Source organism: Punica granatum, chromosome 2 (assembly GCF_007655135.1).
Source record: "Punica granatum isolate Tunisia-2019 chromosome 2, ASM765513v2, whole genome shotgun sequence".
Lineage (NCBI taxonomy): Eukaryota > Viridiplantae > Streptophyta > Magnoliopsida > Myrtales > Lythraceae > Punica > Punica granatum.
In genome coordinates, this window is record NC_045128.1 from 28658635 (window position 1) to 28730491 (window position 71857).

At 37.4% G+C, this 71857-nt stretch overlaps 5 protein-coding genes and 1 long non-coding RNA gene across 20 annotated transcripts in view; 3 read left to right on the forward strand and 3 right to left on the reverse strand.

The window, feature by feature from the left end:
- Window positions 1-1452, forward strand: part of LOC116195228 — a 2011-nt gene extending 559 nt beyond the window's left edge. Inside the window, exon 2 of the long non-coding RNA XR_004154600.1 lies at window positions 1187-1452. This is a non-coding gene — a long non-coding RNA (uncharacterized LOC116195228). The remainder of the gene's footprint in view (window positions 1-1186) is intronic.
- Window positions 1453-15478: 14026 nt separating this feature from the next.
- On the reverse strand, window positions 15479-17536 carry LOC116197190 (probable pectinesterase/pectinesterase inhibitor 46). The gene is made up of 2 exons (XM_031527243.1): window positions 16458-17536; window positions 15479-16333 (listed from the first exon to the last, which is right to left on the reverse strand). The coding sequence occupies exons 1-2, from the start codon at window positions 17527-17529 to the stop codon at window positions 15654-15656; spliced, it is 1752 nt and encodes a 583-aa protein (XP_031383103.1). The 5' UTR covers window positions 17530-17536; the 3' UTR covers window positions 15479-15653.
- A 13810-nt stretch (window positions 17537-31346) lies between these two features.
- Window positions 31347-35192, forward strand: LOC116195043 (ETHYLENE INSENSITIVE 3-like 1 protein). 3 transcript variants are annotated; one of them, XM_031524002.1, is made up of 3 exons: window positions 31347-31510; window positions 32836-34295; window positions 34398-35192. In XM_031524002.1, the coding sequence occupies exons 2-3, from the start codon at window positions 32956-32958 to the stop codon at window positions 34807-34809; spliced, it is 1752 nt and encodes a 583-aa protein (XP_031379862.1). In that variant the 5' UTR covers window positions 31347-31510; window positions 32836-32955; the 3' UTR covers window positions 34810-35192. The 3 variants fall into 3 exon arrangements, with proteins under 3 accessions (XP_031379862.1, XP_031379861.1, XP_031379860.1); XM_031524001.1 differs by having other exon boundaries at window positions 31348-31510; window positions 32836-34833; window positions 34952-35192; XM_031524000.1 differs by having other exon boundaries at window positions 31348-31510; window positions 32836-35192.
- A 239-nt stretch (window positions 35193-35431) lies between these two features.
- Window positions 35432-37587, reverse strand: LOC116195044. Of its 7 annotated transcripts, none has more exons than XM_031524008.1 (4): window positions 37446-37570; window positions 37179-37325; window positions 36324-36892; window positions 35432-36064 (listed from the first exon to the last, which is right to left on the reverse strand). In XM_031524008.1, the coding sequence occupies exons 3-4, from the start codon at window positions 36810-36812 to the stop codon at window positions 35636-35638; spliced, it is 918 nt and encodes a 305-aa protein (XP_031379868.1). In that variant the 5' UTR covers window positions 36813-36892; window positions 37179-37325; window positions 37446-37570; the 3' UTR covers window positions 35432-35635. The 7 variants fall into 7 exon arrangements, with proteins under 7 accessions (XP_031379868.1, XP_031379871.1, XP_031379867.1 ...); XM_031524011.1 differs by having other exon boundaries at window positions 37230-37333; XM_031524007.1 differs by having other exon boundaries at window positions 37179-37333.
- Window positions 37588-39626: 2039 nt separating this feature from the next.
- Window positions 39627-42792, forward strand: LOC116195938 (calcium and calcium/calmodulin-dependent serine/threonine-protein kinase-like). The gene is made up of 7 exons (XM_031525375.1): window positions 39627-40348; window positions 40689-40743; window positions 40845-40955; window positions 41076-41308; window positions 41751-41958; window positions 42070-42129; window positions 42388-42792. Exons 1-7 carry the CDS (start codon window positions 39627-39629, stop codon window positions 42562-42564), a joined length of 1566 nt encoding a protein of 521 aa, XP_031381235.1. The 3' UTR covers window positions 42565-42792.
- On the reverse strand, window positions 42243-48311 carry LOC116195937 (protein FAR1-RELATED SEQUENCE 3-like). 7 transcript variants are annotated; one of them, XR_004154742.1, is made up of 7 exons: window positions 48120-48310; window positions 44527-46876; window positions 44291-44380; window positions 44037-44186; window positions 43504-43619; window positions 43177-43303; window positions 42243-42813 (listed from the first exon to the last, which is right to left on the reverse strand). XR_004154742.1 is itself a non-coding variant. In XM_031525374.1 (7 exons), the coding sequence occupies exons 3-6, from the start codon at window positions 46753-46755 to the stop codon at window positions 43509-43511; spliced, it is 2580 nt and encodes an 859-aa protein (XP_031381234.1). In that variant the 5' UTR covers window positions 46756-46876; window positions 47674-47878; window positions 48120-48311; the 3' UTR covers window positions 42854-43312; window positions 43504-43508. The 7 variants fall into 7 exon arrangements, 4 of the variants coding, with proteins under 4 accessions (XP_031381234.1, XP_031381232.1, XP_031381231.1 ...); XR_004154740.1 differs by having other exon boundaries at window positions 43177-43312; XR_004154741.1 differs by having other exon boundaries at window positions 42243-42832; window positions 43177-43312.
- Between the last annotated feature and the right edge of the window lie 23546 nt (window positions 48312-71857).

The following is a 71857-nucleotide window of genomic DNA, read 5'->3' on the forward strand; positions in this document are numbered from 1 at the left end:
ATTGTGAGATGGAATTAACGGAAGCTGACTTTTCTAGTGTTTAAGTTTTAGATTTATTGTTACTGTTTGAGTAGCCTATATTCGATTTATTTTTTATCGAACCACTTCAATTATCTTTTGGGTGAATTGTAAGATATAAACTTGCTTAAGGCATGAGATGGGTTCGTAAAGCCATTAGGCAAGCTTATCAGATGCTCACAGTTATTGATGTTGGTTTTATTTCCTATTAGATCATGTAAAATAACTGATTTGAGATTTCGTTTATAATGAGAGTGGGGTTACTCCATACTTGTGTTGTTTTGTTTGGAATTGGTTATGGCGGAAAATTTGCAAAGAATTGCTCCGTCACCTGAAATCTTGTTGTAACTAGTATTTGTGAATTTGATGTGAATGATCTTCATTAAGTTAAAATTCATCATGAGAAATCCATGGATAGATTAATTTGGAAATATATAAGCATATAGACATAGTTATACTTGATTTTATAACTATGTTTATAATTTATAGGAGCCGAGGAGACCGAGACTATACACCCGGAAGGCTCCACTCGTTGAGTTATCATTTTGAAAGTCTTTGTGGATATTTTTATTCCACTATAGACTGAAACTAAATCTTAAATTAATTATATCAATGCTTATTTGAATGAAGATAGTATGAGGATTTTGAGGAATTATTGTAAATGAATTTGTTTAATTGCGATGTGGTGGTATTACTATTATAGCCATGGGACCGCTGATTCGGCGGTATATAAATAGGATGCCTAGATCGCGGATCCGGCAGTATACAAAAGGGAACGCCTAGATCACTGATCCGACGGAATATAAAATTGATGTGTAGACTCCTATAGTCGGAGGATAATGGGCAGCCCCCATTTATGTAAAATAAAATGAGGAATTTGTGGATATGAGTGCGGGGTCACGGTACCGTCGAAACTCTGTCGCGAGGATTACGACCCTATGGCTATTATTTGTTACTTAAGAATGATTTGTGTTATGTAATATTGAATTGGTTGGTAAGAGAAAGGTTCAAGGCTGGAAAGTAGGTATACATATATCACTAGTAATTTTGAAGTAAGTGGTATGACTGTAATTGTTAATGTGAATGCATAAACAAGTTTAATTTCTCATTTTATTGTGGAATTTAACACTCACTGAAATGTAGTTCACCCCTTGAATATATTTTTCAGATGAGCTAGGAGCTAGACTAGCAGCACAGGAGAATCTTTTTGGACATCGGGGATCACCATGAAGGATTTTGTAGTTAGACACACTCGTAGTATAAGTAGTAAGTTCATGTAGAATACTATAAATATGTTAGGACTTGAAACTTTTGTTTAGTTGGTTTACAAATGTTAGAGATAAGAGTACTCTCTTGAGATGTATATAGATATTAGAACTTGTTGGATTGGTTACATATATTTGGAAGTTTATGGAAAGCATGCTTATATATGAATAGTTTATGTGGTAATGGATATCGAAAAAATATAGGGGAAACTCTATTGAAATTTCGGGTCGTGACACGCATATGACTTAGCAGCATGGAATTGCCTGTCCTGTTTTAGCCATAGAAAGTTTGGCATGATTGTAGAAGTACCCCCTGCTGTGTCCGCGTGAAACATTTGCAACATAAAGCAAGTTTTTGCAGAATGAAAAAGATTTATGGAAGATGTATATGTTTCTCGAGGAGGGTCTGTCTTCGGATTTAATTTCCCGACAATAGGCTACTGTCATTGAGGTACATAAATTTGCTGATCTGACCTGTAACAATCACAGTCGATCGTTGAAACACTTCAAAGAGAGGCCCCGGGAGTGTAGACGTAGCTTCTCGGGATTTTAGCCATTGAGCATAGAATCGAGTCATTAATAACTGCATCAACTTGCTCAACATTGCCGGAAATCAAAAATTTCCAACAGCTAGAGAGCATTGCAGTACTGTAACAACCATCAGGCTGTAAATTTCTGTATGCAAGAGGTTCTTCTTTCTTGATATGGAGGATTTACAAGGAGGCTGCGGGTGAGAATAAACAAGAGCATCGAATAGGCACCAAAGATTTGCAAGCCAGGGGGAGCAACTGGAAACATATGCCTCCCTTTTCACTTGACTTGAGGGACCATTTAGGATATCGTTTCATCTTCCAACAGTTCGTTGATGTACTGCAGGGGAAAAATTTGCATCCTACTTGCATCGTGGATGTACGTCGGTCCAAAGTACTGCAAAACAAAAGACAGAACATACGACAAGCACAACAAACAAATTATTACTTAAACAATATCATATAACGTGTCACATCAAACAAGTAATATCATATTACTTTCTTGATGGGTTATGAACAACTCAGTTCCATTGCAAACGATGTAGAGACACATTAAATATGAAGCAAAATCTATGTCACGATCATTTAGCCCCAAGCAGTCATGGAATGAAGCAAACTTGATAAGCGAAGAACTGGAAAAGCAGTTGAGAAAGGCGACTTACAAGGCAAGAGAATAGAGAAGAATGCCACGGTTATAAGAATCAATGGGCCAAATCCTTGAAAGAATGTGCTCCCTATTGTCAGCAGTGGTAAAGTCCGAAGGGTGCACTAAATTGGATCGATGATAATCTTGCTACCGTTATTCATGATTGGACGAGAAGTGATATCATGGCTGACCAAAGAAGCAAGTTACACAAGCGGGTCAACTTGATGGGGCCCCACCACCCACTTGCTTGCATGAGACAAATTAGCCTATAAAAGGAGAGAGGGCTCGCGGCAACAGAGGGGAGGAAGAGAATGAGACTCCCCGTAATCTACAAATGAAAGTTTGTTATCCTTATCGTGTTTATGAGCAATATAGATAATAAAAATTAGACATCATATTTTATGCGTCGACATGGATTACAGAGCAATATGTTTCCATGGTTTCAGTATCTGGCTCCGAGGACATAGATCTTGGTTTCAGTATAAGACAAGATCATCTACCTCCGAGACAGCTAAGTACCATTAGAATCTGGCTTTGTCGTGTTCAGCTCGGTGACTCGGACACAGGAGGATGGTTTCCACCATCCACCTCCCCGATCAGAGGCCCTCTGCACGTTTTTCCATCTCATTGACGTCCACTCTGGCTGAGCTCGTTGCTGATGGGTGGAATGAGGTTGAGAGTGTGAATCTGAAGATTTCAGAGTATCGGCCATTACCTGTGTAAAATCCGAAAAATTATTCGATGAAAATCAAATAATATATAAGAATTTCCATACACATAAAGAATATTTAAAAAAATTACAAATTCGACCGAGCGAGTAAAAATTCCATAAAATGCCACGAATCCACCGCCATTTTGACATGTAAAACAACTGAGAGAATATATTTGGGGGTGATCTTGACGCCCAGTAAATAATTACAACCTAAACTAGCCGGATCATGATATAGGTTCAGTAATATCGTAAAAATATCATCGAGACCTCAAGAACTCATATCATTCATGTGTTTCTTCCCAGCTCCAGATTGCAATAGCGGCTCCATATTGGCAACCTCTCTGCTCCAGGTAGTCCTTTCCTACTACTCGATTTACGACTGGCTCAGGGCGTTACAGGACTCACCAACTTCCATCAATCTCTGTCCGCATCTCAAAAACCTCACTAACTCATTTACAAATATCGTAATTGGTAATAGAAAAATACATACATGATCTGAAACATTGACATGGCGCATGACAATACAATTATAATAAACTAATTATAATCACGATAAAAATGCTAAGTTTAGAATAGCTTACTCACCTTGATAAGCACTCAAATCCTGAAACATTCAACAACAATTGATTTCTTTCTTTCTTTCTTTCTTTTCTTAAATCAAATCACTCCCAGTTCCTCTCCATTCTTGACTTCTCTCTCTATTTTGAAATCTGAATGGCAGGATGAATGGATAAGACAATACATAAAGAAAGCATAAAAGAAGGTGGTGAAAGTCAGGGAAAATTAGTGCCCGCGTGGAAGAGAGACGCATCAGAATTATGTGAGTAAGCCTCAGGAAGAAAGGACACATGGAAAGTTGATTTCTTAATATAATATTTATAATCAAATAATCAAATAAAAATTATAATGATCATTCAGTAAACAAATGCAGTGAAGATCGGAAAAATGGGAAAGCACATGCGAATAAGCACGTGAAAAATTTGGGACGTTACAACCTGAGTGTCTATGGGTCTCTAGCTAAGGGGAAGTCGGGGCTGTATAGGATCTGTCTGGATGAGTCCAGGTTTTCTACAACTATAGGCTTAATGCGGACGAATTGTGATAAGAATGATACAGCAAAAAACATGACAAATCGATATCTCGAGAAAAACAGGTTCTGACGATCTTGTCTCGAGGAAAACGGCCTTCGAAACCAAACGGGAAATTTTAGAGACTCAAACAGGTAATTTTATATTATTTGAGCGTTTTTTGCATATTTTAGGAAAAAAATTATTTCTTCCATTGCAATTTCCTAAAATGGTTTATTTTCTTTGTCCTAAAATAGTTTATTTTCTTTGTTGCAATTTCGTTTCTTCCTATATAAGCATGTAAGCCCTAAGACTAAAGTAATTTTAGTTTTGATGAATAAAATTTCAAGAGAGTATTTTTTCTATTATTTCAGATTCGGCATTGATTGAATCAACGAATTTTATGTATATTCCCTGGTATTCGTAAAATCAACAGGTTATAGAAGATTATTTTCTGGTATTCGTACGTGAATCAACATATTATAATTATCACTTAGTTACGCTGCGTCAAAGAAGGATGGAGCCAATTATGGGGATAGTAGCAGAAGTTCGTATCCTAACAGTGAAGTTTTCGAATTTTGGAAGGATGGGTTGGCATTGCCTCTCTTAGTAGACCTCTGCGAGAGGGCTACTTTTTCGATCCCATCTTGTCTGATGCGACTTCAGACTGAGCTGGAGCTTTCTCTAGCCGTTTGACGTAAGTGACCTTAGTAGCTCTCATGAACAAAGAGTTCGGGTACTTGTTATCACATGATGATTTCTAGAAGCAGAAGTTTCTCAGCGATTTTGGAGATGTGAAGGACATGCAAGGTGTGTCGAACTGGAAACTGAGAGTACTTGAAGAGGAAGGGAGACAGAGATCAGTTAGGCCATCCCAATGGATCAGGCCTGTTCCATTTCCAAGGATGTGAAGGGACCCGGTCCCTCCAGGTGTTCCTCGCATAATCGGGGGAGATCACGACTGGCTGGGGCCGCTTTATCTCAATCGGCACTGTGGCTTTCCTCGCTTTTCGATCCGCCGAAACGCTGGGCCCAGGGAAAGTCGGGGCTGTATAGGATCTATCTGGATGAGTCCAGGTTTGCTCCGACTATAGGCTTAATGCGGATGATTGGATCGGTAGTTCTCGGTTCAGGATTCTTCACAGGAGACATGTCAGAAGGACATGTTAGTCGTGTTTTTTTGCATATAAAAGGATTGATTTTTGGACCTTTCCGTCTACTTTTCACTTGTATATTTTTCTAATTATTATTATAATTAATTTTTGAATAATAAATTCATCATCTACTTATTTATCAACACTTACAATCATCATATAAAATCAAGTTAAATTGAATCATGATCCAACTCAAAAACTAAATGCAAGCTTATGTCATGCAAATTTTGCAGGTTAAGTTTGCCTTTGAAGCGTTCAAGAAATTACGTCCTGGAATACCCTTCAAGTGTCTTCATGGAAGGATGACGCAAGATAAGAGGAGAGGAATCTATTCACAATGTTGTCAGCGGCAGTCACTTCTTTTCTCAACTGACGTGGCTGCTAGAGACCTTGACTTCAATAAATTTCTGGATTGGGTAGTTCAGGTCATTTATTTTTATTTTCATCCTAGGTGCAAGTCTTTTTGGAAGCTCCATACTAGATGTAAGTCTTTATCCACAATAAGACTTTTTAATAATATGTAAATACATTTTCTCTAATATATAATATCATAACGTTCTCTGATACTATATTGGTACTGATTTATTTATAATTAATTAATCAGAAAAGATATGATAGAAAAAAAAAACGCAAGGCCCATCATGTGCCTACTATACTAATTTGAAAAATATTTTCAATGATCTCACATTATATGCTCTCCATCATTAGTAAGCTTGTATAAGCTACCAAAAAAAATCATAAGCCATTATTTAATTATATTTCTAAAATATATTTCATAAATATTAATTAAAAATATTAAAATAAAGATCCGCGCAACGTGCAGCTAAGAAAACTAGTTATGTCTTGTTTTCGGAAAATAATATTCGTAGCTTCAAGATATCAAACTATTTGGCTGAAACTTCGAATATGGAACTTGATATGGAAACCCAACTAGAAAATCAAGAGTGTAAACTGCTTCAACAAGCCTTTAGCGGCTTATTGGTCTTCTACGGATTCTTATTCACTTCTATGTTGAAGCCTTTCATGCCTTGTACTTCCGAGACAATCCCGATTTATGGAAATCCAATGGCTATTTTTTAGTGTCTTTCGCTCGTGATTGTTGATATTAACATATTATTTAAACTGAACATACATCAATGTATCTTCATCATGCTGAAAGATCCTTTATATGAGTGTTAACTGTTAAGTGGTTCTACATGGCAAAGATTGCCAGAAACCGTATTATCATTTTAAAAAATCATTTTTTACTCTTTGGATTGGGCCAATTAATGTTGAGTTGGTTGATCAAATTAAAGTTGAAGTAAATTCTTGGGCTACGTACTTGGGCATGGGCCTGTTTGCACTTGATATACTTTTGAAGTGCTTTACGCGAACTTTCCCATGCATCCTTCCTGTTCTTGCCTGATCTCTGACTGTTAAATCGACCCGTCACGAGCCTTGGCTCGGCCGCCGATCGCAGAAACAAGGTAACTCACAGTTAATAATCTATACTAAACACGGACAATCAAAAGGGAAGAAATACAGCGTCAGTCCTAAAACTTTGTACTTTTCTAATATTAAGTCCTATAAGTTTCACTTTAAATTTTTTTTTAAAGTCCTATAATGTTGGTTCCGTTAGACGCTTTAGTCCTAATCGTCATTGTCTATTAACTCTTTGTCCATGTGGACATGACGTTGTTTATTTTTGTTCACGTGGCTTTAAATTGTATGCGTGGCACATTTTTAAATGACTTGGCAATTTTAAGATAAAATTTTTTTAAAAACTTCTTGATAAAATTAAAAAAGAAATTGATTTTTTTTATAAAAAAAAGAGTAATACAATTCATCTTCTTCCCTTGTCGCCGGAGCTAGGTAGCTTTAGTGAGCCCTTAGCTAGATAGCTTCGGTAGGTCCACAAGTATTCATGGCTCGTGGAACTCATGGCTGGGTTCACCTTGGACTTGCGAATCGAGCCATCATGTCCTGGATCCCCAATTGGGTGAACCGCTATCTACTCAATTGCCTATGTCATCACCATTGATGAGTGTCACGCCCATCTTCTTCTTCGCTGAATCAATGCGCAATCCAATCTGAAAATTTATATTCAAAATGTCGCCCTCGTCTTCCCTTTCACTGAAACAATCTCCACCTCCATCCATCCATCTCTCTCTCTCTCTCTCTCTCTCTCTCTCTCTCTCTCTCTCTCTCTCTCTCTCTCTCTCTCTCTCTCTCTCTCTCTCTCTCTCTCTCTCTCTCTCTCTCTCTCTCAGGTTCTTTTTAGTTTTTTCAATTTCTAGGTTTACTCAATCATGTTTGTCTGATCATGGAGGCAGGATCTGAAGAAGCCTCCAAGAACTGATGAATCTACTGAAGGACTGAGCGAGCCCAAGCACTAGATTAACATGCCGTTTCAGCCCGAAACCCTAGTGAAAGCATGTGCTAATGCTCACTCTATTGTTGATTTTTCATGCTTTGATTGATGAAAACTTCGATTTTGTTTCAATTTATGGTATTGGAATTAAGATTGTTGCTTCATTTTTTGTTTTATAATTTTTGTCAGGTGTAATGGTTGTTGCAGTGAGACATACTCATCTGAAGAGATGTGAGCGTGAGCTGTCGGAGAAATTTTGACTCTCCGACTGATAATCACAGACATGGTTTGGTCCGAAGAAGTGGAATGACGAAATTTCAGTCGGCGAGGCCAGATCTAGGCTCCTTGAGGTCGAATTTGGTTTAGTTGGTTCGAGAACAATCAGCAGAGGGTCATGATAACCATGGATGTGGATGTTTGGCATACATCGGCAGCGATGACTGTGGAGGTCAACAAGGAACTGACGATGGAGTAATGGCTGATTTTAAAAATTAGATTATTAATTAGGGGTAAATTGGTAAAACTACTCACTTTGTTTCTTTATTTTTTGAAGAAAAAACTATCAAAATGGTCATTGAAAGATTTCAAAACTAACAAATTACTATTTGAAAGATATTCTGAAACAAAATGATCATCGAACCCGACGGACGCGGCCAGTTAAACCCAAACCAATTGAACTCGACGCAGCCCCCCATCATAAGAGTCATCGTCAAGGTTGAGTTCAAGCAGTTGTCGTCGTCGGCCAGTTGAACGCAGACCAGTTGGACACACGGACTCGTCGAGTCTGCTTTTTGTTCGACGACCGCATGGGCACCGTAGCAGCAACTCTGAGTATGACAGCAGACTGAAACAAAGAAGGGAGAAGTTTGAGGAAGGGAGAGTAGAGAGACGACTGAGAAAAGACGACTGAGGAAGGGAGAGTTTCATAAAGAAGTTACGTTGTTATACACTGAGAAAAGAGCAAAGGGAGAGTAGAGAAACGACGGTCTAGTTTGTCTGCTTCGAGGGTAGTCGATTTTCACTTGATTTGGTGATGAATGTTAGGTTTGGCCGGTTGGTGTTGCTCGAAATTGTGGTCCCTTATTGCGGGGTTTTCTCTTGCTTTGACTATCTGTTTGCTCAAAGTTGTGGTCCCCTAATGTGGTCCCTCTGCTCGAAGTTGTCTGTTGCTTTTACTGTCGGATGCTTTGTCTGTACGTTCGATTGAAAATTGCTTTTTTATGTTTTAATTCAGCTTGTGAGCTCATGGATGATCTGTACACCATAGTCTTACACTATGGGGGCAAGTTTGTGTCAGAACCCCACTTAAAGTATGTTGGGGAGAGATCGATGCATGGGAGATGGTGGACATTGACAAATTGTCCATTACAGAGCTACAATACTACTTTCAACAACATGGTTATAATATTGAATCCTATGAGAAGGTTTATTGGTTGGAGTATGGGTTCAATTTAGAAGTTGGGTTGAGAGTTCTTGAAACAGATGAAGACATTCGTAGGCTATATGCTTCTGCGAAAGTTGCAAATAAGAATGGACTTGAGTTTTATTTTGATCACCACTTACTGGATGATACAAATGGTGAGGCTAGAACCGGTGGATGGTGGAAGAGATGATAAAAGAGTTTGTGGTATTGATATTGATATCACTGAGGTAGAAAAAGCAATTGAAGACCTTACACTAGATGTTTCTGAAGAGGATGATGACAGTGAAGGGCTTGGTGATGATGACGATGACAGTGAAGGGCGTGGTCATGATGATAATGAACTTGTTGATGATGATGACGTTGAAGGGTTATATGGGAGTTATTCAGATGGTTCTTGGAAACCAGGAATAGAAGATGCTGAGGATGAACATGATGTAAGAAGAAAAAGACCACTGGATGAGCAGGTACATCGTGTTGAAAGGGATGAGGTTGCTACAGAGGAAGAAGCTGATGAAGATTTCTTTGAACATGATGAATACCATTCAGAGGAAGAGGGAATTGTCAATGAAAATGATGATGAGAATGCTGAATATGTTGAAAGGCTTATTCAATTCAATAAAGACGCAACTTTTGGTCAGGTACATTTAGAATTGGAGATGGTTTTTCCAACTCTTAATTTGTTCAAGATGGCTGTGAGAGATTACAATATTGCACTTGGGAGGCCTATTAAAATGAAGCTAAATGACAGCAGTAGGTGCAAGTTTGCATGTGTAGAGGGTTGCCCTTGGTATATTTTTTGTAGTTGGTTTAAAGGCTGTGGAGGTTTTCTAGTAAAGAGATTTAACCCCACCACACATGTTCGAGAAAGTTGAAGAACAAACTAGCAAATAGGGAGTGGGTTGCTCAGAAGTTAGTGGAAAGACTCAAAATGTTTCCTAAGATGACTATTAATGATGTCTGCACTTATATGTCTCATAAGTATAAGGTTAAAGGATGTCAGATGAAGATTTACAGAGCCTTACACATTGCTAGAGAAATTATGAAAGGGTCAGAGAAGGAGCAATATGCCAAACTTCATGGCTATTGTGTTGAGCTTAGAAGAAGCAACCTTGGGTCTACATGTAGGCTTGGGGTTCATAGAGTGAACTTGTCAGAACCTCCACACTTTGAAAAATTGTATATGTGCTTGGATGCAACTAAGAAAGGATTCCTTACTGGCTACAGACCTCTCATAGGTTTGGATGGTTGCCACTTGAAGGGTTATTATGGAAGCTAATTATTGACAGCAGTCGCGCAAGATGGAAACCATTTATTCTATGTTATAGCCTATGCTGTCGTAGAGCAAGAGACAAAGGAGACTTGGAGTTGGTTCTTAACAAGGCTATTTCTAGACATAGGTGATCCTATTATCCACGGGTGGGAATTTATGTCAGATATGTAGAAGGTACTAAAATCTTGATTTTGTAGATTTTGTCTAAATTGAATTCACATTTGAATGCTAACTTGTTCTTTGTACTTTACTTGTAGGGGCTTTTACCTGTACTTAAAGAGTTAGCTCTAGGATGCACTCACATATACTGTGTGAGACATTTGGAGACAAACCTGTGGAAGAATTGGAAAAGCAAACAACTCAATGAGAAAATGTGGGATTGTGCCAGATCAAGGACTATGCCTGATTTTGAAATGAACATGGAATTGCTGAAGGCAATAAGTGAGGAAGCATGGAAGTATCTGGGAAATTTGCCTGCAGAATCATGGACAAAGGCAGCATTCAGATCCTTCAATAAGAATGAAAGCTTGACGAACAACATGTCCGAGCAATTGAATAGTGCAATTGTGAAGATGAGAGGGAAGTATATCATTACTATGTTAGAGGAGATCAAGATGTCTATCACGAGGAAGATGAATGCTGCTAAAACTCACATGGCAAAGTACAACGATCCACTTACATCTACAGCTCAGAGCATGCTTGAAAAGGCTAAGATAGGTAGCTAGAGTTAGCATGCCACTTGGGTAGGAGATGCTCAAGAACTGCGTTTTCAGGTGCAGCACATTCATATGAGCTGTGGCAAACATGAGGTTGATTTGAAGCACTGCACTTGTTCTTGCAGGAAATGGGATATAAGTGGAATCCCATGCAAACATGCAGTGGCATGCATGATGATGAACGATTCTGATCTAGAGAAGTTTGTGCATTTTTACTACTCAAAGGAAACATGGCAAAGGATTTATGAGCCAGATATTCGACCTATAATAGGGGAAGATCATTGGGAGAAGCAAACCTTGGACCTTATTCTACCTCCTAAATACTCTAGGGCAGGTGGTCGTCCTAAAATGAAAAGGACCAAGGGTAATGATATTCCACAGGATCCATACAAGGCAAAAAGGAAGTATAGGAAAATAATATGTGGAAAGTGTGGTCAGCCAGGGCATAATAGGAGAATATGCAAGGGCACAACTGTGAAGGACAAGGGGAACAAGAAAGTTCCTGATGCTAGTACTAGCTCAGTCGCAAATGATCCAATGGTACTAACTTTGTTTTTTTGGTTATGTCGATTTTTTCTAACTTGTTTGGTTATGTCCTCCGCCAACTTTGGTTTTTTTTTTTTACTCAGATGAAAAAGAGAAGAAGGGAATGTGCTAGTATAGTTGGAGCCTCTATCTCAAATGTTCCAAAGGTAGCCTTTAATCGGTATAGTTGCATCATATTTGTTGCATGGTTATGTCCTCTGCTGAATTTGCTGCATCATTTGAATGAAAGCTCAAATGACTCTGTACTTGTTGAATTTGCTTCTTCTACTGCTTCTACTGAATTGTTCGAATTTGTGTTGAATTTGCTTCATCTACTGCCTCTGCTGTCTTGTTCGAGTTTGCTGCATCTTTACTTGTTGAATTTGCTGCCTTTACTGCCTCTGCTGAATTGTTCGAATTTGTGTTGAATTTGCTTCCTCTACTGCCTCTGCTGTCTTGTTTGAGTTTGCTACCTCTTTACTTGTTGAATTTGCTGTTGAGTTTGCTGCATTTACTGCCTCTGCTGAATTGTTCGAATTTTTGTTGAATTTGCTTCCTCTACTGCCTCTGCTGTCTTGTTCAAGTTTGTTGCCTCTTTACTTGTTGAATTTGCTGCCTTTACTGTCTCTGCTGAATTGTTGAATTTGCTGCCTCTACTGCCTCTCTTGAATTGTGTTGAATTTGTTGTTCACACCGTATACAGACCTTGTTCAGTAACTCTGTACTTGTTGAATTTGTTGCCTCTGCTGAATTGTGTCTATTTATTATTATATGCAGTGGAGGAAGGGAGCAGAAAAAGCTGCTGAAACTGATGCTCCATTAGGTTCAAATGCTCAAATGCATAAGAGGAAGAGAGCAATGACAACTAGTGGGAGTACTGCCATTGAAATTCAACAATCTGGGCCTCAGTCATCTCTATCACAGAAGAAGTGTAGGAAGAAGTGCACATAAGGCTTTTTGTTGCCTGCAAATATTTTTGCTTCGTTTTGATGGTTTTTGTATAGAGAATGTAGCAGTAGTTCAAGTGCCATTGTATAGATGGGATGTTGTTGGGATTTGTATAGGATACCCCAATGAAATTATAAGGATGATTAATTTTTTGGGAATGACTATGAGAAGTTGGTATTTTCACTATTTGGTTGAGTGAAGTGCTTGGTATTTTGGCCATTTGGGAATGTAGAGGTGAAGTTTCTAATTGATGCATGAATGGTTGAGTGAAGTGCTTGGTGATCTCTAGATTGGCTTCAAATTCTCTAAGCTAAGTGTTGTTGATGGGTCTTTAATTCACCCAAAAAGGTGAGCTAATCAAAGTGTATGCAAGTTGATCACATACTTAAAAGAAAAAAAAACAGAAAAAAGAAATGACAATAAAGTGGAACAGGCATGCATCTCCGACATATAGAAGGATGATGATTGAAATATTGTCATATTTTGTCAATAAGGCATGAGCCAATGTATGCATATTTGCTTTGTCATATGAACTTCTTGCGTTGAGAAATTACGCTGAATTAAATTGACTTCTCCCTAATTTTCCAGAAAAGAAGCAAGGAGTGTGAACAACTAATGAATTAAAGTACATTGATAATTAAAGTGAACTTATGTATCTGAACATGGAACATTCCCATGTTTAACAACGGCCATACAATTACAACTACAATCCAATCCACAGATCCAACCAATTCATCATTTGCATTGCAACCACAGATCATTCCTTAACCAGAGGAATTACATCAGTCACCAGACACAGAGCAGCTCCCTAACAGTCTAGTCCAGTCCAGTCCACCACAATTACATAGACAAATTACATAGACAATCATACTTCATTTCATCATAATCAAGCATCCTAATACAATCATTGTCATAGCTAAAACCAAAGACAAATGCCTTCATCTCTTTAGCTGCATTTCTCTCCTTTGTAAATTCTTCCTTACCTTACTTATTATCTTCTGTTCTTGGGACAGGCTTCTACTGATATACAACTCATCTTCCCACTGAAAATACTTGCATTTCCTTGTATCATCATTCTATAAAGGGCACATGTAAAATGAACGCCATGGATTTGCTATTGTGTTTGATATCATTCTCAATGCTGGAATTCTGCAATAACATAGGATGTTTTCATCTTTATCCATGGTCGAATCACCTATGTCCAGAGAAAAACAATTGTACTTGGAGGTTGCTGAGGCTTGATTAGGTTTCGTGGGGAAATTATCATACTCACCGTGGCATTTGCAGCAATGGGAGTGCGAGCGATGGGAATACGAACTCATCTTGAAGGTGATAGCTTGTTCGACTTTCTTCTGCACCCTCAACTCCTCTGCTCATTCCCTCTTCTCATCATCACCTCCCTCTCCCATCGAAATATTACTGCAATCAAAATTATCAAAATTACGGCAAGCTATCAACTTTGAGCAGACAGATAGTACAAGCAACAGATAACAATGCAATAGGAGACCACAACTTTGAGCAACACCAACCAGTTCAACATACCAGTCATCACCAAATCAAGTGAAAATCGACTAACCTTGAGAGCGTTGATTCGGCTGAAGAGACTGCAGATGAACTCGTCTGGATTGCAATGGAGGCAACAGATGATCTTCAACTAGGGCTGTAGGAAACCACAAATTGGACTTAGGGCTGGCAAATCGGATTCCAATCGGACTTCAATTGGACAATCTATAGTTGAGAGACATTTCCCACACTTACCAATTAACTCTATTAGCTCCGGCGATTAAATCCACCTTGTTGAGACCGTCGAAGATGGAGACTCGATATAGAGTTGCTGGCGGAGTTGAACTCAAGCTCGATGAGTCCGTGTGTCCACGACCTTCGGGGCGACGACACCAGTGGGGTGAGGAGATAGGAAGGACGTCGGGTTCGATGGAGGTTCGTCGGCTTGCCCTAATTTTGATTACAGATGGGGGGAGGGGAGGGAATAGGTAGCAACGATGCCGTTCGGTTGGGGGAGGGAGATGCAACAAGATGGCGTCGTTACGCCTAGGTTTTTTTTTTTTAACTTCAGGCCATAAACGACGTCGTACGTGCTGATGTACACTATCTATCGGCACCGTTTGGCTACTAGATGCCACATAAGCATCCATGTCATTTTCCCGTAACGGCACTAACGGAATTTTGACGGAAGTACCAAAATGTTATGGATTCTGGTCTTTTAATAATCATTTTGTTTCAAAATATCTTTGAAGTAGTAATTTGTTAGTTTTAAAATCTTTCAATGACTATTTTGATAGTTTTTTCTTTTTTGAAAGATAGACCACGTCATTAAACAAAATTGGCCATGAAAACATTGTTTATGACACTTGTAAATTATTTAAGGTCGTTACATCCACATCAACACTCGGGGGACGATAAAGGTTAGGCCTAAAAGCGTCTGACGAAGTAAACGTTATAGGACTGATAAGGCCAAAGTGAAATTTATAAGACTTAATGTCAAAAAAGTTTAAACTTTTAGGACTATTGTTGTATTTCTCCCCAATCAAAAATATATAAGGTTGCTGTAATCCGTACATATTGCATGTATTTCACATGAATTCTAAACTATAATTGACTCTGTTCACTGCATCAATTATTATCTCCCGAATCCACACATCCGCTAACTCTTCTTGCCTATCCACCACATGGTTAGTTGAATATTTCCATGAATGGGCAAAATCTTTTTCTAACAGCACATATCGAACATAACATTTGTAGCCTCGAGATTTCGAACTTCTTGGCTGAAACTTTAAATATTTAACTACTTGTTACTTCCATATATATGATCATGAATAGGGTAGACTCAAATGCATTATATAAGAAAAATATTATATACTTGGTCAATTCAAAATCTCCATTTTCAATCAGTGTTTCACAATCAAATAGTACTAGTTATAAGCATACAAAAAAAGATTATCAAAGAGCAAAGTCATGATTAATTAAGGAACAAGTCTTGTAAATCCCATAGCTGTGTATATGTATGAATTTCAAAGACCAGGTTTGTAGCTGACATCCGCCTTCTTAATCCAATGCTCCCCTCCAAGGAATGACTTCACAGTGAACTTCTCAGCCTCTTTGATGCTCAGATTTGTCCTCAGCCCCTTCCACTTGACCCGGCCCTTGGTCGATGCCCCTGGCCCGAAGTTCCCGTACTCAGAATAGTAAATAGTGCTGGGCGCGGAATCGCCTGTCCAGGGCAGCCACCCCTTCGGGTCGATGAAGCTGTTCATCATGGTCTTCACGTATGCTGTGGTCGAGTAGTTCTTCCAGGGCCGCCCCAGGAAGGTGCGCACGGAACTCAGGTTCCCCGAAGGCCAGAGGGTGCAGTTGTGGATCGAGATACCGGTGTTCTGGTTTGGGTCTGCCCTCCCTTGGGCAGTGATTGTGTTCTGCTGACCCTTCATGGGGACCCTCGGGAGGATGTTGCAGTTCTGGAGGACAACCGCGGAGTTTCCAAAGATGAAGTCGACCGTCCCGTAGACATCGCACTCACGGTAGAACTGGCGGTTCGAGTGTGCATATAGAGTGTCCTGGAAAGCTTCGAACTTGCACCGGTAGAAAGCTGAGTGGTCTGCCGTCGACATCAGCGCCACTGCCTGGTGCTTGCTCGGGCCTGCTGTGTTGCGGAATCCCATATCTCGGGCTACGAAGCCCTTGCCAAAAACAGCTGCACCGAGAACAAACGATTATGAGCCTATTGGAGAGGTACATTGCTAATGATTCAATTTGAACTAATATGTTCCACATGTGTCAGTATTTTGTAAGAGGTGCAGTAGTAGATGATGTATTACCAAAAGTTGCAGATTGAAATGTCGGGGTGCCATCGACAACGTTGAGTTTCCCAGTCACGATGGTCACATCCTTACCGTCCCCAACCATCACAACGTTCCACTTTGGCTTCTCAACACGAACATTCTCCTCGTAGATGCCCTTCTTCGCGTAGATCACGTACCTCCTGTCACTCTTGTCGGGGACGTCCTTTAGCGCGTCCTTAATGGTCTTGTACTTCCCTGAGCCATCCTTAGCCACCACGGCATCCGCAATCTTCCTCAGGTCCGCCGAACTCTGGATGAGTTTCCGGTCCTTTGGTTTCAACCAATTGGGGAGCTTCCTGTCGTTTTGGTGCGGCCATTTGGGCACGTTGTTAGTCTTGTCATGATACTCGACTCCCATGAGACGCCTTAGCTTGATCGAACCCATGATTTTCGAGATCCACGTGATAATAGCAAGGCTGTTGCTCGTGAGCTCTTGCGATATCTTGAGGTTGCTCTTGACAGTGTCCTTCAACGGCCCAAGGGCCAACTCGTCGAACCCATCTAAGCATGTCTCCTGGCACGTTCCAGCCGTGCTTAGCCAGGTCCGGAGATCATCTGAGGAGTCGAGGTTGCCTGATGCGTAGGACCCGTTCAGGTGGTCAATTGCAAGGGCCAGAAGGTCATGGCAGCTGTCCAGAGCAGCAACTGCAGCTGAGTTGTTATTATATGGTTTCAGATGACTCGATAATCGGTCCGATGCTTTGCCCAGCTCGTCCATCGCGACTTGGATGGCGAGCTTAAACAGCTTCTGGGGCTGCACGACCTGGTTCGGATTAACTTTGTGGGACATACTGTTGTAGCATGACTCCTTGTACAATGTCAGGTCGCACACGGCCTTCACCGAGGTCGACGGTGACTTGGGGTCCTCACCTGCACCGTCCTTGTTGGAGCCATTGCCGACCTGGGTCCCAACCACAGCAGCTACTATGACGCAGACGAGGACGACTGAGGATAGTGCGATCGTGATGAACCTCTTTCTTGATTTCCGGCCAGCGTCGAGCCTTGCCTGCTCGGCCTCATTGATCTTCCCATATGACGAAGCCATCATCACTTACTTGCTAGATGTATATTCCTTTTCTGTATGTTTATTCATCCGATCGGCTTTGATACTTGAGCATCGACGTGCAAATCCATTTATATATTTTGTGCATGGGCAGGGATGTGTAGACGAAGTTCGTTAGGTAGGGCAACAAAAACATACGTGCGAGGCACAACCGTTTCTCCTCAATGGCCAAAAGAAGTCATCCATTTGGAAACTTAAGTGCATGTCGAGTGGGACTCATGTTATTGTTTATTTTTTGGGGAATTTTCAACGTTCCCAATAGACAATTGTTATCTCTAACTTTTTATTTTTCTTTTTGGGCCGTATATTTTGCAGTAGGTTTCTAAAATAATTTATTTTATAATGGGTGGGTATAAGAAAATTTCAACTAATTCTTATGTTGACATATGTATATGGGGGAGTTAAGATCAGCCAACGTTTTTTCATGATTAATTGATTTCTAAAGTTCTTCGGTAAGTAATTGATTCCTAAAGTTCTAATATGTTAAAGTCCATGGTACTGCGACAACAAAAAGAACATATCATGCAACCGTTGTATCACGAGAGGACTAGAGCATGGTGTAACAACTAACGATGCAATCGCATTTGGTCTTGGGATAGCTCCGGAATTAAATCAGGCTAAAAGGAGACCAATTTGGGCCTCGATCAGTTGTGGAACTTTATAAGTTTTGGGCCTCTATCTAGTGAAATGGAAACAGATTGAGGTTGGTCCAAGGCATAGTGAGATTCTTTTTTGCTAAATTGCATAGTGAGATTCTTGGAAAATATACAAAAAAAAAAAATCCCTGGCAATGAATTGCATATATTATGATAAAATCATGAATTTACTATCGGTGTACGTCTAAGCTAAGGATCCTTATCCACTTGTTACATAGCTTATTCGTAGCTAGAATTAAATCTTGCCCTGTGTAAAAAAACCTAGAACGTGGCCCGGTTGTTTTTTATGTTTTCCTCAAGTTTCTGTCGATAGCAACTCTACTTTATGTCAATGAAAATTATGCGATTCGTCTACAGTCAATTCATGTTATCGATATACTATTAGCTTATGATGGAATGAACGTTTTCTACTTTTGACTCACTACCCTTCATGTCAATAGGACAATATAGCATTATCTGCTAAAAGTTTCTTCAACTTATTCTTCATTGATACGACTGGGAAAAAGAAAAAAAAATAGAAGAAAAAAGATACGACTGGAATGCTTAAAATTTCGCTGCAAAAACGCATCGATTCAAGTCAAGGTCTGGTCAACCGCAATATTCATTTGTAGTTTCCTTCGTTCGGGTCTCAATCAATTTGTCAAAATCAAGATCCGGTACCGAATTTAAGGGTGGCTTATAGATACTCGATTTCACAATTGCTGCTGGATCTATTGGAGCGCATAAATATGACCACGATAAGAGGTCAGGTCAGGTCCCAGGCATAAAAAACAAAAACAAAATGGCTAGCTGGAAAATGAATATGGATAGATGCTTTATGAGGATTGAGGACAGCTTAAGACCTTAGCTATGTTCAGTTTACTTGGTTGTATTGTCCCATCCCATCCCATCCCATCCTATTTAGGGAACAATACTAAGAAAATAGTCGTCACAGCCTTAACAATCAGCTGATATCAATTCTGGTCCCAGTCCCTGTCTGGATCTCCAGCCTTTTAAAATAGGGACAATGACACTGTTGGTCCTAATTATTTGGCATTTTTTGACTTTGAGTTCTAAAAGTTTTAAAACGAGTGACCAAGTCCTATAAGTTTGAGAAAAGTGTCAACATTGGTCCTAAATCTAACCGACCGTTACCGTCAGCCTACGTGAATCTAACGCCGTTAAAGTAACCCTTACTGTGATGACGTGGCACGTTCCTATTGGTCTGACTTAACTAATAAACTTTTTAAAATTGAATATTAATCCCTCATTTTTTTCATTTTCAAAAAATGCCCTAGGTCGGCACTGTTCATCTTCTTCTTCGGGAACTAGGTGGAGCACTGTTCATCGTCTTCTTCGGGAACCAGGTGGAGCGTCGATTCCCTCTGGATGTTGTAGTCGGCGAGGGTCCGGCCGTCCTTAAGCTGTTTCCCGGCCTCGGCCCTAAGTCCACAGGGAGAAGCGCTCCTCTTATGGAAGCGAAGCTTGAATGGATCACTTGAGGCCCTGTATGATTGGGACCCCACGAACGTGTCTCCTTGCGGTTGGTTTGGGATCAGTTGCAGTCCTGATGGCCAGGTTGAGGGATTGGTCCTTCAGGAAATCGACTTGCTAGGGGCTGTCCCGACCAATCTGAGCTCACTGTCCTCCTCATTGAATAGGCTCGTCCTCACTGGAACGAACCTCACGGGGTCGATCCCAAGGGAGATTGGAGTGCTTGCGGAGCTGAACTACTTGGACCTGAGCGACAATGCTCTGAGCGGGCTCATCCCAGCGGAGCTCTGTGCGCTGCCCAAACTCGAGCAGCTGTACCTCAACTCAAACCACCTGGAGATCGATCCCAGCCCAAATCGGGAACCTAACAAGACGATGACTACAGCTTGAGGACGGCCGGACCCTCGCCGACTACAACATCCAGAGGGAATCGACGCTCCACCTGGTTCCCGAAGAAGACGATGAACAGTGCTCCACTTGGTTCCTGAAGAAGAAGATGAACAGTGCCGACCTGGGGCATTTTTCGAAAATGAAAAAAATGAGGGATTAATATTGAATTTTAAAAAGTTTATTAGTTAAGTTGGACCAATAGGAACGTGCCACGTCATCACAGTAAGGGCTACTTTAACGGCGTTAGATCCACGTAGACTGATGGTAACGGTCGGTCAGATTTAGGACCAATGTTGACACTTTTCTCAAACTTATAGGACTTAGTCACCCGTTTTAAAACTTTTAGAACTCAAAATCAAAAAATGCCAAACAATTAGGACCAACAGTGTCATTGTCCCTTTTAAAATATCCACGCTGCCATTCTCATTGATCGGATACATAAGAGATATGGATCAGTGAGAGAGGAAGTTGAAGAAGGGTCCCAGTCCCTGGGACTATAGCTGCATGGAGGCACTCTAATTCCAGGGAAGAAATAAATGTCGTGTTTGTTAGCCGACATCGGGACTCCAATTTACGTTTGATCCAGTCGAATGATAAGGTTCAAAGAATTGCTAGCAACTAACATGGATTGGTCCGTTGGTTCTTCTCAAATAAGGTCTTCAATTCGATTATTGTGGATAAAAAAAATTCACGCTATAAGAACTTACTTCTTAGTGGACCGATCTAATTCAACCGAATTAATTGGAATCCGTTGAACTTCCGGATATTAGAGTACATATCAAAAAACAAAAAAAAAAGAGTATGGGTTGCAGATATAGTATGGTCAAGGACTGAATACCATACTCATCAATCAATTAAATGACAATCGGGTTGGCCATCTTCAGCAAATATATATATACCTCATTCTTCGTTAGTGTACCTCATTCTTCAGCAAATAACCGGTTGACAATCCGGTTAGTGTACCTCATTCTTCGTGAATAAATAATAATCAATTAGAATATCTGTACATAGTAATTTGTGAGACCACTGCTGAGTCAATTTTTCACTTATAAATATTTTGGTTTGGTGTTCGTACTAATCCGCCTAATCAACAGTACTTCATTTTATAAATGTGTAATACTCAGCCAACTAACTAATCAACAGTCCTTAGTCCCGATTGAGCCCTAGATTGACCCATAGTGCTAGTTGTCAAGGCTAATCACTGTACGAGCATATGCCTCGTCCCAATTCAACTCGTATACAGCAATATGAACAACATGTCGGAATCAAAAGTGGGACCTATATTCGATCAAGTGGGATTTAATTAGTATTTTAAATTCATAATTAAGACCCACGTTTATAAGTCATATGCTTCTAGATTTTACTAACCTCTCAATTTATAATTACCTATTTATCCTCTCCATTACCACTTCTTCTTCTTCTTTTTTCCGGGTGGGTTCTCCATTCCCTCTTTTGATTGGAGAATAGTTACATGGTTATACTAATATAATAAAAGGAGAAGGAATTTCTTTGTCTAACTTCTAATTTCTCAGTTTACCCCTATAATTGATATTACATTATTTAGTGATCATTAGATTAAGAATATAATTGTAAACTTACATAAAAAATTACTCCCTCTTCCACCTTTCTCTCTCCCTCTCTCTCTCCCCCACCAACTAATCAATGGTGGACTTTTTAAATTTATTATTTTTTAATGAAAAAAATCACATGAGATAATTGAGAATAAGAGAACAGAAATCTATAATACCTATCTATATATATAATAAAATTGACTCCACTTTGCATTAAATAGGGTCACAGTTAATAGGGTTAAAATTGCCAATTTATAATTATATAACAATAAAATATTTAATTAGATATTATTATATAAATTATTTCAAAAAACAATTAATTGATCATATATATAATTAAACCATAAACTATTGACATATGAAAGAAATTAAATTATATGAAACTGAGTATAGAAATGTATAAATCAGATTCGTAAGAGAAATTTCAAAAAAAGATATTGAATAAGTTAATTAGTCCAACTTTATCGAAGGTTTATTATTCAAGGATTATTGTGTGAAATTTTATAATATTTTATAATATTTTTGTGACTCTTAAGAAGCAAATTATATAATTATTATATAAACGAAATAAACATATGAAAAGACAAAACTGCACATATACAAAGATAAAACACTAAAAAATAATTAGTTTTTCATATAAAAATTTCCAAAAAATAATAATAAATCACTAATTCTACAAACTTATTAATAAATGATAACTCATTAGTGAATTTCATTTATTTAATTGGATGTTAACCTAATTTCTATGATAAGATTAAAATTGTTATTATTATTTATGAACTTACGATAATATAAAAAATTAAACAAGGATGTCAACAAATTTGCATATTTAAAAAATGGGTAATGAAGTAAATATATATGAATTTATCATAAGGATGTCATCTACAACAAATCTCTCTAATATACTTACTATAGAATAAATATATCATATAATACTTATTAATTGGCACGTTTTGATGCAAACTATATATTGAACCATGCAAATCAGTCTAATTTTATTATTTAGCTATCGTATGAAACTTGAAATTAATTATTAAAAGTATTTTTTTAAGAAGCCAATATATTTTTTAACATTCAGAATAATTGATATATAAATTATATATAAATATTTTAAACTCATAAATAAAATATAATTTTCACAAAAAATTATGGTCTTATAAATGAAAAATATTATGATATAGCGCTATGAGCTTAAATAAAAATCTCATAAATATTGTTTAAAAAATGAGCGAAATGAAGTTTTATTCTTATCACTAAACTTAATATATCAATCTATATTAATAATTAACAAAAAAATGATGATGTAAATGAAATAAATAGTATCAAAATATTATTATAATAATTAACTTTCTATGTGGTAAAAAATAATTTACTTATTCTAATTTTTAACAAAAAATGTTAAGATAAATATTTGAAATTATAATTAATAATTGAAAATTTTATTATTTTTCATCAAAAAATTTGTGTTTCAAAATGTAAATAACCATAAGAAGAAATGGTTTAGGAATATATCAAAATGAACCCGTGCAACACACGAGATTAGAAACTAGTTTAAAGTAGAATTGGCCAATTTATTATGCATTAAATGTATTAGTATAAACAGTTAATTTTATTTTCCATAAAAATCAATTTTAATTTTATTTTATGGGAAATGATTCATAACAAAATATAATTTTTTTTGTTATATAAGATGATGCTATAAAATAATTAAAAGAGAGAGTTGTACATAGGGTTTTGCTCTTACTTGCATTGCAAAAACTTTAAGTATATGTAATGTATAATTTTTACATCAATCGTGTCAAATGAAGAAATTTGTATATAACATGATTTATTTAATATTGTCTTTATAGTTCATTATAAAAATTTCTAAAATATTAATAATTTTAACGAAGCAAATTTACATGTGCTTATTTAAATATTGACTGTGATTTTGATATAATTTTTTTTGTAGATATCTCCAAATTATATATTTTACATATGTATAAGTATCATTGTAATTTAAACATACCATAAAAGAGTTTAATGTTAGAAAAAATGTATTAGGCATATCTATTTATCTGTTTAATTATTATTTATTTTAAAATTAAATTAAATAAATACTTTATATGTTAACTGGTTAAGTTATCAACATGTCTGATTTCTAATTGAAATACTATGGTCCCGTTTGAAATTTGAGTTTGGTTTTAAAATCGTGATTTTGATTTTAACTATACCCATAACAAAATAAATTACACTCATCAAAGTCAAAATAATGGGCCCCACCCATAAATATTTATACCACTCCATTTTAATACAACTCCATAATTACAATATTCTCAAATGAATGTGGGCCCGCAAGTTTGACCAAATACTCCGTAAAATCACAATCAAAGTCAAGTTAAAATCAAACCTAAATTTCAAACGTTACCTATATGTTCGTAGAAAAATCACTTGTTAAAAGAATTTAAAATAATCTTTCCACATGTTAGTCTTATGACTTTAAATTATGTATAAAATTTTTAATTTTTTTATTAATCTTATTGAACTACGAATTTATCAAATAGCAATTGTTGCCATTATGATATTTGTCTTCTAAAGTATGTTAGACAACTATTAATAAAACATGGGTAAAATACACTCTCCTTCCCTGAGGTATTGTGCAAAGACACTCCACCCCATTCTTAATCAAAATAGACACTTCGCCCCATTAACCTTATTGACTTAATAAGATAAACTTCTTTTGACCCTCAACCTTTATTTTCTTTTCATTTATATATGTCTTTGTTCTTTTTCAATTATTTGATTTTCAACATCACGCGATTTATTCACTTTGGTTATACTATTTGAATTTTTTATAAACTTATAATTGTGTAATATTTTTAAAAATAAAAAATATTGAAATAAAAAGGAGAAAAGAACAATTCGTCAACAATCATTAGAGCTTTCAATGATCTAAAGAAAGGGGTGTCCATTCATCAGAAAAACACAGCAAGGGTGTCCGATGACGAAACATCCACTCATCAATATTGATATCCAGAATTACTATATTTGACACCGAGAGATCATGCCTATACCGAATACTTGTGTTTCACAGTAAATGCCACAAATATTCTCACAAAGTTACGGGCGACTATTTTCACTGTTTGTAACATCAGTTCGATGTTGAGATCTTAGAGGTCCTACTTTAAGATATCAATGTTATAAGTAGAGCCTCGCCAATGGCAAATACTCCACTATAGGTAATCGAAGACCTTAATGATCATCGATGGTCTAGAACATAGTAGTTACAAGCATTATTATTATTATTATTATTATTATTATGTATTTTCAAATTTTTTCATCCACAAAAAATTTGCATATCAACAGATTTATTGATGACTTAAATGATATGACCCAAATGTGGACTAGATACGTCACCTTGAAACTATATTGAAAAATAATATGAACTAGGACAAAATTAAGAATTAAGCTAAAGAAGTACCAAAAGAATTTTTTTCAATTAGGTCAACATGGACAACGGGGTGAATTATTAATTTTACTATTAAGAACATGGTGGAATGTCTATTTTGATCACGATTGAGTTGGAGTATCATTAGGTAAAATTCCAAGGGAGGTGAGTATGTTTTACCCATAAAATAAATATATTAAAAATCCGTGCATTGCATGGTTAGTTGGCTGGTATAAATGAGATTGTAATGACGAAATTAATGCCGAAAAGTAACAAATGAATGAGTTTCTTATAAATTTATTTTCATATTAGATGCACGGTAGGCGCGAGTCACCATCTAGTAAATATCTATCATGGGTCTCCAGGCTCAACTAAGGTTACACGCACCATGTATGCGCTTGAGGGCTCAGAAGAACTATGTTATTAAATATAGTGCTTCTTCGTTCGGCTTGAGGATCTTCTCTCGTTGTCTCCAAATTCGGACCGGTGCTCGGAGGTGACGTGTTTGCAACTACTAATAGCTAAAGGTATCTCTAATTTAATCTCTTGTTAACTCCAGGTGGCACGTAATGGACCCACACGTTATCTTGTGCTTTAAAACATCAATCCTTAACAAACTGATCATGAGTTGAACATCCTCTTTTGTCACATATCAACGTGTGATTTTACTTTACCTACACGTGTCAGGTGAACTTATACATCTCGCTTCACGTTAAGCAAGCGCTTTGTATTTCAGTGGGAATTTCATTTTCTCTCACACAACAAAAGGCTACAATCATAAAAATGAATTTGTAATAAAAAGATATTTCGTAGTTTTTTTAGTTATTATTAGGGGTGTAAATGAGACGATACTATTCACGAACGGTTTAGACTCGGCTCGACAAAACTTGAGTTTGGCTAGCTTTTATTAAGCTCAAGCTCAGCTCGGGCTCAAGCTCAGCAGTTAAACGAGCCGAGTCGAGTTTAGTAGTATTCGGCTCGCGAGCCCAAACGAACTTTTATTTTTATTATTATTATTATCATCAAAAGTAGTATTTTAATTGAATTTCATGTGATTTGAATTTGAGTACTATCAAGTGATAATTGTATTTTGAATTATATTTTGCATGATATTATTGTTTTATAATTTAATTTATAGTTTTTTTTTTCGAGTTTAAACAAGTCCGAACTCTAGCCTAAACTCGGGTTGAGCTCGACCCAAGCCCAACTTTCCTATTGAATTTGGCCCATTGGGTGGGCTTCACACGAGCCAAATCTAAGCTTTCGATTTGTCTGACGAGCTGAGCTCAAGGTCAGGCTTTCAGACTTGATCAGCTAGAGCCAAGTTTGAGCCTAGAAAAAATTTAACGAGCTTAAGCTTGAACCTTATATATTCGATTTTGGCTTGACTCGTGTACGCTCCCAGTCGTTATTCACGATACACTCGCCATTACAGGCGGCAAATGAGTTTTCATTTTTATTTATACATGCTGGTTCCTTAGTAGGAAGTATTTGGGGTGGTTGTACGTGCAGCGATTGTACAGGATGACGCATACTTCCACTGCACCGGCCCCAACATTGTCAGGGGCCTGCTGGGGGGACGCGTGGCGGCTGATCAGAGGGCTTTGGAGGGGCCGCACATGCAACTCCATTCCGGCGGCTACGGACCCCAACGCCTTAATTTTATTTATTTATTTCTTAAACAAATTTGAGTTTACTTTTCTTTGTTTGGCTTTGGGTTTGGGTATCCTCAAACTCCCGCATTTGTCGGGGAGCGGCCTCTCAAATGACATATCTACCCTCGCGTGATTTTATTCATTTAAACAAGCGTGTGCTGCTTTTGTTCTATGACGGTGTGTTTGCGCGCACTACTACGTACCAGCCTTAGGCTCGTTGAGAACTATGGCTTACCAATCGGATTTGAGTTGCTATGTTTCTCGAAATTCGAGCTAGAATCACGCTATGTGTAGCTGAGCTCGACTCGAATCGGCACCCATTTTTGAGTCCCATATCGAAACCAAATCACGTGCATATCGGCCGTGCCTCTTATGTTTTTGCCGTATTTTAATTGCACTAGAAGAAGGAAGCATGTGGTTTTGTGGATCAACTATGATGATGTCTTCGTAAAGTACGTGCATAAAAGAAGGCTCATCGCTATGATCACCAACAGCATTTGCCACAAGAAGTCGACCTTGCCCCCCCGCAAGGGATGAGAAAGGCCCCCCCAATTTAACTTGATCCTGGCTAGTGGCCCTTTTATGTTGGATCATGCAACTTTTAGGAGACATAATGTTACTGGTGCTTCTTTGGTTAAACTCGTGATGTTGGGGCTATCTTATTCCGTCTCTATGTTTCATTTTGCCTCTTTTTCCTTTTTTTTTCCTATACTCGATATTGATCATATTTGTTTACCTTAAATAAAGAATATTATCGTATCTGCATGAAAGGTTAATTTTCACTCCAATTTAAACAAAGAAAAAAAAAGGCAGAGGAAGGGGCTTAATATGACAATACTTGTCATTGAGCTTGAATTAAGAAGACCTCCCTTCAATTCACATCAACAGTGGAATTTTCATGACCTTTTATATAGTTATTATTTTCCTTCTGATTTCATCCACTATTAGGTTGACGGACTTCATTTGTAACTTAGAAAATAAAACCGTTGCTATTTAAGGTCTAAAAGCAAAAGATATAGGGATCCAGCTTACCATGTGAATCTATACCAAAATAGCTCCCTGAAATACTCGAATCGAATTATATGCCATCTCTTTACATCACCAAAGTAATTTCATAGATATTTGGTGGAGTCTGTGCCTTTCCAACCGAAGCTTCTGCCAAATATTTAGACAGCGGTGTGCTGAGACGACCCGCCTAACAAGCTCAACAGGTCGTAGATTCATATCCGCTCGTTATATATATAATTTAAAGGAATTGACATATATAACTTGCCCTCTATACACTTATGATACTTCGACATGCTTGCCCGTCAGAAACTCGAAAATGTCAATATATATAATAACTGAAACAATTAATCGGAATGCTTTGCTACAAAACGGCCATTTTAGCTGTATAACCTCTGGCATGCTGGTTCGATCTTCCACATTTTTGGATGCATGCATAATTATATGTCCGGCAGTTGCCTCCCATGTCTAATACAAACATTAATTATTCAGGGTTTAGACATTAAAAAAGCCTGATAAACACTGGCCCCACGCGAATAATGGGACTATTGAATTGATTAATGTTGCATTAAATAAATGTTCTGATTCTCTAGATTAGTGACCTTTTTATCGACTGATACGATGAATTGAATTTGCCTCATATATGGCATGTATAGTACACATGCATAATACTGAATGCTTTTAATTAGTATAATTATTCATTAATTAATTAATTATCCGCATTTAATATCATTCAGCGGATGTTATGTAGAAAAATCATTTGTTGGTCAATGCTGATACACCATCCCATATCCTTCGTATGTTACCGATAATAAAAGATATTCGAGATCCATGCATTATTTTGTAAAAATTATTATCGATTCAGAGTGTTATTTCTGTATGTTTTAAATATCAATTAATCTCTTGATTTAGTGGGAGGAAAAATAGATTTTTTACGATTAACCTATGTAATTAATAAGGGACGTACAAGTTCACTACTATCACCTTTTCTTTTTTTCCAAATCTCGAAGCTGAAAGTTGATGTCAACTTTATTTTTATTTTTCTTCTGCACTTATAAACATAAATCTGTATTAAATTAAAGAGTTTAAGAGGATGAGTGATAGTATCCATGCTCAAAATTTATGTTTAGTCCAACCATATACATTTTGTTTTCCTGCATTATACACAGATCTCTTCATGTCCAAACCAAAAATTCAATTAAGGAGCGTGGCTAATAGATGGTGAAACGAATAATCTTTTGGTACGTGGATAAATAATATCTCAACATTCGCCATCATATGATAAGAATATTGATCTTTCACATCTTCCTCAACCGAATAGATAAAAAGAAAAAGATTTAGCTTCACAAGATTATATTAGAATATATTCAGGGATCAGCTAATCATCTTATAGCACAAGATAATAATTAGTTTTCCTGTTCTTCGACGATATAGCCGGAGAGGTCCTTATCGTCTGTTAACTAAATATTGATGGGAGAACTTTCCCGTGAAATTCGAAAGAGGATGAGGATAAATTTTTTCGCCCAACTGTTATCGTCCCTCTTTTTGGCCATTAAATTTCCTCCCAACTGCGAAAAAGCCCCAAAATCACATGAAATGGAAAAAAGGGCAAAAAAAAAAGAAAAAGGGACAATATGCGCACGTGAATATGGACCATGGCATGACCCCAAAATTGCCCAACAAAGAAAAAGAAATCGGGAAAAAAAATTGTTGGATCAACTTTAACGGCAGCCAAAAAAAGAAGGGAAAAAAAGAAAAGAAAAGGAAAATTGAATGAAAAAAAGAGAGTAAATTGTACTTGTAATTAAAAATTTTTAACAATGCTATGATATAATTTTTTTTTTACTACTTGATGGTATAAAATATTTTAAAGTTATTTCAGTATAATACAAATTGTCATCTCGCTATTGACGTCGTCAAACCGTTCTTTACAAGATCTATAAATTTTGTATTATCATGTAATTTACGTAAAATATTTTGTACTATTAAGTTATACCTTCAAAACATTTTACATCATTATATAACGTCCCACAAAAATAGATTTTGCACCATCAGTGTCGACTTGACGGCGACAATGACGAGACGACGATATGTATTATACTGAAACAACTTTGAAACATTTTGTACCATCAAGTAACAAAATTTTTTTATACCATATTGAAATATTCGTAAAATTTTTTGGACAACCAGGGCAATTTACTCATAAAAAAAGAGCCCAACAGTATCCCAAGGGCAAAAGGGTAAACTGCGCTCGGGATTCTGTGCCCCTTCCCCGAAGGTAGGCTTCGCTTCAGGGGGACCTTTGCACGTTCGAGCGCCGTCCCCGACTCCCCCCCTTCCCCCACTTTTTTCTGGGGGCCCACAAAACTTTACCGTGGTTAATATACCGTATGGTCGATCGCACCGTTGTTACGGTGCGCCTCAGCTACAAAACAACAAGAGGACATCCCACATGCGTGGAAAGTAGTTTGTCGTTTTCTCTGACAGTGATGTGAGCGTAACTCCGGACACCCAAAATTATCCATGGGAGTTATGGTTTTGGTTATTCTTTTGATAGCCCAAGCTAGAAGAGAAAATACTGGTTGGAAATAAAGATGAATATAATAAGTACACAATTCGTAAATAAACACAATTGCATTTCATACTTTGGGTAGAAAACTTCTAGTGATACGGACAAGCTCTTCTTTTTCTTTATAATTTATATCTGATAAAATATTTTATCTGCTTTACTTTTGAGTAATAAACACATAAATTATTATTAGTAATATCATATGATTTATCGGCTAGATAGGAAAAAAGGGTAAGCAGGTTGCTAGAGGAAATGCTTCCAACCTACATGAACAAATCAATTTTCCAAATTATAAAACAAAGAAACTTCATAATTTTTGGTGAAGGAACTACATAAAATATCACGTTAAGCCATATCCTTGGAAAGTAATTATCCCTTAACCGATATTTTGAGCTGTCTTTCCATGAAAGCAAGAATGCTACTACATCATTCAAAGCAATAACATGATAACATTATAAAATACATGTATAACTAAAATAGAAAAATATTCAAATTATTGACATCTGTAAATTGTATTTTTCTTTATTAGTATCTAGTGAATGCAGCACTTAAAAAGCACTGATAAATCGAGATTTCAATACGAATCTGGTGTGATCCTCTCTCTCAGTTGATTGCATATATAATATCTTGCTTTTCGTTCGTTTGGCATCGTAATTTTATCTAATCAGGGTAAACTAATGTCCCAATCCTCCTTTTGCTTTTGATCATGATATTGTAGCTCAAACCACGTATTGTCATTTAGGTCGAACATCAAATTATAGAGGATTAAAAGAGATCTACGGCTGGCAATGATTGGGCATCTGCGAGATGTGATCCTGAAGCGTGTCTCGACACCCCGAAGTTGCACTGTACGCGTGATTGCGCCACACACAACAAAACCCCCACCGGAGCGATTAAAGAGAGATCTTTCCATTTATATCCAAAGGAAACCCCAACCCACGGTTTAACCACAGTTAAAATGTTAACCTGACCATGGTTAATCCCCTCGTATGACTGACCCTCTTCTTTTTCGCTCCTTTTTATATTTATTTATTTACTCGGAAAAATATTTACAGACAGAAGAAAGAAAGGAGAAGAAGTAGAAGGAAGCCATAACTCTCTCTCTCTGTGTCTGCTCTGCTCTGCGCTCTGCGATCCCTGTAGGGAAGAAGAGGAAGAAGAGGAAGAAGAAGAAGAAGAAGAAGAAGAAGAGCGGAGCTCAACAAGGCATTGATTCTCAGGTACCCTTTGTGTTTCTGATGCCAAGTGTGCTGCTTTGCTGCTCTCTTATTGGCTGAGTGATAAGTTATCCATTTGCTCTGCTCTCGCTCATGGTAGCCTTGGACTGGCAGTGTGTGCAATTTCAGTGGTTAAATTCGATGTTCTCGAGATTTTCCTGTTGCTGGGTGGTCGCCCGTTTGGTGTGGCCTGGAAAATGATTCGTTTTCCGAAGTCTCTTGCTCCTCCTGTCCTGATGCGGGCTGATTTCGTCTTCGCTGTTCGGGTTTGAATTGTTTTCGTGGGAGCGCCGTCCATGGTGAAATATCTGGAGTCTTAATTGGCATTAGGATATTTATCGATGAGTTGTCAGAAATGGATCGTTCCTATTAATTTCGAATTGCCTTATTCTTAACATATCTTCACGTTAAATGTTGCCAATACTTGACATCCAATACTAGCTTGATTCGGCATTTGGTCCCGATATTTTATGTTATTTGCATCCCTCGGTTGTCAGCTTATCAGAACCAGGATTTTCTCTTGGTCAAGATTTGAAGTTTTAACGAGTATTCATTCGGGCAAAGCCTGAGATTCTTTGTTGGGTTTTAGGTTATATCCGTGTCGGATAATTGTGGGATTATTATGGTTCACATGTTTCTCTTCCTTGTTTTGGCTAAAAATGCGTTTGCCTTTTCCCTAAGGCTCTCTGATTGGACAGAAGCTGTGTTCTTTTGCTGATAAAGATCATACTTATCTTGTTTGCTGATAATAATGATTAAAATAAATCTTTGATTCCATTGGAAGGATATTTCTTCATTTGTTTTAGTTTTCTTGTAAAGATTGCTTTACTATTTGTGATTCTTTTTCCCCAGAAATCTTTGCTCTCTGTAAATTGGCTTAAACCATTCTCTGTTCTTGTGATGAACATGAGAGAAGTGATTTCATCTTTTATGTTTCCAGTCAATTGATTTTGACTTGTCATGAATCGTTGTTTGTTACTTTTAGCTTGTAAATTGGAACCATGTTAAGTCGTACATAATAGATGGTCCTTGCTTGGTAATATAACTATTGTCGGTGTTGGTTGTGTAAGTTTTAATGCTCATTTTGCTTTAATGGGTGTTTACTTGTTTAAGTCATCCTACCCTCCTCTATTTCTTCCCATATCTGTCGAATTAAATTGCTTTTGTCTTGTCTGTCACTCTATTTGTTACATTGAATTGGACTGAATTGGACTGCGATTGAATTCATGTACCGGGTTTCTCGGCTTGCAGTTACTGTCTGATCTTTATCTTATCAAGTCGAGTTATCCACGTGTTGGTCTAAGTTCCTCCAGTTGTTAATCATGCAGGCTGATGGTTGAGATCTGAGGCCTTCTAATGTCAGAAGTTTTTTGCAATCTGAAAAAATTATCATAGATTGAGAGTCATCCTGACCTGAAGTGAGTGATTCACTTCTGTAGCTTTATTCCATGGGGATCTTTGAAGAAATGGGCCTTTGCGGCAACATCGAGTTTCTCTCTTGCCCGCCTGGGGGAGGAGAGGCGGCTTTAGAACCTGAACCAGAGGCTGCTGTGGACGAAGATTATAGTGATGAAGAAATGGATGTTGATGAGCTTGAGAGAAGAATGTGGAGGGACCGAATGCTCCACAGACGGCTTAAGGAACAGAACAAGTCCAAGGAAGGTGGAGCAGGACCAGACAGCTCGAAGCAGCGGCAGTCCCAGGAGCAGGCTCGGAGGAAGAAGATGTCGCGGGCCCAGGACGGGATTTTGAAGTATATGTTGAAGATGATGGAAGTCTGCAAGGCGCAGGGCTTTGTTTATGGGATCATCCCTGAGAAGGGAAAGCCTGTGAGCGGGGCCTCGGATAACCTCCGAGCCTGGTGGAAGGAGAAGGTCAGGTTCGACCGAAATGCTCCAGCTGCGATAGCAAAGTACCAGGCTGAGAATGCCATCCCTGGGATGCCTGAGGATTGCTGCTCAGTGGAATTGAACCACACCTTGCAGGAATTACAGGACACAACCCTCGGGTCTCTACTGTCAGCCCTGATGCAGCACTGTGACCCACCACAGAGGCGGTTCCCTCTCGAGAAGGGAGTAGCCCCACCCTGGTGGCCCACGGGGAAGGAAGAGTGGTGGTCCCAGCTTGGCCTGCCCAAGGACCAAGGCCCACCTCCTTATAAGAAGCCCCATGACCTCAAGAAGGCGTGGAAAGTGAGCGTACTCACCGCAGTCATAAAGCACATGTCCCCTGATATTGCAAAGATTCGAAAGCTTGTGAGGCAGAGCAAGTGTCTCCAGGACAAGATGACTGCCAAAGAGAGCGCCACGTGGCTCGCTATCATAGCCCAGGAGGAGGCCTTGTCTAGAAAATTATATCCAGATCGATGCCCTCCTGTGTCAGACACTGGAGGTGGGTCATTCACCATTGGAGATACCAGCGACTATGATGTAGAAGGAGCGGAAGATGAACCAAAATTTTCTTCCGAAGAGAGTAGTAAGCCACATGACATGAACATGAATCTTTTCCATGGTAGAGATAATGGGTTGATGATGATTCCTCCTCCTCATCCTCCATTGATTCCTCAGATCAAAGGAGAGATGATCGAGAGGAACCCTGGTTCTGATCTAATCCCGAAGAGGAAGCAGCCCTGTGATGGACCCATGGTGAAGATCAATCAAGAGATATATACCTGTGAGAACCCTCAGTGCCCTTACAGTGATTATTGGCTTCGTTTCATGGACAGAAGCTCGAGAAACAATCACCAGCTGAACTGCCCGTTCCGAAAAAACCATTCTGCTTCACAGAGGTTTGGTGGCATTCCAGAATATCAAGTCGCTAATGAAATCAAACCAGTTGTCTCTCAACCCTTTACTCAACCGAACCCTACTACTGGCTTTGGTGCCTCCAGGTTAAGTCTTCCTGAAGACGGGCAACACGTTATATCTGATCTCATGTCCTATTACAGCACGAATCAACCGAGGAACAAGGGCCCTTCAAATACTAAAGTTGCGGTTGAATCCCAGATCTCTCGTCCATCACTGAAAGTTCAGCATACTATGGATGAGAACTTTGGTCGGGGAGTCATCAACATACCTGAAGAAGCCAATGGTTTGCCTCCGAATCACTCTGTTTTTCAGCCGGCGGAGATTCAGTTTGATCATTGCAAGGCGTTTGATTCTCCATTTGATCCTGCTGGTCTCAGTGACTCAATTGGAGACTTCAGGTTCAGCTCTCCGTTCAATTTGGCCACATCATCGGTAGCAGCAGACTATACTGTCAGCCTGTTGCCGAAGCAAGATGGCTCGATGTGGTACCTGTGATATAGGCAGGTCCAATTTGTAGAGGTAATTTAAGACTATGATATAATATCGATCAGCAGAGGGTTGATCTTTCATGTAGTTTTTGTCTTCCAATGGTGAAGATCCTCCTGAAGTTTGGTTTCTTTTATTTTCTGTTTTATAGGACTGGTCAGACATGAAAAACGGGTTCAGATCTTGTTATCAGCCCTCCTTGTTACAGATTATAGGATCTTGTGGGGGCATACCCCGAATTAACTGTGGGAAGAATCAGACCCTGTTATTAGGTACTGCTGTTGTATTGTTGTTCCCTTTCATGTGAGAACATCTTATGATGGCATGTACATCTGATGATGTGTAATATTATATACTAATTTAAAGACTATGACTTTACTGTTTTCTTGAGATACTGCTTGAAGCAATTGTTCCTGTCATTCACCTCCACGCGATAACCGACAGTCATGTTTTGTTTTGAAGCAGACAAAGTTAGGCAGGGGATATGGATATTAATTATCTGTCCCATCAAAGTCTTGCATTCGCGAAAACTTAAGTGCTCACTGGTCACCGTCATGCCCCTCTGTTCTTTGCATGTTTTCCTCATTTTCCTTCTGTCAGAGAGGAGGAGAAATTGAAAATGTAGCTTTCGTACTTGATAATTCCACTATCAAAGGAAGAAGACAATTGTCATAGCAAAAGATATCTGTACAAGTTGTTGGTGAATTTCGTTTGTTTATGGGTGGCCTCGCCCGATAACTACATAGACAAAAAAATGAATCATCATCTGTACATATGAATCACGACCAGTTCGAATCCTAAACTTTTGGAAAATCATGGAAATTGAGAGTTATCTTCATTCAAGAAACATTGCAATCTTGTCCTTGAGACTAGTCTTCTTCTTTGCTTGGGGGATTGTTTCCCTGACACCGTCCGTGGTCTGCTTTTGGCTAAACTCTTTCGTAAATGACATGCTACTTGTCAAAAGCTCATCCTTCTTTTCGTCCTTGTCGACATGCTTCTTTAGCAGCGGCCCGAGGAGCAAATTCAGCATGTCTTGAGCAGGGTCCCCCGTCGTCTCGAAGGGGACAACAGCCTCTTCACTCGACATGGTTTCCTTGGAACTTTGAGACAGACATGCTGAGGATGAAGGAGGTTTCGGGTCACTGCGGATGGCATCAACAGGATTCACTTGCACACTTCTCTCTTCTGTCGTTGAAATTTCATTTCTTGATTCTCCCCGAGAAGGTTTTTGATCCTTCAGATCCATATCAGCAGAAATGTACTGCAAAAATCGAAACGCAAGTGACTCGACTGCTTCAATCTATTCCAAAGTACAGAGCTTCATGTTGAAATCAAACATACTCTCTAGTGATTCATGTATGGAGAACTTCTAAGAAATACCTTTCCAAAAGGGTTTTGGGGAAAGGAGCAAATGTTGGACAGAGGTATTAGCAAGTTCTATCTCTACCCTAACATTAACAACCATTTACCGACCCAGTGATCAAAAAAAAGATTTCAAATATCACGAACAAATTAATCACCTCATTAGCAATGCTCATTAGATCATCCACGGTAAGGTCCAAATCATAATCATCACTGCCACGTTCAGCACAAGTAATTTCAGACGACTCATTATCCTCTGGAACAGGCATATTTTCTTTCTTTATTCTTCTTCTACTTCTTCCTCGAGGCGCTGATTTTCGGACCTTTTTGGTACACCTCTTGCTCTCTTTTCCCTCTGCAACCATTTCTCGAGTCTCACCGTCCGAACCTGCATCCTCTGGGCTTGCTTTCTTTTTGCTTCTCTTCCTTCCACCTTCTGCAACAACCCCTGGCTTATCCTTCAATTTTTCGTTTTCATTGAGCAGCACCTGGCTTTTGGGCTTTCTCGTGGACCGAGCTTTAGAACATACTCCATCATTTAAATGCGCGGCCTCATTGGCCTGGTTCACCGTCTCATCAGCCTGCGGGGCCAGCATCCAACTCGGCAAGCGCCGCGTGGTCGCCCCATTAGGACCGGACTCCACCATGTCTTTTATCTCTTCAGAGCAATCCTCCTAACATGTTGACCGAGAAACCAGAGCCAAGTTGATCACCTCGGCGCCAGGAACTGAAGAAAGTAAAAGCTTCATCATATGAATCAGCTAAGATAAAACTCTAAGTAAGAGCATATTGCTGATTCGCATCGAAATTAACTCGCTCCATCAGAGTTGTCCACTGGCTATATGCCTCACATGATAGCAATGAGGCACAGAAACTTTGAGAAATGAGCCAAACCACCTTACGCAATTTGATACAACAGCAAAGCAAATGGATATAGATTGAGAAGAATTGTCTTTGCCAACGAATAGCATCACAATTGAGCTAAAAAAAGATCATATAAATCACAATCATACCGAGCAACATAATTCAAGGACATAAATCAACCGCAACATCGATGTACTGACAGGTACCACTCGAGATGGTTTTGCCGATGCACGCCCAACTTTGCAATTCGAAAAACCAGCGACCCACTATGGAACTGTTTCAATCTCTTTGTCTCTCTGTCTGTCTGTATTACCAGAAGTAAATACAACAGACAGCCGCGAAATCAATGTTCCTGACAATTTGTGTCTCTGGGCATATAAAACACTTCTACACAGCAAGAAATTGACCTAACTCACTGAAATCAAAGGCAACAATTTGGCCAAGATGCCAGATACGGCATGAGCACGCAATGATCCTGAAAGCCCTGAGAAAGAAATTTTCGAACTTTGAAGAGTTATCTCCATTGATTGATAATAAAGCTTGAAGAAGAAGAAGACGATGCCTTTTATTCTCTTTTTTCTATTTTCTTTTCTGGTCTTAAATTTATGAACGGTGGTGGGCCTGTCTGTGTACAGTTGGCCTACCTAGCAGCAAATGTGGGCCCAACTTTTAGGACCCAATTCTTGGCCCATTTCCACTTTTTATTTTTTTAACCTAATAATTTCTGCTTTCTTCTGAAATGGAAAAGTGATTGTATCATAAAATGATTGTACCCCGAATTTTCTGTAATCCAAAGGTGGCAGTTGGAACGTGCATCGATACAAGTAGCATTGAAATCAAGGGCTCGAAAAGCTTCGGAATGTAGAAATTTCAGAATCCCAGATGAACATTCTTCGGCATACTTACCTAAATATAGTTTTGGCAAGTTGAATGTGTAACTTCGGAGATGACACCGCAATATTTTTATAATTTGAAGGTTCCTATAGGAACCCAGTGAGGAGTGAATGGAAAAGGATTGTGATTTTTATGAGAATAGGATGATTTCTTTATTTATATATAAAGAACAATTTCCTCATATATTCAACTAAGCTATTTGTACGTTTAACTAGTAGCTTCATGACTCGGGGGCAAAAGAAAGTATATGAGTATCATGAAATCACAAAAATGTGACTCAATAGTAAATTAAGTTTATAGTGAGCAGATTTTATCTGTAGTGGAGAAATTTAAAATACACTGAAAAAGTCTCGTAGTAAGGATCAAGATAATCCATGGTGAAATATAATTAATTTCAGTTCATTGATTGAAGATACGCCTGATCTTATTGAAAAAAAAGAGTACGATTCTCATTAACAATTTTTGTTCGCCATATTCGGGTTGGAGGGGAGAAATGATTGAGTTTTGGCCGACTTTCTTAGTCAATAAATAATAATTTACTGATTAATTAACTAAAACAGTACTAATTTCCATAGTTTATGATCATCATATTATATTGTATATATTTATTGCGTTGAACTTGTCTTCTTCAACATGTCTGTTTTTAATCGCCCTAATATGCTTAAGCTCCTCAACAACTCTAATCGAAACGACAAGTATCTCGAAAACGTGTGCCTACGTATAGCCCTAGTATAAGATCTGCAGTAGGTGTTGAAGTTTTACATGCTACGCGTACTGATTCAAGGACGGTAATCAGAAGATGTAGCTAATTCTTCCAAGCAAATACAAGACAACTTTGGCATGAAAATTTCTCGTGTACTCTGAAAACATAACAGCGCACCACAAAAAGCCATTGATTGGTACAAGGCGCCGAGTCAGTATTAAAAAAGTCATAAGTTTGATGATATTGATTGGTACAAGGCGCCGAGTCAATATTAAAAAAGTCATAAATTTAATTATCATCAGTGTGATTTATGTTCTCTCTCTTATTAGGAAAAAAGAAGCTATCGATTGGCCATAATGGCCTAATGGTTTTAGCCAGTTTTGCAGAAGAAATAATTGCCAAAGAGCTGTATATATCTGGGACTGGCATACGATTGATGAGTGCACTCGGTTCATTTTCGTGTTCTTCTTCCTCATTTTCTATACTCCATAGGTCCCTAATTATATATTATTTTTCGGTTACAAGGAAGGTTTATATCCTTAGTACAATGAAATTAAAATTTTAATAGCTAATAAAGGGACACGAGTATTTTCACAACGAGTATCGAATCTAAACTTTTTTGGTTATTAGGTGAAAGTACGTGTTATTGCGCTACATGCTCTTTGATCTAATCATGTCTTCCTAATTGCCCATGTCTTCTTGATTTTAAGGACAAACAAGGAACTTCCCTAAAAGAGATTGTTGATTGACTGAGTCTCTGTCTCTACTTCCTTAGCAGTTGTACCCTCTCAGTTTGTTCCTTTGTCTCCTTCTCAAACAATTGATGCATTTCTCTTTATATAAATGCAATTCTTAAACTAATCATATTGTCACCAATCATAACACCAAACCACAATTTCAACTTCTCTCCAACTTTTTATACATCATCATCTTCTTCTTCATTGAATCTTACTTCTCTCTGGGTCTTTTCCTAGTTTTCTAGGAAATTGTTTTGCCTTCCATGGGACAGGAAACAAGAGGACTCCTAGATGACTACGAGGTGGTCGATGTCCTTGGGCGAGGAGGCTTCTCCGTCGTAAGGAAAGGGATCCTGAAGTCTGGCGAAGACCGGAAGCCTGTGGCCATCAAGACCCTCAAGCGGCTCGGTGTGGTCTCGGGCCCACCCGCCCTCCCACGGGCCCATCAGGAGAAGAAGACCTTCGTGCCCTCATTGTCGTTCCCCATGTGGAAGCAGGTCCCCATCTCCGATGCCCTCCTGACCAACGAGATCCTAGTCATGAGGAGGATCGTCGAGAATGTTTCCCCGCACGACAACGTGATTGACCTGTACGACGTCTGCGAGGACCAGAATGGTGTCCATCTGATCCTGGAGTTATGCTCCGGTGGAGAGCTGTTTGATCGGATCGTGGCTAGGAGGAGGTACTCTGAGGTTGAGGCTGCTTCGGTGGTAAGGCAGATAGGACGGGGCCTGCACGTGCTCCATGGGGCAAACATCGTTCATAGGGACCTGAAGCCTGAGAACTGTCTGTTCCTGAACGAGCGGGAGGACTCGCCACTGAAGATCATGGACTTTGGGCTGAGCTCGGTGGAGGAATCCGACCCGGTGATTGGGCTATTCGGGTCCATAGACTATGTGTCCCCTGAGGCTCTCTCTCAGGGTTCCATCACTTCCAAGAGTGATATGTGGTCTTTGGGTGTGATTTTGTACATTCTGCTCTCAGGGTATGGCATTATGCCCTGAACCTTTTTCCAAGTCCAATGTTATGTTGCTGTCCGTCATTTTTAACCTTGTTCCGGCAATTGATTCCAAGGACTTGCCTGGTTGATTTTCCTGCTCCTAAGAAGTTTTGCAGGCCATCTTCTGACAATTGAGGCATCTGAACATCTTCTAATCAACTTACAATTAATCATTTGCTGTTTAATAAGTACTCTTTCTAGGAACATTCTAAATTTGAAATAGGCGTTTTCGCCCAATAAACTTGTCCTAAACCTTGTAGAAATATCATGCTTTCTTGGATTTCATTTGTTCGGAAATTGATCACTGTTTAATCCTCAATTGCAGGTATCCACCTTTTGTTGCTCAGTCCAATAGGCAAAAGCAGCAGATGATTATGAATGTCAGTTCAGTTTTCGGGTTTTTTTTTTCTTTTTAATTAATTTTTTTTTATTTTTTCGAATCTTCTCTCCGACCTAATATTATTTCCTTGCTCTTGTACAGGGAGAATTCAGCTTCGATGAGAGGACATGGAAGAACATTTCTTCATCTGCGAAGGACCTGATCTCAAGCCTCCTCGCAGTTGATCCTCACATGAGACCAAGCGCCCAAGATGTATTTCACGGAACCTTGAACTCCGTCAATTTTAGAACACCGGCTAATTTGATTTCATACATCTTGGTTGGTTGATCGGTTGATGAACAACTACTCAACAATTGCTGCCTTGAAATGCAGCTCCTGAATCACCCATGGGTGGTCGGTGACCTGGCGAAAGAGGAGCAGATGGACCCAGAAGTTGTCTCAAGGCTCCAGAGCTTCAATGCCCGCAGAAAACTCCGAGCCGCTGCATTTGCAAGCGTATGGAGCAGCACAATCTTCCTGAGGACAAAGAAGCTCAAGTCCCTCCTTGGGTCCCATGACCTCTCCCCGGAGGAGCTAGAGAATCTCCGGATCAACTTCAAAAGAATGTGAGTAGATAACGGCACTCGTCAAGCTCCTAGCTGTTCAGAAGAGTTTTCCAGGAAAACATGAATCTGTCCCATCGTAATTCAGTGGAACGGTCATCTCTTTTCATTGCTCTAGTCGTCCTGCGCTTTAGCAGATGTATTCCAGTAAGAGCGAAAACCTGGCTTTGTTTCCCAGAAAACTTGGAAGAAAAATGAAACTTAAAAACACATTATCCATGCGATAGCTCTGTTCTTGAAGACCAAATTGTTTTTAACCATTTGGCATACTCCGATTAGTCGGTGACATTATTCTTTACAGAAAAATTCGTAGTTTCCGGCAAATGAATAATGTCTAATGTTGTAACTGGTCTCCATATTGGCAGTAATCTCATCCAATTTCTTGGCACTGATTTCTTGAATGCTTATTTTTGAGAGTGAATATGTACGTGTCAATAATTCCTAGATGTGCAAACGGAGACAATGCCACCCTGTCCGAGTTCGAGGAAGTCCTGAAGGCGATGAACATGTCATCTCTGATTCCCCTGGCTCCTCGGATCTTCGACCTGTTCGACAACAACCGAGACGGAACAGTTGACATGAGAGAAATCCTCTGTGGGTTCTCGAGCCTTAAGAATTCCAGAGGCGACGATGCTCTACGGCTGTGCTTCCAGGTATGACGTGATTGATTTATTTGGAGATATGGCGCCTTTTGATTTGGATCACGGAATCTTATGGAAGCACTAATTAATTGCCGTGTTCTCTTTGGAAACTCACTAATCCAGATGTATGATACGGATCGTTCGGGTTGCATCACAAAGGAAGAAGTTGCTTCGATGCTAAGAGTAAGTGCTCTATTTTGATGTATTGCTTCCCTCCAGTCAGTCTGATTTGCTGGTAGCTCTTCATCGATTCGATAATGAGTTAGTAAGCCCGTATTATGCAAGTCTCACGCGCCTTATCCGAAATTCAAGTAACATATGGTCAAGTTGAGTAAGAATAAGAATAACTGTTATAAAAAAATAAAAAGAGAGAGAGAATAATTGTTTTCTTGATTCTGTTAGACCATGTTGGGACGATAATCTCTTGACCTGTTCGAGCAGGCATTGCCGGAGGAGTGCCTACCAGTAGACATAACGGAGCCAGGGAAGCTGGATGAGATGTTTGACCTGATGGACGCAAACAGTGATGGAAAAGTCACCTTCGAGGAGTTCAAGGCCGCTATGCAGAGAGACAGCTCCCTCCAAGACGTTGTCCTCTCGTCTCTTCGGCCCCAGTAGATTCAGAAGATGGGATTTACTTCCTTTTTTCGTCACACCAATAATCAAAGCAATCAAAAGAAATTTTGTTCCTCACACATTGTTCATAAGTAATCATGTTTTAGGCAACTGAATGTGATCACGATCAATAGGAGGGGTTGAGTCGGTTACATGACAGATCTCCGAGAAGCAAACCTTACTCTTGATTAAATCGACATGAGAAGCTTCTATAACAATAGCAGTTTCTTCTACTTGTTCCAATGGAACCGCCTGAGAAATGTAGTCGTTACTATGGCACAAAAATAAAATAGTGAGCAAAAGGAAAATCGAGAATCATCTTCCTCATAAAGATGCACCACAAGCTGGCGGCTTAAAACCTATGACGTTCACATTCACAAGCTTTAACCTTTTTCCTGGAATAAGTTTACTACACAAGGCTATTACATACAGATGATGTCTGCTATTTCGAACTTAAGAAAGGTCAGAACCTAGATATTGCCATACTACTTGACTACATCTAGTCTAAAACTGAACGAAGCCAACAGATCAATGGGAATAAATTGTAATGGGGACAAAACTATATATGTGTCAATCAAAAAGGTTATTAGGACACTACATTGTACATATCGTTACCTAACAGAGCCGACGCGTTCTGAAGTTCTTCCAGCCAGCAGGTGGATAACAGAAGCTTGAGTCGGGTCTCACCTTTCCCATCCAACCCAGAGTTCAAATAAACTCCCACCTTCTGGTAGCTTCAGTCCTGCATGAACTATGATTTCATGCTAAGGATCACTTGTATGAAACTTTGAAATTACACCAGGAAGGGAAAAGCGTGGGATGAAGAGCCTATGGGTAAGTTTGCTTCAGCAAAGGAGTATGAGGCTATCCCGGAATGCTTCTTAGCTGAAAAAACATCTAGTCCATTTACAGTAAGCAAAGTAGACAAAGCCAGGTACTTACAGTTTCTAGAGCTGCTCCCGGATGTAGGCCATTGACTTCAGCATTGAGCCCAAAGTCTCTCGAGAAACTTGAAATTTCACCTCTGTTTCACCAGAAGATGTCTTTGTATCTTGAAGCTGTCAGTCAGCAGAGATAACTTCTTCATTAAGGGCCAAAGATCTTTTGATAAGTATTAAGGGCTAAGATCAGCTCAAGAGAACATTCACAAAGAAACTCTAGAAATTCCTTAATGAGATTGGAACTCGTCCTAGAATAATGCTTTTCGCAGAGGCATCAAATTTATTCACATGTTCCAACTTTGTGGCAGAGTTCTTCACTTTTAACATGTGAAGCAATCAAGCATAGATAATGTTCTAAGCAGCTATATTCCATATATAGTGTTCCAAAATTTATAGTAACTATGTTCCATATACCTTTCATAGATAATGTTCTAAGCAACCATATTCCATATATCTTGCATAGATAACTTTATGTTAATCAACATGGGGAAGGATGGACAAATAACATTCATAATCCAAAACTAATCTGCATACCTTCAAATTGATGACAGCAACTCTATTGGCCGGTACAGAGAGTTGTTGACTGATATAGGCCATGGACCTCAACATAGGCTCCAAAGTGAGTCTCGTTAACCTGAATTGTATCTCCTCCACTCCAGGAGGATTCTTGCGATAGTCTTCCAGCTACAAGTATTGATAAGAAAAATAAGAAAATCAGAGAAAACTACTAACGACAACAAGAAACAAATGTAGCCTCCGCTGTAATGCAAAAGAATACAAAGACATACCTTCAAGTTTATTACGGCAACTTTGCTAGCTGGTGTTGAATTAGCTGTCTCCATTACCCAAGTCATGGACTTAAAACATGTCAGAACCACCTATATTGAAAGGGAGTCAAAGGAGGTTAACAGAATTTCACCAGTCTAACGCACTAGGAGTCTAACCGAGACTTCTATGTCTGACACTTCAAGCATATGCATAGGGAAAGTTCAAACAGAGGATGAAAAGAAATAACTTTACATACATTGTTATCATGGTGAAAAGAAACAGGTGCCATGCTAGGTTGGTTCAGATCAGCAATTGGAACTCCAACATCATTAAGGTTAAAGCGAGGGACTGCAGTCTCTTGCCAAGGCCAGAGTGCAGGGGGGACCATCTCTGGAACTGATGAGGAGGTTTTATTGCCACTCTCTTCCTGAGAACTTCCACTGCCCTGAGAACTTGGAGGACCATTTTTTGCTATATTTTTCTTCACGCTGACGATCCTTTTAAGACTCTCACTAAGAGCACTTAAAGCAGCACTATAAGTTTCTGGCGCAACTGCCCCTTCCTCAGCATACTTAATAGCCTCCCGACAAAGACTATTGAAGCGTGAGGTAAGAGTTTCTATAGAATGTGGGTCTGCATTTTGTTCTTCTAATCCTGACCCAGATTTTGCATTCCTTGTCCATCGCTTTAATATATAACGGCCTGGAAGAGTGAGAACATTTGTTACTGTAAAAACTGTTAGGATATGTCTGCAGAGTACGCCTGAGTATTCAAACATCTGACAGCTGCAACTTGCTTTCATTTCTGAAACATCCAGAGTGACAATAAATGCCTTGTGATCGTGTTCGTATTTCGCAACCCTGAATTTACTGACAACCCCATCACCCTCAATTTTGTTTGCCGTGTATACAAAAGTCTCAACCAGTTCCTCCTGAAACTTTGCGAAGATTTTCTTTGTGTATATGTTTGCTGCCTGTTGTTCCATTGGTGATGGTGTCTTCAGTACGGGAGTTGAGCAGATTGTATCATAATCAGCTTCTATTTCCTTTTCCAGCGAGTGCTCCAAAGCCCTTTCATACTGCTTAAAAAACATAGGAACTGTTGTCTGCTGATTCACATAGCCATCAAAGAATGAGCTAACCCCATGGTTAGAAGAAATTGCAGCGAAGAAAGTTCCACGAAAATATACTGGAGCCCATTGCTTCCGAGCATTATACACAGCTTGGAGCCACTCATTCTTGCGGACATCATATTTATCAAGGATGGAGCTCCAGGATGTTTCAAAATCCTCAATTGTTTCTGAGAAATTTATGCAACTGTACAGATCTCCATAGAAAGAGGGATGAGCAAGGTATATGTGAGCTAATCTTTCTTGGCCCTCCCTCAATATATGCCACTTGCATATGCAATGCCGGGTTTGTGGGAAAACCTGGGTAACGGCTACCTTTATTGCCCTATCTTGGTCTGTTGTTATCGAAACTGGGGGCTTACCATCCATCGCTGATAGCCATGTCCTGAACAACCAAGTAAAGGAAGCCTCCGACTCATCTAAAAGTAACCCACAACCAAACAATATCATCTGACCATGATGGTTAGTACCAGTAAAAGGAGCAAATGGAACTTGATAATGATTTGGCCTGTAGATGGTATCAAATATCACAGCATCCCCAAAATGGGTATAAGCTGCCCTTGATCTTGCATCAGCCCAAAACACATTGGTCATACGATTATCGTCATCTAGCTGGATTGCATAAAAAAAACCGGGATTTTCTGCTTGCATTTTCCTAAAGTAATTAAGGAGATTCTGAGCATCACGCTCAAGGGTTCTCCTTTGACAACCAGGTCTGAAGTAGTTAAAATGAGAAAAAACTGGATTGAAGGTCATGACTGGGTGAGTTGGTCCAACGGGAGAGTTACTCCTCATTACTTTATTTGGTTCATATGAGACATTACTCCCGTCAATCGAAACATGCACATCATTCCGGGCATCCACAGATTCAGTCACGTTTTTCATGGTACCAGCAAAATGCCTGCGAGGACGAAGATGATGGAACTTACTGGGAGTAACAATGGAGTGATTATGTTCTTCCGCAAACTTTGTCACGACCCAGTTGTCAGTATCTTTTCTCTCAACTCTAATCATTGCGTTGCAGCTCTCGATGTTTTTCCGCTTGAAAACCTCTCTGGAACATGCAAAGTCCCAGCTGACAATCGGTCCATCCGGCTTGGAACGGCTGAATTGACCAGCATGGGTGCTAAAACCAATACGCCTCGAGTAAGCATCATAAAATTTTTTGGCAGCAGTTTCTGATTCAAACTCCATGCCTACTGACGGTTTAGCACTGGCATCATTTCCCAGAGCAGTTTCTTCCCTGTCAGAAGAATTTTCACCTACATCCTGTTGTTCTGTTCGGTCAGAACCAGCATTTTCACTGTCCTGATAATCCCCTGCACCCCCATCCACATCTACTACTTCAGCCTCCATCCTTATCAAAGCTCTACTTCTGAAATGACTGAATCTCCTGAGTGTGCTACAATTTGCACATTATGTTGGCTCATACTGGTAAAGGTGGGAGCGAAGTTCAGGCTGCAGTCTTCACCTTCACCTAATAAAAAGAAGGGAGAATTTGTAAGCACTACAAGTTTTGAACAGAAGGATCAGGGTAGAAAATTGGAATTGACCAGGAATGAGAAGCACCCCAACAGTAAATCATAACAAAAAGTTAATTTACAAACAGGAAAAAGAAAAGGAAAAATTAATATATTAAGTGGGCTTTCTAAACAAAGCAGGACTGGCAGGAAACCACATGTCACATCGCAAGGTAATAGCATTTCTATAGGTGTAGTTGAATCAATATTTACTATGCAGCCGTTAGACTCTTTGCCTTTGACACACTGAAACGATTACATTCCTCAGAGAGGTGAACCTAAAATAATGGTCATCAAGGAGCTTTGATTCCTCAAGCTCCAAGAACAAAGGCATCTTTGAAAGGCCACGTTTGAGAACACTTCATTAGCCCCATGCGTAGTATTGCATTCATTTGATATTTGACATTTTCGGTTACAAGGGAGGCCCAAGGCCTAGTACAAGGAAATAAAAAGCTACGCAAAGGGGCACATGTAGTCCGATTGACGAGAATCGAACAAGGAACCTTGATTCCTAGGTGAGGATGTGCCACTGCACTTCACCCACTTCCTCAACACTGCTAATATGTGAAATATGATGCAATGTAAGCTTTCCATCGCAATCATGCCCTTTTCTTTTTCGGGTAATAATGGGTCGGCTAAAACCACGAAAGTTGGAAGCTTTAATCCATTTGGCACTTTGTATATGTCATAAAAAGAAACTGTAAGTATCAACAATGGACTTCAGCTCTAGAACTGAAAGGACTAGTCGACTTACAATAGTTGGGACTGAAAACTAGGATGAAAGCCAAGGATCTCCTGTTAGCTCCTTCGGAAAACATAAAACTCCATTCTTAAGCATCAAAACTGCTTCCCGAATCCAAAAGCAAACCTACTTCATGGTATTGCTAGCTGCCCACTAAAGTTAGAGCACCACCCGATGCTTTCTTTACTCAAAGGCATCACTTTGAACTGATTCCGACCTTCATTTCAAGAAACTGACTCCGATAAAAACATTAAACTCGGGAAAACTCCACAATTCGCAGAAGAGAAATCCCAAAAACAAACCACCAAATTAATCATGCCCCTGTTCCTAGGAACTACAAAAGCAGGGCTCCGAGCACTTTCGGCATCATGGAATGCGTCAAGAGCAAAGTAAAACATTCACGAATAATTCCACCAAGCACATGGAGGGCCGAAAATGGAACAAGAATCCGAACTTACAGCGAAAATTGAGACGAAGAACATGGGAATGGAATCCGAATTGGTGAGATTTAGGGCTCTGTTTCAGCTCAATTACGGTGAGCGTTAGCAGTACACACAGACGACAGCTTGAGTCCCGGAAGAAGAGGGAGAGGCCAAACACCGAATGCCTGTGAAGAAGGAACCGCAAAATTTTCATTTTTCTTCTTTGTTCTTTTCCTTTTCCTTTTTTTAAAGAAAAACAGAAAAATATAAGAAACTTTTCATATAAAAAAAAAGAAATGGAAGACTGTATTTATCTATTTGTTTATTTATTTATTAGCCTATTTAAATTTAGTTAAGTGTACTTTCCTTTTTTTTTAATTGTTGAAAAGGGAATCATGTATATTTATTCATTAGCTATTCATTATCTGTTTTTCTTTTCTGGGTAAATATTTCATGGAGTTAATTAACAATTTCGTCCGGTAGATGAACAAGTTAAATTAGTCAGATTCTTGTCATAATTTTCTGCATCAATTAAGTCCTTATATACATCAATTTCGTCCAAGTATACATTGATTTCATCCATATATTCATCAATTTAGTCATTGTATACATCGATTTTCTCCTTATATACATCAATTTGAACTTTCTATTTTTCATTTTCATCTTCATATATATCAATTTGGTTCCCGTATACGTCAATTTGGTCCCTCACATATATCAATTAGATCCCTCTGTTAACCAACGGATGCGGGAACATCAAATAGGTCCTTCCGCTACCTTTTTCCCCTTAATTTTTTTTAAAAAATTTTCTTATTTATTTATTTTTGGTTTAATGATTATAAAGTATCTTATTAATTATTATGTTTTGTTTGATCGTTTTTTCTCTAAAATATCTTTATTTGTCTCTCTTGACCTCACAATTTTACTCTTTTTATTCTTTCTTTGAGTTTTACCTTATTGGACTAAATTCTACACTTCCTTCCTCTTCATATATGTAAATATGTATTTACATAATACACTAGCTTTTATATCCGTGCGTTGCACATGTTATTTGACTTATTTTAATTTTAAAGTGATTTTAAAATTTTAATTGAAATTATTTTGTTATTTATTGATTTTGAATATACGATATTGTTTCATTCCCCTAGCATATCTTATATACCTCGACATCAACGAACATGTAAACATAATATAACAATAATTTCTTTGGTGCGATTAATTTCCAAATTTTAACGTATTAATTGAATTTGAAATTGTATAACTTCTTTACATATTTATTCAATTTATGCTCAATTTTTTTTTACTTTAAATGTATAATAATTTTATTCATTCCACAGAGTCATTCTCGTGGACTCTCGTGGAGTCAACAATATAATCAGCAATTCATCTAACTTTCATCTAATTTTCAGAAAAGAAAAAAATACATTTAAAATTTTTAGGAATTATATTATCAAGAGCAAATCATTAAATAATTTAATCTTTTAGGTAATATTTAAATCTTTTGCAAATATATAATTGTCCAAACTAGTGCTTTATCTCGTGCGGGTTGTTTCATTTATTACATTGTTTTATTTGAATTAATCACATTTAATAAGATTAATTTCTTATTTAGAATACTAACATTTTTCATTATTAAATGCAGATTGAAATAATAATTTTCAGTGAAATTGAATAACTCTGTGTAAAATCAGAATAATTTTTAATTACAATTAGAGTAAATTTAACATTTCAATAATAATTTTGCAACAAATCGTCTTGTGCAATGGACAAGCTTATTTTAATTGTATATATGTATTTTCGTATTGTATTTAAGAATTTATAATATTAAATATAATAAGTTATATATAGTATTAATTTCAATATTCTAACATGATCATCAATTTTGTATATAAAATGCAAGTAGTAATATAACAAAATTAAAAGTGTCCAATATAGTTTTATCCATACATTTCATTTCTTAATATTATATACTTTTTTGGTAATTTTTTTAAAAAAATTTCATTAACTTTAATGATACATTTTTGCTCACTTTTGTAAAAAAAGAGAGTATTATAATTTTTTGTTATCATTTTAATGCTTTCAAATTTATTATTTTAATTCAATATTTTTAAATTTATAGTTTTTAAATGATATTTATCTTTTTATACTTTTCAAATGCATTAATTGAAGGGCATTTATTGTGCTTCAAGTTAATTTTATTAATATATTAGGTTCTTGAACCCGTATAAAGAAAATTTTATTATAAGAATTTAAATATGAAAACACTAATTGCTATCATTTTATAATTTTTATTAGTGAAAATATATTTTTTATACTATACAAACTTCAATATGATAAATTTCAAACCCACGCTAAATGAAATTAATTGAAGAGTTCGAGTGAATAATTTATGTAAAATAGTTCATATAGATAATCACAATCATCAATTTAATTTATAGAAAAAAAATTAAAATCCTGAAAATTTAAAACTCTTCGCTTTAATTATTGAAAGACCAATAATAATAAAATCTATCAATTTTTAAAATTTGTATTAAGCTAAGTTTTATTCTCAATCACATTTTATGTATTAAATTTTGTGAACTTGAATAATTTTTATAAAATGGGTTCAATGTGAGATGTCTTGATCGAACTTTTATAAAGTTAACAGTGATTTTTAAAATTTAATTTTAAATTTTAAATAATTATCAATATCATTAATAATTGGAAAAATTACAGTAATGGTCCTAAATGTTTGTCATTTTTTGACTATGAGTCCTCAAAGTTTGACTTTGGTAAAACTAGTCCTAAAACATTTTGAAATGTGGCAGAATTGGTCCTATCTGTTACAGACCGTTACCGAGCTGATGACATGGACTTAATGGCGTCAAATCTATCTAGTTGGCTGTTAGCATGATGACGCGACCTTACGGATCAAACTGGGCCATCCATGCAACTCGGCTTGAAGCTTCGGAACGAACAATATTATCAACCCGACCCGGCTTGGATTCCCGCTCTTTCCCAAATTGAGCTGAAACCCTAATTTCAAAAAATCCCTGAAATCCCCCTTCGAGACCGAAGCAATTGAAACCCTCCCTAATCCCTGACGAAATCCCTGTGAAATCTCCTACCGGAACCCTAAATTTCCGAAATCCCCCGAAATCCCCCTTCAGACCAAATCAATTGAACCCAAATCCCCTAATCGATGCCAAAATCACCAAAATTGATGAAATCCCCAAAATCCCTTGGAAATCCCATGCAATCGGAACTCTAAATTCCCAAATTCCCCGAAATACCCGTTATGTCCAAACCAATCGAAACCCTAAACCCCTAATCCTAGACGATTATTGGCATGAAATCTGTCATTCAACATGAGATTGGACGGGAAGCTTCCAGAGGAAAGACATCTGGTTCGACTCCAGCTAGTTCGAAGGAATCGTCAACCTTTTCTAGTGGCAATGCAGGGCTCTGTAGCTACGGATTGCGAGTTCAACATAAGATATCATGCACAGCAAACAACCCAGGTAGAAGATTTGTTGATTGCCCAAGGTACCAGGAAAATGGAGGGTGTGGTTATTTTAGGTGGATTGACAATCGATTTGAAGGTTCTAAGCAGAAATCGATTGCTGAAGAGGAGGTTTCATCGTGTGAATGTGAAATGAAGTATATGAAATTGAAGATTAATGAATTGGAGCAGGAGTTAAAGCACCGACAGAGTCATGGTGATGTTAGAGTAGTTATATCTGCAATTTGCATCTCAATTGTGATTGGAATCTTGTTTGGGATGTGGTTGGAGTGTAAAATCTGTATTGGCAAGTAGTAGGATGCCCTGTGGATGTTTGTTAAATTTTTCTAGTGTGTAGGCGGATGGTTGTTAAATTTTTATGGTCTATATGCTTGTAAGTGATTTTGTACTCCCCTATTGCTAATGAAATACACAAGGTGTGTTTTTGGATATCTTCTGGAAAGCTGGCAAAGTTCTGTGTCCTGATAACTGATTGTTGCCAATGTTTATGTGTTCTGCAGTAGTTGTTCTCCCACCTGTGTTCTGCAGATTGTGGCAAAGTTTATGTGTTTTGCTTTGTCCTGATCGTGGCAAAGTTTATGGAATTGTCCTAATGTCTCTATTGTGTTCTACAGTTGTTCTCCTACCTGTGTTCTGCAGCTTGTGACAAAGTTTCTGTCCAACTGTTCTGATATGGTCCTGTTACTGTCCAACTGTTCTGATATGGTCTTGTTACTGTCCAACTGCTAAATGTCCCGATATGCTATTGTTTTTGGCCAACTGTTCTGATATGCTACAGAACCTGATAACTGATTGTTGCTAAAGTTTCTGTGTTTTACAGTAGTTGTTCTCCCACTTGTGTTATGCAGATTGTGGCAAAGTTTCTGTGTTATGGAATTGTCCTGATGTCTCTATTGTGTTCTGCAGTTGTTCTCCTACCTGTGTTCTGTAGCTTGTGACAAAGTTTCTGTCCAACTGTTCTAATATGGTCATGTTATTGTCCAATTGTTCTGATATGGTCCTGTTACTGTCCAACTGTTAAATGTCCCGATATGCTATTGTTTTTGGCCAACTGTTCTGATATGCTACAACATTCTGTTTGTGACTAAGTTGTTGACAAAGTTGTGACAAAGTTTCTGCTAATAACAATTGTTACTGTCCAACATTCTGATTGTAACAAAGTTGTTCACAAAGTTGTGACAAAGTTGCTGCTGATAACAACTGTTACTGTCCAACATTATGATTGTTGACAAAGTTGTTCTCCTAATGTTTTTGTTCTATGTTGGCCTAATTCAACAGATATGACATAAAACAATGGCATAAATGGAATTGTCTGAACTCTGTTGATACATAACCATACTAATGTTGCAAGAATTCTTTACATCTGTACATCACAAATATATAACAAAAAAACTATGCAAATCTTCTTTCTAGCTCATAATATTGTAAAAACAACCAAAAACAAAAACAGATTGAATCATACACTTTTTCCAGTTGAACTCCCTTGAGATGATTGCGCTCCTATTTTTCCGCTTTCATTAGAAATGTAAAGGTTTGATTTCCTTTGTGCGATCAATTGAAGCTCATTAATAGTCACTGTCTGCCTAGAATGATCAGCTTCCCTACCCACGATCAATTCTCCTACACTTCCAGGCTACACTTACACATAGATGTATTTCCCAGATATGTATCACTGTCCATGATATGAAAGCACAAATAATATGGTCAAATTAAATAGAGGATCAATTCCATTACAATAATTGACTCACATTCATTACAATGTATTCTCTATTAATAATTGGGGTTGTTCTTGCCCTGATCTCTGTAGTTGTTGAGTCTGATATCCCCTTTAGTGAATTGGATTTTTTTCTATTTCCTCCATCTCCAATATTGGTAAACCTTTTCTGCCCCTAATTACAATGAATGTTTAAACTGACAAACAATATGAAATCATGAATCTTATAGTGGATATCTAGTATATCGAACATACCATTGGACTTTGTTGCACTGTAGCAGATCTACAGATAGGCTGCTAACCAAAAATCCAAATTTAGTAACAAACAAATATTGAAATCCATAAAGTTCAAATTTACTTACTAGTTCAGTGTTGTTTTTTCTCGCTAGAGTACACCTCCTCCTATTATGACCAGGCTACCTACATATGCCGCAGGTATTAGCTGTACCTTTACGAGACATTTGCTCAACCCCACCTTTTCCAACGGTAGTCTCCAACAATGTCTTTCTTCTTAGTTTCTTTTGTCTGCCTTTCTTCTTATTCTTCTTCAATAATGGAGGTATAGGTGATTCATGCATGTTAGTTCTCTCCCAAAACTTAGGGTCCCTCACAGGCTCCATCACCTTCCCATAAGCTTCTAAAAACATCTCCTTCTTGTAGAAATTATGAACCGAATCACTTGGGTCTAATCCCTTATCTAACAAGGCACACACAGCATGACAACAAGGGATTCCAGAAAGCTGCCATGCCCTACAATCACATGATTTATTCTTGATGTCAACCACATACTTGGTATCCCAAGCCTCGATCTCATAACCATTTTCACCATTCCAAGTTGCATGACAATACCTACTAAACTTCACATTTTCTTGCAATTTTTTTTCAATCCTAGGACCAAAAACATTTGTCCACTTCTCACATTTTGCTCTCTGAGTAGGGATCATTTCCATCACCAACTTCCTAATGTCCTCTAACATCGAATAAATGGATTTACACCTTGCTTTAAGTATTCTCCCATTAAAGGCTTCACACAGATTATTATCAATAATGTCACATTTAACCATGGAATTAAAGAAAGCCTTACACCAATGCTTGGGATTTGGTCTTTCCAGCAAGTCCTTATATGCTTGGGGTGACATTTTACGGAGTAATTCCATATTTTCATTGAAATTGGTTTCAATGGTTGATTTGGCAATGTTCCAGAATTGCCTCTGTATCCTTGGCCCCTTGTGACTTCCACCCCAATTAGCATAGATGTGCCTTGCACACATTCTATGCTCTACATGAGGGAACAACTGAGCTACTGCTTGTCCCAGCCCCTAGGTAAAAAAACACAACAATTAGCGCACTTTTTAAAAATAACATGAGAGGAATAATTAATCTGTATGTATATTATTTACATTACCTTTTGTTGATCAGATATGATTGACCAACCCAAGCCATTAGTTATGTTTAAGTCCTCCTTAAGCAAACTCAAAAACCATAACCATGTATTTCTACTCTCAACTTGAACTACAACCCAAGCAATGTGAAACATTTGATTGTTCCCATCCCTACCAATGGCAATTAGCAGTTGACCCTTCACCATTATCTTCAAGAAACACCCATCAAGACCAATTATTTGCCTGCAGCCCTTTACAAATCCTTTCTTCAAAGCCTCCAAGCACACATAAAATCTATCAAAAAACAGGTGGCTCAGTTGATATTGGCCTTTGAACCATCATATAGATAGAGGAATCCCTATTTGATCTCTTCAATTCATCAGCATAAAACCACATCAAAGCATACTCTGCTTTACTATCACCAACCAACAAATCATTAACCGTTTCCTTTGCCCTCCTACACTAGTGTCTAGATACGTCCACACCTAACTGCTCCTTTACTAGTTTTTTGAATTCATTTAGCTTGATGGACGGAAGTGACCTGATTGTGCCCGTGTAATGTCTAGCCAACCATCGGCTATTCACTATACTATTCTTGTAAGTGACACTACAGGTCTGATTGTCACAAATTTTTCTTATTTGGTAAGCATCAAGGTTCTTCATGAATTTGGCAACTATATTCTAAGGACAAGTCCTCTCTTTACACCTCACTCTTATATACTCTTTGCAATTCTTTTATTAGTATAGATTCCTTTGGGTCTTCACAGAAGCCAAACAAATTGCATCCTTAAACTGTTTCCCATCATCAAACAATTGACCCACAGTAAAAGTTGACAACTCACAAGTCGGTTCATATTGAGGGAATGTACCTGACTTTCTGAAATAACATCTGGGTTGTTTTTCTCTCAATGTGTCTTCATCATCCCCAAACTCTGAACTTGATTCACCGAAGTTAATGCTGCAGGCCTCATTAGAAGATGGATAATATGTTATGTATCCTTCATGTGTTGTATTAGCAGTAATAACAATCGTGCCCTCTTTCTCTTTGCCCTTGTTTTTCTACTTATCTTGTCTTCCTTCCCTTATAATAGTATCTAGATTCTTCTCTAGCCTCACACTCTTCAACTTTTCAGCTCTGTTCTTCTTCGCAATTAAAACTTGGGACCTGATGTCTTGGAGTTTAGGATCATCTTCTTCACTGAGATCTGCAGGCACATCCCCATTACCAAAATCACTCTCACTCCCACTACTGTTCTCTTCACTTTCTTCTGTAGCTGGATCAATCCTATCGAAAGTCTCCTCAGCACCTCCCTTTGTAGCCGTCTCCTCAGCACCTCCCTCTGTAGCCGCCTTAGGGTTCTCAACATTTGCTTTAGGGTCGGTTATGTGCTTCACATACAGCTGGCAAAATTTATACTCCAACAGCTGCCCTGTGACTTGAATGACATAACTGTCCTTGTAAACCTCAAATAATCCCTCTTTTAACCCCTTCCCATGGACCCTACACAAGACCACCTCTATATTACCTTTATACCCCATCTTTTCCAATTCTTTCATCATATGAGTAATAGACGCTTTGTCTGGGTTAATATCCCAAACCAATTTTTCACCCCCACTATACAATAGTTCCCCTCCTTCTTCCTTAAATGACCCGCCATTGTGTATTTCAAGAGTGTATCCATGATAGCTGAAGTTGACAAAGTCCAAATTATCCATTCTACAACACTAATGTAACAGAATAAGCATCATCATTAAAACGAATCACAATATTGACAATCTTTCATTAAAACACGGTTTGACCAAAAAATTCAACAATATTTGAATAATACCTACAATGAAACTGAAAATGATCAGTAATGAGGAGTAATGAGCCTCTCTCCTCCTCCTCTCTTATCCTCAGTAAATGAACATGAACGGTAAATTCTTGCTTCTCCTCTTATTCTTCTTCTTCTTCAGGTCAGCTTCTCCTCAGTAATTGAATATTACCTACAATGAAACCGAAAAAGATCAGTTTAGAGGAGTAATGAGCCTCTCTTCTCCATTCCTCCTCTCTTATCCTCAGTAATAAAACAGGTAAATACCCCCCCTAATTCAAAATTACTTTCATTTTTTTTTGCTACTAAATTGATCAAGCTCGGACCTTGCTTCCTCTCCTCTCCTCCTCTCTTCTCCTCAGTAAATGAACGAGAAATACTTGCTTCTCCTCTTATTCTTCTTCTTCTTCGGCTCAGCACCTTGCTCCTCCTTGCTTCTTCGGGTCTGCTTGGAATGGTGAAATTGATCAAGCTCGGACCTTGCTTCTTGTCCTCTCCTACTCTCTTCACCTCAGTAAATGAACGGGAATCGGGTCAGCATCTTGCTCCTCAGTAAACTCAGACCTTGCCTCTTCGGGTCTACTTGGAATGGTGAACTCGAAGCTTGCTTGCTTCTTCGGGTCAATCGAAGCTTGCGTCTGCGTCTTTAACTCGAAGCTTGCTTCTTCGGGTCTGCTTCTCCTATACTTCCTCTTCGGGTCTGCATCTTCCTTTTCTCACCTCTCAGTACGTTTGACTGAGGCCACTTTTCTTAGTATGTTTCTCTGAGGCCAATCGAGTTGAAAGGATAAGCAGCGGGTTTAGCAGTTGGGTAGATCCACGGGTTGAAAGAATGGCCCGGTTTGATCCGTAAGGCCACGTCATCATGCTAACAGCCAACTGGATGGATTTGATGCCGTTAAGTCCATGTCATCAGCTCAGTAACGGTCCATAACAGATAGGACCGGTTCTGCCACATTTCAAAACGTTTTAGGACTAGTTTTACCAAAGTCAAACTTTTAGGACTCATAGTAAAAAAATAACAAACATTTAGGACCATTACTGTAATTTTCCCATTAATAATTTACCAATGAAATCCTTAACATTATGAATATCTATTTACTTATGAAATAACGATAAGTGTTTAATATATTTCTTTGATATATTTATTTCTTTATTGACAATAATAAATTATTATTTAATTTTTACATTGTATATTAATTTATTAAGACATTTATTATTTGATTGATTGATTGATTTATTTATTTGCATGAATAATTATAATTTAATTTCTATATTGCATATTAAATTTTTTAAGACATTTACTATTGGATATATTTATTTTTTATAATAATAATAATAATAATAATTACTATTACATAGTGTAATTTAAAATCTATATTGCATATTAATTTATTAAGACATTTACCATTCTACAATTATGCAATAACAATTAGTGATTACTGCATTTCTTTGGATATATTTATTTCTTCATTGACAATAATAATAATTATTTAATTTCTATAATGTACATTAATTTATTAAGACATTTTTTATTAGATATATTTATTTATATGTCTGCTGTAATAATTATAATTTAATTGCATATTAATTTTACTAAGACTTTTACTATTGGATATATTTATTCTTTTTTATAATAATAATAATAATAATAATAATTATTATTATTATTATATTTTTGATTTAAAATTTATATTATATTTTAATTTATTAAGACATTTACCATTGTACCCCTATTTATTAGGATGGATACAACTTTTTATATATATATATATATGTACAAATAGATTATGGATCTAAAATATACTATTATAAAGGTAAAAGCTATTGCCAATATATTATATTAGAAGATTCATGTTCATAATATTTTCTGTTTTAGATCTTTGTCTATCGTGATTTCACTTATCTTCTTTTTGTCCGACACTTTGAACTTATATGTCCTTTCTTTTCGCATTTATAGCAAACTATTTCTCTTTTATTTCCTTTAAAAGATTTTTTCGTAAATCTTTTCGTATTCTTTGAGGAATATTTTGGATATTCTTCTTTGCATGGTTTTATAGACTTTCTACTATACTTATTTCGAAATGATTTTTTCACTTGCTTTGAAGGAGGAGATTCGCCTTTCATTAAACCATATTGTGAGCAAAATGATCCTAATTCTCTTTTAAACCTATTAGTATCTTGTGATACTTTCACTTTAATTCCGTACGTTGCATTAATCCTTCTTCTGTGACATAATTTATAATTTCTCCATATGTTAAAGCCGAATAGGGTATGTTTCTGTCATGTCTTTCCCTAATTGGTTCTCTTACTGTTTCTGCAAATAAAGGTGATAATCCGGAAATAAAATTTTCCTTCTAGAAGTCTTGATTACAGTCTGTTCTTAGAAACACCTTGGCCAAAAATACATCTTTATACCATCTAAAATTGTGTAAAGTCGAACAGTTTAAGTTTGTTAGCAGTTTCGTAGATCTCTCTAGCAATTGATGTGGGTCACCTACAAAGTGTTTAGTAATTGCATAAATTAGGGTTGATACTGCTATTTTCATATCTTCTTTGTTTATGTGTTGCGTAGCAGTTAAAATGTAATTTTGTTGTTCTTCTATTAGATAATTATCCCACCATCCTTTCAGGAGATCAGTGAATCCTATTATTAGTAATTAATTTAGCAATTGCGTTATCATTATTATTTCTTTCCCTATATGCCGTAACATCTATAATAATTTCGTTAAGTGTATTTATAATTTGATGCTCCGATTGTTCCTCTAGATTCCATTCGTAATATTATCACCATAATAAGAAGCAACAAGTATTGGTTCCTCATATTGTAAATCAAGAGGCGTCGGTCTAGGGTAGTAATTTTTTGAAAAGAAATGCCTTTTATCTTGCTTATATCTTCATATTTTGTTTAAGTTGGAGCTTTCATTATTCATTTACCTAATGGTCTACTAATTTATCAATTTCATCTTCAGTTTCTCCACTTTCTTTTTCGCTTTCATCATTTTATGAGATTACATGAATATTTTTATTTTTATTTTTACCTCGAGTGAGTTTGTCTATCTTTATGGTGATTTCCTTTTAACAATTCATTCGTATTTTCTTTATTTAGAATGAAAAGTTCTTCATCTGAAATTACTAGTGGCTATAGTATATGTAACTATATAGTATATACTATATCTTTTTGGCGGAATATATAATATACCATCTCATTAATATAATTATATATGTAACTATGTTGTACTATCTACATATACATAATAATGTAATTACATAAATAATATAAATTTTTCATATAATATGATAAGTTTACTTTGATGTGATTTGATCTCTTCACATTTTTATTCATAGATTTTAGCCATTAGACTTAATTCTTAAATCCTAGGGGTGATCGGTTTCGAGTACCTTGTATTTTTCACGATACCCGGACCCCACCCTGTAAGAGACAAGTTCCAAAATTTTAGAACTGGATCCTACCCTGTTGAATTCTGAAACTGGAACCTACCTGAAACCTGTATTATACTATAGGTTCCAAGTACCCTGTTGGAACTTATAATTTTTTTTCTCTGGCTAAATAAAATTGAAAATATCACATACATAATCAGTAATCATGCCAAATAGAATATCAACAAAAATTTAGATTAATCCACAAAAAAATATGTCTTATTAATTCATCGATAAAATTAAACATCCATAATACTATCCCACACAACAAAGTGCCTCTGTTCCGATTCATTAGAAGAGATAGTAATTTTACTCTTTCATATTTTTTTTTAATAAATAACTGGTTCCGGATACCCTGTAGGCAGGAACCGGAACCAATTTTCATCGGTTCTTGATTTTAATACCTGGAACCTATCATATTTTCAATACAAGCTACCCAGAACTTACCCCAATGGGTGACTAGTTCCGGGTATACCTGGTACACGTGCACACCCTTATTAAATCCGTCCTTGATGCTCTTCAGTTGGACCTATTGAGAATTTCTTCTGATTTAATTGACTCATGTTCGCATTTTAGGTTTTAATTTCTAGATGAAAATGGGAGAGACGTACCCGTACCGTTGCTCAAGCACAACTCTGATGTCGTTCATGGCGTCAATACATTCGGTTGCTTTCGGGTTACGTGCCGAGAGGGACTGGAATCAGTGGAAGTTGGACTGGAACAGTAGGCTCCTCAGTCTCTTATGCATTAAAATGTACGCATAAAACCTTATGCTCAATTATGTTTACATGCAAATAGCATTGATGCTGAGGACCGATCCATTGTGGATTTAATTCTTTTCCGTTCCATTGTGGATTTGGTTCATCATTCTCTGTACAGAGGTTTATCTTAAGAGAAGTATTAATTGAATGGATTCCCATGTTCCCATGTTGTATTAGTTGCTACATGCTCGATCAGAGGGATAGATACAGTGCTCATGCAGCTTCTTTATTGTAATGTTTCAAGTCGTACACTATCTTGAGTTACGTTCAATTAGCTTCCGGCCTATTATGAAAGGAGCTGGCAACCGGATACGTCGAGGGAGGGGCCCACCCAAGACCCGGGCACGATGAGGTGTTACCGAGGTGGGTCCAATGGCTTTGGGCCGCTCTCCTCGGGGCCCAAGACGGCCTTCTGTCCACTGCCAGCTTCATCATGGTCCTTACCGGTGTTGTGGGCTTCCTTGCCAGGGTCCTAGGCAAGGAAGTCGGGGAATTCGTCAATGTGTCCATTGACTATGACCCCAAGCTCACCCAGATAAAGCAGGTGTGCCGCCGGGGCCAGGTCCTAGCTGGAGATGGAGGAGATGATATCAGAGAGGGAGAAACTCCTGGGACCTTGGTTGGCTGCAAGGACCAAGGCCTTTGTCTACGCGGTGGGGGCGATCATGCCCCTGTTGTCGGCCTTTCTTATCAGGACGTACTCTCTGAGTACACTGGTGGTGCTGGCAGCAGCTAGCGCCGCCCTGCTCGGAGTTGGGCTGCAGACTGCAGTGCTAAGGCACCTGTGGTCCAGGAGTCCGCTCGGGTGGTGATTGTTAGCTGGGTGGCGCTGGTCACCATTTGCAGTATCACGAACTTCATTGATCTAGTCACATCTCCCGGGCAATGATTGTTCAGGTAGACAGTATATTTCTATGACAACTTATTTTGCCCGTACTTTGCATGGGTTATTTTTTAGAGATACTTATTTAAAATTCTACAGTTTAATTTTAATGAATATATTAAATAATTCTAATTAATATGAATGATTTTAAGATTAGATACTTTAATAACAATTATGGATTTCATAAATATTTTTAAACTAGTCACTGGAATTGAAAGTTAATAAGATATGTTTCTAGAGGTAGATTGATGTACGTAAAGTGTAGGTTGATGGAAAAACTTCTCTTTGAATTTCCTCTAGACTTCTCTTCAATTTGCATAATATAATACTTTAAATGGTTTAAAAATTATTTATCATATTGAAGAAAAATTATTTATCATATTGAGAATTATTATCTGTGTAAAATATATTTATACTAATTAGTTGGGTAGATATGTATACTTTCACTCATCCAGTAAAGTTTTTATATTTATGATTAGCATATAATACATGTATTACTTTTTTAAATGGTTTAAAAAGTATTTATCATATTGAAAATTATTATCAACGTGAAATATACTTATACTAATTAAGTGGGTAGATATATACTTCTATTTATCCTGTAAAATTTTTATATTTATAATTAATTGTGTATATATTGAAATATATACTTATATTTATATGAATTTAATAATAATTTTTTGTTTAGAAGAATTTATTTATCATACTGAATATTATCTATGTAAAATATCATATTAATTAATTGAGTAGATACTCTAATTTTACTTCTTATGTTGAATTACATATTGAAATATATGTAATTATGTCGATATGAATAAATTGTAAAAATATTTGCATTAATTCAATTTTAAGCATTTCATAATTTAACCATAATGTGTTACTTAATTTACGATTCTATCCCTATTTATTAATTTGTAGTCAACTTTTTTATATATGCTAGATTTTTTTTGTATGTGTGCTGCATGAGACTTTTACGACAAATATATTTTTATTTACATAATTCAAACATGATTGTTTTAGTTAAATTTCAAAATTTTCATGAAAAGATATTCTTTTTTTTGTAATAAATAATTATGTCCAGGTATCTTTAGGAATATTGATCAATTCATAATTACAAATATATTGGAGAAGCAAAAGAAAAATAGTGGGGTAACTTTTTCAAAATTATCAATTTTCTAATCCAATAAAAAATTAGTAACTGTAACTTTTTTCATTGCACTTACTTTATTGTTATCTTTTTGTTGATGTGGCTAATCTCTTCATATGTTGATCTCTTTGTTGTACTCTATAAGATTCGCTTAATTGAGATTTCTGATGAGTTATAAAAAAAGTTTTGAGATAATTTTTATTTTTTGAAAAATAAAAGTCTCACTACATATTTGTGCAATTCTTAGTCAAATCTCACGTATCAAATTTCGTGAATTTGAATAATTTTAGCTAAAATTAATCAATTATTTTCATTAGAGATTTACTTAATTGAAATTTTATGAGATTTGCAATAGTTTTAAAATATTATGTAATAAAGTTTGAATTCATACATTATAAATTTTCTTTATTTTGCTAAGAATATGAATATTTATTTACTATTGAAATAACAATAATGATTCGAATTAACGTATTCTTCATTTTCATACTTGCTACTATTATTTATAATAATATATCTTATTAATTAATTTTTATTTAACATATTAATCTATGAATTAAAACATATTTACTATTATACCCCATTTATACAACATTGGCAGAAAAATTTACATTGAATTGGCTTTGGCATTGCTGGTAAAAATACTATTATGATACCTTTTAATGCAAATAATCAATAAACTTTATCTTTTATCGCCGATTTATTAATGTTGGGCGGTGAAAATTAATATTTTTTATTATCATACTCGTCTACCAGCACTTGCGTTGCATGTGCGTTGTTTAGTGCTCCGTTTAACAATATTGTGCTCCGTTAGTATATCACATTCAGGTGAGCATATACAAATGTAAGTTAGTAGAATGATATTTACTTATGTCCAAAAGGTCATTTTATTATGTTCAATGTGATATTGATTGGATAATCTAAGACAGAACATGATAATAAACTTAAAATCGTTTCAGCTACTCCTAATATAGGATTTGGGACAGGAGGCAAAAGTCACTAAGGACTTCTTTTACAACAATTTGAACAGGTTGTGTATCCTTATCAAAATGATTCAAACTGTTTCAAAGACCCAACGTGCCTTTTTTTAACCGATAGAAATATCAGTTAGTCTGCCATCTTTTTTCTTGCCATAAAGTCATCGTGGCAGAATTATTGATTGTTTTAAAGGCCTCGGAATAGAAAACTGGACTATCAAGCATGTTGGGCAGGCCAATTTTTCTTGAAATCTAAATACCAAAAACCAAATGAATAGCATAATAAACCAACAGCATCAAATGGAAAGCATGCTGAAACAAATATATTGGATTCTCATTTCTAGCATTCAAATAAATGCCCTCCTGGCATCGAGATAATTACCAAAAAGAAATCATACCAAATGAGCATCTATTGCCACTCTTCCATCCTCAATAACAAGTCTTATTAGCAAAGCACATCCATTACATGCTCACCTTACCAAGAATAACTGAGGCATCCTTCCTATCTCTCATCAATCTTCGCCATTGGCTGCAAGGACTGAACCCAGCTGAACCAACGAATTTCAACAATCCATAAATCAAGAGATAACACCTTGGGACCTTCTCTGACCTGCTCCTTGATCCTAAAACACATGAACTCTCGGAAAATCAACAAGTTTCATATTAAAAAAAAAAAGTCAGGCATGAATACTGGGATGACTAACTCTTATGTTCAAGATAGGGAGAAGCTTGTAACTTCAACCTCATGGTGGGTGTCCACCCTTTGCTTCTCCTTGAAGAGGGTTTTGTCAGAATTTCGCCTTCAAACGTCCTCCAGCCCTGGAATGTGGTGGGCTGGAAGCTTCTTGTCCTTGAAATTGAGGACTATCTTGTCCATCTCACTCATGCTCAACATCTCATCGCTTTTGATTTTCATAGGCATATGGAAGGCCCATCTTGTCAACCTGTAAAGCCAGCACACGGTGGGTGTGTGTGTGTACATAGTATATATAAGTTATATAAAGAATCATCGACTTCTATGTGACAGCTAAAGCAACCCATGTACGAAAAATAATACCAGCACCTGGCTTGTATGGAATTAGTACAATTGGTAGAAGCTACATGTATCTAGACTTCACAACTAAGAGGTTAATCCATCGCTTAATACAACTAATTTCCCAGAAAAAAGAGAGAGCATTTCAAGCAAGCCAATTTTTCTGCTAGTGCAGATACAACAGAAGCTTGGTTGAACCAATCCTCCAAATAAGCATAATAAAACCGTATGCCTGACACGATCTATCGCCAAAGGGAAAAACTCAAAACATAATTTTAAGTTAGGCAAATGTTTCTCATATGGCAAACTCAACAGATGCTTGGTTGAACTAACCCCTAACACAGACACAGTAAAGAAACTGTATTTTTGAATTGAAGCCGGAAGCGGGCTATCATAATGAGAGATTGCAATAGAGCATTTACTTGGACGAGAAAGCCGATGGGATTGTGAGTATTCTAATGTACTATTGTTAGTTACAGCGTACAAGAAGAATATATTAGTGGAATTCTAATCGTAATAACCAATGATTTGCTCGTTGCATATATATTTGAATAGTGATTAAACAAGTAAAGCTAATTTAAAATTAAAAATAAACTCTGTGATACAAAAAGATAAACACAGTTTCAATTTCCAAAAGCACATACGTTTTACATGCATCGAGAGGCTTTCAAGCATGAAAATGACGATGTGGCAGAGACAATCAATCAAAAGCCTTGGATGCATGGAATGGCAGGCTGGCTCATGGAATCCATCAACAACGAGAAAATCTGAAGCAGCACAATATATTCGAGAGAGAAGGAGTGGGATTGAAATGGGTAAGGCACCTCGACTCCTGGATTTTGCAGGGATAGTTAGGGAGGTTGTTGGCTCGGAAGGCGATCATGTCGGGGCGCTGGTACATGCTGGAAAGGAGGAGGGCGGGGCTGATGCTGGGCACTGTGTGGAGGCGAGAGCAGCGGTGTTATGCTGAGACAACACTTGGAACAACAAAAGGATAGATCAGTCTAAAATACATCAAAACAACTTTTATTTACATTTTTACTTTTATGACCTTATAATATTTAAAAAATTACCTTTCTAACATTATTTAATGTGTGAGATATAACTATATATATATATATATATATATATAAACTAGGTTATTGGCCCGTGCAATTGTAAGGAAAGATTTATAGCAAGATATTGTAATCTAAAAATAATTGATATGAATATTGAGCTTTACACTAACATACAAAATTTTTGTTTGTTATATTATAATTTTTATTACATTCAACTTTGAATCTATTATAATGGTAACCATCAGAGGGTTTATATAACATAATATATATATATATATATATATATTTCCATAAATCATTTCAATTATCAGTATACTTTTAAAAAAAAATATTTTTAAAGTTCTATAAAGTCAAAATTACTGAAATTTTAAAATTTCACCACATTAATAAAATTAATAAAATTTTTAATTTCTGCATTTTCTTGTATATCATTCTCAATTGCCTTTTTTAATATGTACCAATATATTTTTTGGATACACATATATTGCTACGATTCTTCATGGCCTAATCAATTCAATGCAAGATTTACTCATTCAACTTTATGAGATTGGCAAAAATTTTAAAAGTTTTTGTAATGAAGTTCATTTTTATTTAGATTTGAATGCATTTTATTCTTAACAAACAATACATCTTTAATTATCTTTAAAATGGTCATTATCTAAGTAATATTCCGTTTAAGTTTTTTTTTTTCATGTTACCGTATACTATATTAATAGATTTAATTTTCATGTCACAAAAATCCTAAATAATTTCTGGATTTTTTAAAGTTATGAATATTTATTTACCAATTAAATGGAAATAAGTCATTTAAATTCTTCTTTACATACTTCTTTAGATATTTCCTTCATAATTCATATATTATCAGTAATTATGGTATTATTATTGTTCAATTATTTTAAAACATATTAATTCATGATGTAATAACATATGTATTGTTCTGTATATCCCTACTTATAAGGGACTAGATTACATATATATATATATATATATATATATATATATATTAGTTTTTGACCCATGCTCATTCTTAGTTTTAGTAGTTATATTATGGCAAAATTTGTTTGGTTGTCTAGTCTAATTTCTACTCTTTTGTATTATCTGACTTGGGTCGTGAATGTAAACTTTTGTACAAAAATATAACAATTTTGAATCCTTACCATGATTAAACTATATGTTCCTCGAGTGTTTTTGAAATATATAAAGTAGAATATATAAATAAAAATAAGCACAATAAATTTCAAATTTCTTAGAGTGTAATTTCTATTTCATAACAACAGTTTCTTAAGAGCAATATCCGTGTATATATATATATATATATATATATATATATTAAACATGCTTGAACTCTTTTACAAATTTGAACAGTGGAGAGGATCAGGAAGACGATGAATAGTGGAGGGAGAGAGAGGGTTGGGGTAAAATTGAAAAAGTCCAAAAAATTTAGGTCGCTTTGAAATTTTAAAAAGTTTGGAGTTTTAATTAAAATTTAAAAATATTTTTTATTATAATATTCTTGCCACATCAGCATTTTACTAACAGCATCAATCATGAATTGACGAAATGTACTACAAAGAAACGGTTTTGAAATATTTTGTATCGTCAAGTAGCAAAAAAAAAAATTTTTTTTATACCATCTTGAAATATTTGTAAAATATTTTGGACTACCAGTGCAATTTACCCAAAAAAACAAATAAAGTTGCTGCTATCTATCTATTGAATATTATAGAATGAACCAACGTAGGATAAATGTTACTGTGCCAGATACACTGAAGTAACCGTGACAATATTTGACAGAAAAATCCGTCGGAATAAAACAGCCGGAATAATCCTATGTAAGATTTTGGTGTTAGCCTGTGACTGATTTTCTACATCCCAACTAATCAAATGAGCACTTTTATACATTTGTGAGACCGGTCTTTACCAAATACACATATATAGGCAGACACATATACATATCCATATGCACATGCATGGTTACATAACATACATGTATATAATATACCATAATTTGTTGCTGGATCTTTAAATGTATGTAATATACCACAATTTGTGGCTGGATCTTTATCTATAGGAAAAAAAACGAAAAAGTAAAAATCAGAGAGAGATGAGTGTAGAATGGGCCAAGTGACCTCATCTTCAGCAGCCCTTTTCTTCCCACCGCCTTTGACCATCTTTGACCACTTTTTTTTCTCCTTTTCTTCCTTATTTAAACCATACCCTCCCTTGCTCTATCCCTAGCTGAGGGAAAACGAAAATGAACCAGAAGAGAGAGAGAGAGAGATAAGTGAGCTGAGTTGAGAAATTCCGGGAGAAGAAGGAGAGGGAAGAGGCTAAGTTTGAAATATTGATTGTAAGTTGATTGTCTATGATTTAAACATTCATATTCACTATATTAGGTATAGTTTGGTGGCTCTTCTTGCATCCATTTCAGCTTGTCTAGGTTTGGGAAATTTAGTTGTTGTAATTTAGTTAGTTTTCCTAGCTGATATAAGTTGAGTTGGATATATTTGGAGTTAATCTCATGTTGTTTTAGAATGAGTCGGTCACTCATATGAGCTGAATAATTCGGTTGTAAGGCAGGGGAGCAAATTTCTTAGTTGAGTTAGGAGGTTTCTAATACATATAGCTATGCCCTTCTGAAAATCTATACATATATATATATATATATATAGATGTAGGCAAGTGTGTGTGTACATATGTATATATATGCATATATTTCACTCTTTGAACTAACTATGGATTAGAGAAGGGAAATTAGCTGACTCTAGGCTTGAGGAAATCTAGCCTTTGTTGTTTATGATTCCTCTATCGTTAGCCTCGGGGCCACTTGAAGTGTTATTTCTATATCTTGTTATGCTTGCCCCAAGTACCTTCAATGTGTTATCTAAAATGAATAGCCTATATGTATATATGAGGCAAGTAGATGTGATTTGAGTAATGCATGTCTATACCAATTGCATTGTGCCCCATTAAAAGAGTTAGGTAGGAATCGGAAGAGATAGGGAAGGAGCATTGTTAATTATAAACGTCTTACATTATAGCTATATCGATGAAGTAACACGGTGATTTAACTGATGCATAATTTCACTCTTATTTAGTATATTATCTAACTTTGTGCTTGAACTGAATAGGGACTGGGGAGACTGAGGTTATACCTCCGGAAGGCTCGACTCATTAAGTTGTCATTTCAGGGGTCTTCGTGAGTACTTTCTTCCATCGTAAAATGATTATATATATATATATATATGTATGGTTATAGAGGTGATCGTGGCTGAATGATTGCGGAACGTAGTTGATGTGCATGCTGAGTATGATTGTGATTGTTGGACTATAGCCATGGGACCGCTGGACCCGGCGGATTATAAAAGCGGCCTGATCGGTCGTTGAACCCGGCGGAATATAAATAGGGACCTGATCGGCCTCTGGACCCGGCGGAATACAAATAGGGGCCTGATCGGCCGCTGGACCCGGCAGAATATAAGTAGGGGCCTGATCGGCCGCTGGACCGGCAGAATATAAATGAAGGTCAACTCTTACCGCCAGATGTTAATGGGCGGCCCCCGCTGATGAGATATGATATGTGAATGAACATATAATTTCTTTGAGGTATGCGGGGTCACGGTACAGTCAGAACTTGTCGCAAAGGCAATGCGACCCCATGGCTATATTATTGTTGTTTGGATTTGGTTGCCATATGAGTTGTGTGAAAGTATGATCTTGGTATTGGATTCTATATTTGGTGGAATATGTACATAAATTGATATATGATTGATTGTGGTGAATTGTGATGTTAACATATTAGTTCATTTTACGTTGGAATATAGTACTCACTGAGATGCAGCTCACTCCCTGCATACATTTTTCCAGATGAGCTAGAAGCTAGACTAGCCGCACAAGAGGACTTTTGGATAACGGGGATCAGCGCGAAGGATTTTTGGTAAGTAGGCCTACCCATAGAATAGGTAGTAAGTTCTAAAATGTTATAGTTATGTTACGACCTGAAACTTTCGTTTAGTTGTGTTGCGAGATTGTTGCGACTGAGTACTCTCTTGAGCGTTTTATGCATATATCAGAATTAGTTAGGTAGTTATATGTTTGTATAGAGCTTGCTGGGTTGGTTTAATGTGTTGGGAGTTATGGAAACTGATTATACATAAATGAGTTGCGTAAATGACAATGGATATTAAGGAATAGAGAGAAAACTCTGCTATATGTTTCGGGTCGTGACATTTTTTGTATCAGAGCCTAGGTTATTGAATTCTGTAGACTTAGTGCGCCTGATCCCCGTTCTTTTTTATTAGTTGCGGCCCCAAGACGGGATATATCTTATAATTGTGTTTGTTAAATGCTTGATTAACTTGTGTATTCCTTAGGAAATTTGCAATGGGACCCAAACGTGCGAAGCGGGGTCGACGTAGGTACCACACAACCGAGAATTTAGCCGATCAGGACACACTTGAGCCTATGACAGAAGATCAAGTGTCTCAAGCTCCTCAAGAGGTTGCTGAGGCTCCCAGGGTTTAAGATCCACCAATCCACCAAACATTAGCAGCGATGACTCGTCTAGTTAAGCAGCAGGCGTAGTTAATTTAGCAACAAACGGCTTTCTTTCAGAGGCAAGCAGCATAGCCAAGTGCATCCACATCTCACATGGAGCAACAATTGACGCCGTATGAAAGGTTTAGGAAATATGGTCCATCTAGTTTTTCGGGAAGTGCTGATCCTATAGAAGCGGAGAATTGGATAGCTGGAATGGAAATAATATTTTCAGTCATGGAGGTTTTAGACACCCAACGTGTGGCACTTGCGACATTTATGCTAGAAGGGGATGCTCAGTACTGGTGGGAAGCTACATAAAGATGACTGGACACAAACTCTTCACACGCTATCATAAAGATGACTGGACACAAACTTTTCACACGCTATCACTTGGGCTGAGTTTTCGCAAGCATTTTACAACAAGTACTTTCCAGCCTCTTTTCGGCGTACCAAGGAGTGGGAATTTCTGAATTTGAAGCAAGGGGACCTCAGCGTAGCTGAATATGAAGTAAAATTCACCAAGTTGTCACGTTTTGCCCCGACATTGGTAAGTGATGAAACTTCCAAATGTAGTAGGTTCTTGGATGGTTTGAACCTCAATATTAGGTCGCGTGTTTCCGTTCTAGAGATCCCATTATTTTCAGACCTATATAATAAAGCCATCATTGCTGAGGAGGACTTACGAGAGGAAGTTCTTCAGAGGGAACAAGGTAGAACTCGGCCTAGTAGCTCAATTGTAGAGGGTCCCTCCCGACCCTCAAAAAGAGGCGGGTTTACGCAGGGCTTCAATAGAGGGAAATCAACATATCAACAGTTTCCGCAATGGTCTCATGAAGATAAGGGCATGAGAAGTCAGAGTGGCGGGAGTTATGGTGGAACTAACCTTCCAAGGCGTCAAAATTGTCAAAATTGTGGTCGATTTCATTCCGGTGCTTGTCAAGTGCAGTCTGGGAGTTGTTTTCATTGTGGCCTTCGTGATCACTTGAGAAACAATTGCCCACAATTAAGGAGTGAAGGGGTTACTTGTTTTAGATGTGGCATGAAGGGACATGTACAGAGGAACTGTAGGCAGCCTATAGTATCGGCATCTAGTAGTGGTAGTGTAGGCAACAGGCCATCGATGATGAGAGGCCGTGGGCAAATGAGCAGTAATAAGAGTGTTCAAAGCCGAGGAGGTGGATCGATGGTGAGCTCAGCAAGCCAGGCTAATAGACCAATGACGCAGGGTAGAGTATTCACCTTAACGAAGCGGAATACTGATGCCACTCTGATTGTAGTGACGGGTACGTTAAATCTCTTTAATAAACCTGCTCATGTACTTATCGACCCTGGTTCCACTCATTCATATATCTCATTGTCATATGCCATGCATTCTGATAGACCACGAGAGTTATTAGATAGTTGTATGTCCATAGTTACACCGACGGGGGAGAGCGTAGTGGTTGGGGAAGTGTATCGTGGTTGTAAGCTACACTTAGGGGATAAGGAGATGCTATTAGATTTAATACCCTTAAGTATTTGGGATT

Coding starts and splice junctions, on each gene's coding strand:
- LOC116195938 (XM_031525375.1), top strand. CDS start 39,627: ATGGGACAGGAAACAAGAGGACTCCTAGATGACTACGAGGTGGTCGAT. Junction 40,349..40,688: donor TTGTACATTCTGCTCTCAGG/GTATGGCATTAT, acceptor CCTCAATTGCAG/GTATCCACCTTTTGTTGCTC. Junction 41,309..41,750: donor CGGATCAACTTCAAAAGAAT/GTGAGTAGATAA, acceptor AATAATTCCTAG/ATGTGCAAACGGAGACAATG.
- LOC116195044 (XM_031524009.1), bottom strand. CDS start 36,812: ATGGTGGAGTCCGGTCCTAATGGGGCGACCACGCGGCGCTTGCCGAGT. Junction 36,065..36,323: donor TAATGAGCATTGCTAATGAG/GTGATTAATTTG, acceptor CGATTTTTGCAG/TACATTTCTGCTGATATGGA.
- LOC116195937 (XM_031525374.1), bottom strand. CDS start 46,755: ATGGAGGCTGAAGTAGTAGATGTGGATGGGGGTGCAGGGGATTATCAG. Junction 44,381..44,526: donor CTTTTCACCATGATAACAAT/GTATGTAAAGTT, acceptor CTTTCAATATAG/GTGGTTCTGACATGTTTTAA. Junction 43,620..44,036: donor TTGCTGTCATCAATTTGAAG/GTATGCAGATTA, acceptor GCTGACTGACAG/CTTCAAGATACAAAGACATC.
- LOC116195043 (XM_031524000.1), top strand. CDS start 32,956: ATGGGGATCTTTGAAGAAATGGGCCTTTGCGGCAACATCGAGTTTCTC.
- LOC116197190 (XM_031527243.1), bottom strand. CDS start 17,529: ATGATGGCTTCGTCATATGGGAAGATCAATGAGGCCGAGCAGGCAAGG. Junction 16,334..16,457: donor ATTTCAATCTGCAACTTTTG/GTAATACATCAT, acceptor TTCTCGGTGCAG/CTGTTTTTGGCAAGGGCTTC.